The 72,089-nt window shown below is 44.5% G+C and overlaps 1 protein-coding gene across 1 annotated transcript; it reads right to left on the bottom strand.

Moving 5' to 3' along the window:
• Nucleotides 1-31,543: 31,543 nt before the first annotated feature.
• On the bottom strand, nt 31,544-70,137 carry NDUFA9 (NADH:ubiquinone oxidoreductase subunit A9). Its single transcript, XM_075003047.1, has 11 exons — nt 70,025-70,137; nt 62,050-62,214; nt 60,496-60,593; nt 60,210-60,301; nt 56,413-56,554; nt 54,709-54,811; nt 53,947-54,014; nt 53,734-53,810; nt 36,455-36,550; nt 34,445-34,511; nt 31,544-31,821 (listed from the first exon to the last, which is right to left on the bottom strand). The coding sequence occupies exons 1-11, from the start codon at nt 70,086-70,088 to the stop codon at nt 31,651-31,653; spliced, it is 1,143 nt and encodes a 380-aa protein (XP_074859148.1). The 5' UTR covers nt 70,089-70,137; the 3' UTR covers nt 31,544-31,650.
• Nucleotides 70,138-72,089: the final 1,952 nt, after the last annotated feature.

Here is a 72,089-nt window from a genome sequence, read left to right as displayed (position 1 = left end):
AGAGGACCCCGCTATTTCGAAGTAGCGGGACGCGGATCGTCTACACGTGCCCTACTTCAATGTTTAACTTCGACGTAGGGGTTATTCCAATCTTCTGATGGGAATAGCGATTTTGATGTCTCGCTACCTAAAGTCAGTTTCAAAGTCGAAGTAGCGCACAGTGTGCATAGAGGTGCTGCGCGCTATTTTGACATTGCGCTGGCTACTTCAAAGTAGACGGCTAGCGTAGACTCGGCCATTTTGTTGTTGGAGCGTGTTGCTCCAAGAACAATAAAACGTCGTCCTTCATTTCCAAGAGTCATTTCAAAATGTTTCTTTTCGATAGCCATTGAACCTCACAGTTTAATAAGAGATGCTCGTTTTCAGTTCTGAATTCTTTAACCTAAACACTAAAGAGTCTGGAATTCAAAGGATGGGATTCTATATAATTTATAAACTTCACAAATTCGTGAAGCGTGGAACTCAAAAGCGCTGGCATAGTTTTCACAGCTAGTGCCTGTCTGTGAATACTACAACGCACCCATTCACAGTCTGGCCCAACAGCTCGAATCTGCGGGACGAGGCCAGTGTGAGACCCTGCCGTTGCTCGAGCCCCATCACTGCTCAGTCCAACACATTTTTTCCAGTCAATATTGCTTTGAATAATAAAATCATTGATTAGCTTAAAAATGTTGTCAACCATTGTTCTTGCTGGAAGTGCTTTACAAACTAAGAGATCTTCTTGAATGGAAGAAATGCAAAAAACTGACTATTCTGTATTTGATGTACTGGTTTCCTCAATATTTTTTGCCATATCTTCAATTCTACATTTCAGTGTTTTGTTGGATAAAGACAGCGAACCCAAATGATTTCTTCTTCTCGTCCCGAAACATGGGTTGTAATAACATGCAATGCAGGAAGTATTAACTTTTTACCAACAGTACGTGGGTAACCTGGCTTGGCTATTAGTTTTGAAAGTTCATATGAAGCCAACACAAAGTTTTTATTTGAACAGCACACAGAAGCTGCGTCTACACGTGCACGCTACTTCAAAGTAGCGGCACCAACTTCGAAATAGCGCCCGTCGCGTCTACACGCGTTGGGCGCTATTTCGAAGTTAACTTCGACGTTAGGCGGCGAGATGTCGAAGTCGCTAACCTCATGAGGAGATAGGAATAGCGCCCTACTTCGACGTTCAACGTTCAATGTTCAACGTCGAAGTAGGGACCGTGTAGACGATCCGCATCCCGCAACGTCGAAATTGCTGGGTCCTCCATGGCGGCCATCAGCTGGGGGGTTGAGAGATGCTCTCTCTCCAGCCCCTGCGGGGCTCTATGGTCACCGTGGGCAGCAGCCCTTAGCCCAGGGCTTCTGGCTGCTTCTGCGGCAGCTGGCAATCTATGCTGCAGGCACAGGGTCTGCAACCAGTTGTCAGCTCTGTGTATCTTGTGTTGTTTAGTGCAACTGTGTCTGGGAGGGGCCCTTTAAGGGAGCGGCTTGCTGTTGAGTCCGCCCTGTGACCCTGTCTGCAGCTGTGCCTGGCATCCCTATTTCGATGTGTGCTACTTTGACGTGTAGACGTTCCCTCGCTGCGCCTATTTCGATGTTGGGCTGAGCAACGTCGAAGTTGAACATCGACGTTGCTGGCCCTGGAGGACATGTAGACATCATTCATCGAAATAGACTATTTCGATGTCGCAACATCGAAATAAGCTATTTCGATGTTGGCTGCACGTGTAGACGTAGCCAGAGTGCATTTTTCATGCTTTATTTAGTAGAAGGTAATTCATTTTTTTTTATTTATGAAAAAATCTGTTGGCTTACTTGCCTATTCTGGATGTTTGCATTCCAAAAGGCATTTCAGTTTTGATGGTTTCATGCACTTACTGGATAGTTCTGCATGACAGCTTATACATAATGGCAAGTGATTATCACTACCCACTTATAAAGCCAAATTTAAAATACTTGTCGGAATACTTACAGGTCCAAAACGTTTTTATCTTATTCTCATTTGGATTAGGCTGCACATCATTCGAACATTTGCTAATTATATTTCCAGTCACATTCTTCAGCTATTTATCCATATCGAAAATGAAAATGAAAGGGTATTTAATTGATAAATGTTGATAAATGCAAACTAATGCACTTTGGAAAATATAATCCCAACTATACGTATAAAATTATGGGGTCTGACTTCACTGTGACCACTCAAGAGAGATCTTGGAGTTATTGTGGATAGTTCTCTGAAGACATCCACTCAGTGTGCAGTGGCAGTCAAAAAAGCTAACAAAATGTTGAGAATCATTAAGAAAGGAATAGATAATAGGACTGAAAATGTCACATTACATTTATATAAATCCATGGTATGTCCACATCTGGAATACTGTGTACAGATGTGGTCACTCCATCTCAAAAAAGATATATTGGAATTGGAAAAGGTTCAGAAAAGGGCAACAAAAATTATTAGGGGTATGGAACATCTGCCTTATGAAGAGAAATTAATCAGACTGGGACTTTTTACCTTGGAAAAAAGATGATTTAGAGGAGATATGTTAGAGGTAAATAAAATCATGACTGGTGTGGAGAAATAGATAAGGAATTGTTATTTACTCCTTCTCTCAACACAAGAGCTAGGGGTCACCAAATGAAATTAATAGGCAGCAGGTTTAAAACAAATAATAGGAAATATTTTTCACACAACACAGAGTTAACTGTGGAACTCCTTGCCGGAGAATGTTGTGAAGACAAAGACTATAGCAGAGTTTAAAAAAGAACTAGATAAATTCATGGGGGATAAGTCCATCAATGGCTACTAGCCAGGATGGGCAAGGACGGTGTCCCTAGCCTCTGTTTGCAAGAGGCTGGAAATGGGCAACAGGGAATTGATCACTTGATGATTACCTGTTCTGTTCATTCTCTCTGGGGCACCTGGCATTGGCCATTGTTGGAAGACAGGATACTGGGCTTGATGGGCCCCTAGTCTGACCCAGTATGGCTGTTCTTATGGTCTTATAAAAATAAACGAAGAAAACTGAAGCAGTTAACCTAAACAGAGATACACATTTTTGCACTGCGCTGAAACACACTGAGACTGCCGTGACACATGATACAAAAACCAATGACATGCTCGGCTGCACAAAAGCACACACACAGCATGCAGGAAAATAGGAAATGTACCAAATGAATAGGATCACGTGTGCTAATTTGAATACAGGTGAGCGGCTGCCGCTTCCCCGGCTCCAAGCATGGAACACCCAGGACTGCCGCTTCCCCAGGACTCTGAGGGGGGGAGCGCTGGTGGCTGCCATTTCCCTGGGGTTCCGAGGGAGGAGCGCCAATGGCTGCCACTTCTCCAGGGCTCTGGGGCAGGGAGCACCCGAGGCGGCCACTTCCCCAGGGCTCCAGGCGGGGACCAGTATTTTTTTAGAAGACACTTTGGGAAACACTGGTGTCAGCAATTAGCAAACAAATTGCTAACGGTCCTTGATTCTTTTCAGATTGTACCAACCCGGCTATTATGTGGGGCATGCCATCTAATTACAGAAGCTCCAGCCAGGCTGGGGTATCTGTGTGCCAGGAGCAGTGAGCCACTCCAGACTGCTCGACCATTGGCATAGTCTGGGCAGGATCCAGGTGACACCAGTCAATTGGGCTCATAGATCATAACCCCAGCATGGTTACAAGTTTCAATTTCATATTGAGAGCTTTAGGGGTCAAAGATAATTCATGAGTGAATCACAGTCACGGGGGCAGGGGGTGTCTTGACACAAAAGACCTTGACAAATTATGTAAAGATAGGGGAATAGATTATTAACGGAGAGTCTCAGAGCAGGAATTGAGAGCTTTGCTCATAACCTTGATCAGGCATTCAAGGGCTCTACTGGGGAACTACCCCTTTTTCTACGAAATCACTACTATGAATATATGAGGGGGCACAATTTTATATTCTTGCCTCAAACACAAAATTAGCTAGACACGGCCCTGAGAAACACATTCCACTCATGAGCTAGTACAGCAGCACAGTGGATACAGCCACGTGTAGGGACTCCACTTGTCCAGTTATAAACCAGACAGTCATCATTTTGGCTAGTTTGTCCACCCTTCAGTCTGGGACAAAATCTGATGTGGTTTTGTCCTGTACTGGACGGGGGACTCCATTCTGAGCAACACATCACTCCACCTCTGCTGTTGTTGTCTTCATACACATTGCATGGAAGATCAGGCTGTCAGGGCAGAACACTCTTGAAAATGGTGCCACCTGGTGCCTTCACAGGACCCATGCAAATGAGGTCACACCTGCAAGGGAAGCACAATACAGAAGATTCTTGTAAATGGCATCCCCCCTGTGTAGTGTGGCCAGATGTCCCAATTGTACAGGGACAGTCCAACTATTCAGGACTTTGTCTTATAAAGGCACGTATTCCCTCAGCCCCGCCCTGATTTTTCACACTTGCTATCTGCCCACCCTACCTGAAAGGCAGGACCTCACACATGGCACATACAAGGGGCCATACTGGGAAGGGTAAGTCTGCTTCTCTTCTGAAAGTGCTAGAGTCTCTGGTATTCTGGAAACGGGGGCGGGGCGAGTGCCTGCCCTTACCACATAGATGTGACAGAAGTGGTTTTGCAGAAGCTAATTTCACCCATGATAAGGTGGCCTAGACTAACTCTATCTGCTGTGAAAAAATGCCCTCTGATTTTGCTTAGCTTATTATCACCCAAATGCTATTTACACTTCTAAATGAGGCACAGTTCGGAAAAGATTAGATTAACAGAAGCAAAAGAGTAAAAGCAGAACCTGTGTCTACTTCCCAATTTGATGTCCTTTTGCTATATGTCATCCTACATTCTTCTAGCAGCAGGAAGTTCCTGGGAACTATCAAACTGCATATTCTGTCAGGCAAACATCTGCAAGACACGAGGATGCTATTTGGAGGTAGATGCAGTACTTTGACCGTGAAAGGAAGAATTACTTTTCTATCGTAGGTATCACAAGACGTAGCATTCCATGCACCTTCTGCTCCTACAATGACACATCTTACTATTGCCCACAATTTATACAGCCTGCTGCAACATCACCTTCAAAACAATGTAAGCGCATAGATGACAAAGCTCCTGTAGGCACCTACATTTTTGCTGTAAAATACTCCAGGTGGCCAAGCTTTCATCTCTGGGCATGAACAGCACTGTCTCACATAGGTGGCCAGACACTTGTCCCACACCCATGTCCCAATGCAATACTCAAGTGAAGATAGGTATCACAGAGGCAGCCGTGTTAGTCTGTACTTCGAGAACAACAAGAAGTCTTGTGGCACCTTATAGACTAACAGATATTTTGGAGCATAAGCTTTTGTGGCCAAAGACCCACTTCATCAGATGCATGAGTGGGAGGGGGTGGTTTCAAAGGGGTATTTAAAGAGTGGGGTCCCACTAAAAGGAAGGGCCAACGCTGACAAGGTCTATTCAGCAAGGTGGAAATGGCCCATTATCAATAGTAGATATCAAAAGAGGAAAAAAGAAGTCAGATCAGACAGGGTGATGTGAGCCATTGTCAGCATCTACTGGGGAGTTATCAACACCCAAAGCAGAGAAGCTGTCTTTGTAAGCTGCGAGCCACTCCCAGTTGCTGTTTAATCCTTGGTTAACGGAGTCAAATTTGCAAATAAATTGCAGCTCAGAGATTTTCTCTCTCTGATTTTTGAAATGTCTTTGTTTCAGGACTGTCACCCTTAAATCTGCTACTGCATGTCCAAGGAGATTGAAGTGTTCCCCCAAGGGCTTCTGTACGTTGCCGTTCCTGATGTCTGATTTATGTCCATTTATTCTTTTATGTAGAGATTGTCCAGTTTGGCCAATGTAAATTGCAGTGGGGCATTGCTGGCACATGATGGCATATATTATATTATTAGATGTGCAGGTAAAGGAGCCCCAGATGGTATGATTGATGTATAGTATGTGATGATGTCACTGGTGTAGATATGTGAGCAGAATTGGCAGTGAGGACCATTGCAGGGGCTGGTTCCAGGCCTAGAGCCACTGGTTTGTGATTTGTAGTTGCTGGTGAGGATTTGTTTAAGGTTGGCAGGCTGTCTGTAGGCGAGGACAGGCCTGACTCCCAAGGTCTGTGAGAGTGAAAGCTCATTGTTCAGGATGGGTTGCAGATCACTGATGATGCGTTGGAGAGACCTTAGGTGGGGGTCTGTATGTGATGGTCAGTGGTGTTCTCTTGTTTTCCTTGTGAGGCCTGTCTTGTAGCAGGTGGCTTCTGGGTACACATCTGGCTCTGTCAATCTGTTTCCTCACTTCCTTAGGGGGGTACTGTAGTTTGAGGAAAGGTTGGTAAAGGTCTTGTAGATGTTTGTCTCTGTCCGATGGAGCAGAGCAAATATGGGGCTACCTTAGTGCCTGGCTGTAAACAATGGATTGTGTAGTATGCGCTGGAGGCATGTAGCTAAGCATAGCGGTCTGTGGGTTTTCAGTATAGGGCAGTATTTATGTGACTGTTGCTCATCTACATAGTAGTGTCCAGGAAGTGAATCTCTTTCATGGACTGGTCCAGGCTAAGGTTGATGGTGGGGGTGGAAACTGTTGAAATCACGGTGGAACTCCTCAAGAGCCGCCTTCCCATGGGTCCAGATGATGAAGATGTCATCAATGTAGTACAGGTAGAGGAGGGGTTCTAGGGCATGAGAACTGAGAAAGCATTGTTCCAGGTCAGCCATAAAAATTTTGGCGTGCTGTGGGGGCCATGCGGGTGCCCATAACAGTGCCACTGATTTGAAGATATAATTTGTCCTCAAACCTGAAATAGTTGTGGTTGAGGACAAAGTCACAAAGCTCCACCACCATTTGTGCCTGAGTCTCATCACCTATCTCACCTTCAGATGCCCAGTTTGGTAGGTGTGCTCTGAGAATGCCTCTCTACACACAAAATGTCTGGGATGAGGAGGGCAAGGCACTTCCTTTATAATCTCTAGCTCAGTGGTCTTCACACTCATCCAGGATGGATGTGTCTACACACGCACAGTATTTTGACAAGATAGGCCCTCTTTTGAAAGAATGAAAGGAGCATCTACACATGCCATGTGCTCTTTCGATTTGAAATCAAAGGAACGCAGCCCAGACATCAAAAGCTGTACCCTGATCCCGTAGTGGGAAGAGTGCCCCCCGCCCATAAAAAATGTCAAAAGAAGGCATGTGTAGACGCGCCACGGCCCTCTCGTTTGAAAGAGGAGTCCTCCATGACAGTGCCCAGCCAGAGCATGGAGACGCCCTGCCCCACAGAGCAGAGCTCTATGACCCACGCGTCCAGCCGCTCTTAAAGCCACATGGACCCAGAAACCCCATGGAAGGAAGCTGACAGCAGGCAAGCTGCAGCAGCACGAGCTCCCAGCAGAACTCCCGCTCCGCCACCCCTGAAGACAGCAAAAGGCACATGACCAGCACCGGGCAGCCTCCTGAGCTCCAGCCCCGCCCCTGCCACCCCCCCCAAGCCCCTCGAGAGATTCCCAGGAGCCTGTTCCACAAAAAAAGAAAAGGGGCCCCTCCTGGACAGACCATGAACTCTGAGACCTCCTGGGCCTCTGGAAAGAAGAGGCAGTCCTCCGGGAGATGGGGGGTCAAGGGGAGGAATGCTGCTGCCTTCGCCCACCTGGCCCAGGGACTGACCAGCCAAGGCCACCCAGAACAGAACCCGGAACAAGTCCAGAGCAAAGTTAAGGAGCTCTGGCAGGGCTATGCCCAGGTCCTTGATGAGGCCGGGCACTCAGGGGCAGGTCCCTCCACCTGCCCCTACTATGGGGAGCTACATTGCATCCTGGGGCCCCAGGACAGCTCCCTGTCCTCAGCTGTCCTGGACACATCCGTGGACCAGCTCGAGCCAGAGGAGCTGGAGGAGCCAGGACCAGCCAGCCCAAGCCAGGGGGCAGACACCACCCAGGACTGCTCCAGCGAGGAGGGCGACCTCATCACCAACGTCTCCTTGCAGTTGTCCAGCCAGGCCATGGGTAGCCGGTCATCCCCGGAGATCATCAAGGTCCCCCCCAGTAAGTGTACAGCAGGGCCAGCACCCCAGCAGGCAGGGCAGGGGTGGCACCCCGCCAGTGGACCGGGCACAGGCCCAGAGGCCCAGGGCCAGACATCCCAGCTGCCACAGCCCCAAACATGCTCCTTGCGCCCACGTGCCCCACCCAGCACCCAGACCCGTGGACAGCTCCAGGCACTCAGTTGCCCAGTGGGATGTCCACAGGCCAGCCCGCACCTGGGGATGATGGTTCCACCAGGGGGGAAGCCCTGTGTGCACCTGATGCCGCAGGGATGCCATGCCCACCATGGCCGGGCCCTGTGGCGGGAACAGGGGAGGTGGGTCCTCGTGGGGGACAGAGTCCCAGGGGAGGTCCTGCTTGGAGACTGACATGAGATCCATCACCTCTTCCACGTGCAGCAAGCAAAGGCCCACACAGCCCATTGGCATCAGTGGTCCCCAAGAGTCCCCCAGTGGCGTCCAACAGGGGCCAGGCACCTCCAGCAGCAGCATCACGCTCGGTGCACAGTGGGAGGCTGCAGCAGCGCACGGGGGGATGAGCCCGCCAACCTCGCCAGGCAGAGCTTATGGAGTGTTGCCTCCAGCTGGAGGAGACCAACCTGGCGTGGTGGAGGGAGGCCTGGGACTGGCTCATGTCCCTCCTGGAGGGCATCTGCAGGACTCTGAAGGAGCAAGTGGGCAATGTGACTTGGGTCCTGGCCCTCTACGCACACCCCCCCAGCTGCCCAATCCCCCAAGCACCCCGCAGGCCCTCCCCAGAAAGGCCCCCCCAGGGTCCCCTGCCCACCCCACATACCCCACAGAGTCCTCCACCCCACATCGATGCCCCCTCTGTCATCCCACCATGCCCCTACCTTCCAGTACTCCCTGCCCTGTCCCAGCCCCACCACGGCACCCGCTCCTGGCGGGGGCAGGGGGTGGGAATGGAGATCCCGGGGCCAGCAGGGCTCTCGGCCCCACAACCTCCGTGCCTGAGTGACCTTCACAGTTCTGGCCCCCTCCCCAACCTCCTCCAAGATTAGGCCCCTTGCCCTGCAACATACATGGATGTCCCCCCACCCACACTATAGTTACGCAGTCAATACCCACTGGTTTATGGTTAATATTGATAAAGGTTTTTATTGTGCACCGATGTTTATGTCCCATGGGCAGGAGGCATGGGTGCACTGGTGGTGCACATGGTGGGGGGAATGGATGTGTGAGGGGTGGGCATCAGAGGGGTCAGTGTGGCCCTGGGGCAAGGCTTGCACGAAGGGCCTCCCAGATCCGGACATCGTCACAGTTTGCCTGGTGGCTGGTGATAGCAGACAGCTGCTCGAACCCCACGGTAGCCTTAGCCTCAGCCCTGCATGTAGGCGTCCCCCTTGTCCTCCACAATATTGTAGAGGATGCAGCAGGCACCCACCACTTGTGGGACATTGCACATCCCTTGACCTCGGGGCGGGCAAGGAGGCACCGCTACCTCCCCTTGAAGCGCCCAAAGGCCTGTTCAACCACATGGCTCAACAACCTGGTTGAGGCAGATGTTGAAGGCCTCCCTGCTGGGGTCGAGGTGGCCAGCATAGGACCGCATCAGCCATGGGGGTTTGCCACATCCACAGTAGGGGGTTTGCCACATCCACAACCATGCATGATACTGTCCCTGACCAGCACCTCCCACTGGAGGATGAAGGTGCTAGCCTCCAAACGCTGGCACAGGCCAGAATTGCAGAAGACCGTGGTGTTATGGGCTTGCCCTGACCAGCCTACGTAGATGTCCATGAACCGGCCTTTGTGGTCCACCAGGGCCTGGAGGACCACCAAGTGGTAGCACTTCTGGTTGATATAGCAGCCAGTGCTGTGTGGCGGGGCATGGATGGGGATGTGCGTCCCATCCAGGGCACCAAAGCAGTTTGGGAACCTCAACTAGGAGAAACCCCCAACAATGACCCGGTGCAGGAGCATGACGTTTATGGCACGGACAACCTGCATGGGGGGAAGGCCATGCACTCTCCTGAGGGTGTGGCAGGGTGTTCCCAGCCAGCAACTCCCTCCTGACCTCCCCCCGGGGCCAGCACCCCCAAGGGGTCCTGTGCCCATGGGCCCCCTTCCCATGGTGGAAGTGTGCCCTGGGCTTGGCTTACCTCCTTGAGCACCGCTCTGACAGTGGCCTTGCCCACCCTGAACTGGTGCCTCACTGAGTGGTAGGAATTCCCATACTGCAATAGCGACTCACTTCTCGAGGGTGAGTGCGGGCCACATGGTGGTGTCCTGATGCCCAAATGCAGAAGCCAGCCAGTGACACAGCTCCTGGAAGGTGTCCCGGCTCATGCAAAAGTTCCAGAGCGAGGTGGCATCGTACCATTGCCCCAGAACCAGTCGCTCCCACCAGTCTGTGCTGCTGGGGTGGTGCCACAGGTGCCAGGGTTCCAGGGTGTGGGGTGCAGGCTGGGTGGGCTCCATGTCCTCAGGGGGCTGTTCTGTCTCCTGAACAGGAGGGGGATGGCTACGGCAACAGTCCCCACAATGTCTGCATCCAGTGTGAGGAGTAGGGTGTCACTGATCATGGTGCTGCTGCGCTGGGGTCTGTGTTGCTTCTGGGAGCTCGGAAGGCCTTGGATAGTGCAAGGTGGGGAAACTGGAGGGGTGCCCATTAAGGCAGCAGCTGGCTGTGTGCCCCGGAAGGGCTTGGTGGCCATGCAACCCCATCCACGGCATCTCCACCTTCCTTCTTTCGAAACAGCACTTTTACACATGTGGACGCTCCCTTTCGAAATAATGGGATGGGGTCTTCGAAAGAGGGGGTTGGAACTGCAATCTTCCTTTGCCATGTGGTTGTGTTCTTTCAAAAGCCAGTACATCAATTTCTGGCATTTGGTTTTCCCCTTTCAATGGTGGGCTCCCATGTAGGCACAGCCGATGTGAGAAACCACCACATACATTCCCCCAGATGCCTAATGAGAAGGGATTTGAACAGGAATCTGCTACCTCTCAGGTAATACCTCTCAGGTAACTGGCCAAACCGCTGGACTGGCATATTACAATGCAGAACTCTCTTTCAATTTATCATGTTTAAGCCCTTTCCACGGGGCAAAGGACTGACTCCACAGGATCCACATGAAAGATAGGGCGTGATCCAAGGTGCCTAGGATAACCCTAGCCGAAAATGCAACAGTCAGGGCAGGCTGCAAAAAAGAAGAGCAGATTCTTCTCAAAACAGGTGGTTAATACTCAAGTTAGACTCACCAACCATACTACTGATCCCTCACACTGGTCACAAGACGCTCTTTGACTCCCAATCAGCACATAGGTTCAGTACAGTGAGAAATTATTTAAAAAATCTGCTCATTATAAAAGAGTGGTTTTTTGACCCCAAGGAGTCCACCACATTAGCAAGTCAATATTAGCTTGGATTTTACCTAAAATACTATTCTGCCAGCCAGTCCTTGGTTCCCAAACTTTTTGGCATCATGCCTCCTTTTTGATTTTTGAGAAACACTCATGCCCCCCACCTCTTTGTTACCATCATCCAACCCCCCTTTAACAAAGAAATTAATTTGTAATTTAAAATTTAAAATAAACACAAAAACTTGGTATAAAAATTCTATTTAAAATTAAAAATAAACACAAATAGATTTTCTTGGCCCAAAAATGTAAAAAAAAAAAAAAAAAAAAAGTACTTCAACATCAGAAATAGCAGAAACAAAACAGATTTAATGTGAAGGATGATACTGCATTTTCTTCATGAGTTGGGAAATCCTAGGTTTGAAAGATGAAAGTGTGCAATGCAAGCTGTTTGACGTCTAGTTGATTTTTGTTTTTTTCATATGACTAAACCTGCAGAGATTTTTTCAGAGGTACGCTGATGAAAATGGAAGAATAATACATAGCACTTCTTCTCCAACTTTTAAATACATTGGGAAATATCTTATCCAAAATTCCTCCAAGTTTGAGTTTTCTAAATTATTCTTTTGCACTTGAATAATATTTTATTTCGAGTGCTTGTTCTTGAAATACTTCTGGCAATGAATCAACATCAATGTTGAATGGACTGTGTACTAATTTATGAATGAGGTTGCCAGAAAAGTTGTCTGGAAAATAGCAGATGAATTCATCAGCAAGGCAGTCCATATGAAACGCAGTTTTGTTCTTCCTCCTTACAAAGTTCTTAGAAAAAAGAAGTTACTCACTTGTGTAGTACCAATGGTTCTTCGGGATGTGTCCCTGTGGGTGCTCCAGAGTAGGTGCCGGGCTCGCCCCGGCGCCACAGATCGGAGATTTCCAAGCTGTGTCTCATCAGATTGTGCATGTGCAGATGCACGCTGGTCCTTCGCGCGCTTTTGGTTATGTGCGCGATCTGGTCTCCGCCAGTTCCTCGACCAACTACCTAGGATGCCTCTGAGAAATATAAAGCAGAACTCCGAAGAGGGGAGGAATGGGTGGGTAGTGGAGCACCCATGGGGACACATCTCAAAGAGCCATCGTTACTACACAAGTGAGTAATTTCTCTTTCTTCTTCAAGTGGTCCCCATGGGTGCTCCACAGTAGATTACTACCCAGCAGTGACCCCAGAAAAATGGAGGTGGGTAACAGATTATGTGCAGGTTGCCCCTGAGATGACTGCTGTCAGTAGGCGTGTATCCTCCTCCAGCACCCGATGAATCGCGTAGTGCTTGGTGAACATGTCGCAGGGTAGGATGACCATGTCGCCGCTCTGCAAATGTCCTTCAGGGAGACTCCTTTAAAGAAGGCTGTTGAGGCCGCCATTGCTCTGGTGGACTGAGTCCTGGGAGGAGCTGGTAGAGGGGTCTTACTCAATGCATAGCACATCTTTACACAGGATGAGATATTATTTGATATTCTTTGCGATGATAGTCCTTCCCCTTTTGATCTGGGTGCAAGAGACACCAAAAGTCTATCCGTCTTTTGGAAGGGTCTGATTCTGTCTATATAGAATGTCGGTGCCCTCCTCACATCAAGTGCATGGAGCGGTACTTCCCTATTCGAGTTGTGCAGCTTCAGGTAGAAGGATGGTAGAGTTATCGGTTCACTGATATGAAACTCTTTGGGAGAAACACAGGGTGTAAACGTAATATCATCAGTTCTTTGGAGAAAATTGTGTAGGGCAGGATAGTCATTACCGCAGCCAGTTCGCTCGCTCTGCAAGCAGATGTGATCACCAGGAGAAAGGTAGTGTTTAACGTAAGTAGACAAAGAGAAACAGTGGTTAAGGGTTCAAAGGGTGGCCTAGACAATGTGTCCAGGACCAAATCTAAACTCCATGAAGGTGATAACGGCTTCCGAGGGGGGCATAGGTTTGTGAGGCCCTTTAGGAACCACGTTGTAATGGAGTGGGAAAAGACAGCTGACCCTTCTACTGTGTGGCAAAAGACCAATATAGTTGTTAGGTGGACCTTTAGTGATGGTAAGGATAGTCCTCCTTGCTTTAGATCCAGTAGATAATCCAAAAATCGAAGGGATCAGGACCTCCAAGGGGCTCAGTTGTTTGGACAGACACCAGGAAGTGAAGCGTTTCCACTTGTACACGTAAGTTTTCCTGGTAGAGGCCCAGTGACTGCATTCTAGGACCTCTTTCACCCTTTCCAAGCATACATCCTCTAGGGCACTGAGCCAGGGATTAGCCATGCCTTGAGGCATAACATTCGAGGCTGAGGGTGCCTCAAGACTCACCAGTTCTGTGTGATGAGGTCCGGTGGAATCGGAGGGGGTGTGGTGGGCAGCACGACATGCGTTGTAGCAGGGGGAACCAGTGTTGATGGTCCCACGCTGGGGCTATTAGTATCAAGTGTGCTCCCTCTCTCCTTGCCTTTTCCAGGACCTTGTGTATAAGTACCGTAGGAGGGAACGGATACAGCAAAGGGCCCTTCCATGATAGTAGGAAGGCATCCCCTAATGAGCCCAGGCCAATGCCCACTCTGGAGCAGTATTGAGGGCATTTCTTGTTGATGTAGGTCGTAAACAAGTCTATCTGAGGGAACCCCCATGTGTTGAATATACGGCGAAGCAGATCAGAATGGATCTCCCATACATGATTGAGAGCGAAAGGCCTGCTCAGCTGATCTGCCTTTGCATTGCTGACACCTAGTAAGTATGAGGCTATTAAGGTTATGTTGTTTGCAATGCACCAGTTCCATAGGCGGACTGCCTCTGTGCATAATGCACAGGATCTGGCCCCACCCTGTCAATTGATGTAATACATCATGGAAATGTTGTTGGTATTGACCCCAACTACCTTGTATCGCAGGTGTTGGAGGAAGTGCTTGCATGCATTGAGCACTGCCTGTAGCTCTAGTGTATATATATGTGCATTGCCCTCTCTGTGTGGGACCATCGCCCTGGCATTGAATTGTTTCCCATGTGTGCTCCCCAGCCTATGTGGGAAGCATCTGTCGTAAGAAAAACCGTGGTTTGCCATTGCTGAAAGGGTACCCCAACAGTAAATTCTTGGGGTCCATCCACCATTTCAGGGACTTTTGCACCTCTGCTGGAGGCAATACCTTTTTGTGAGCGCCGTGTATCATTGGCACATACATGGTCGCCAGCCAGTGCTGGAGGCAACTAAAATGTAGCCTGGCATTCTGCACCACAAATGTAGTAGCAGCCATGTGCCCCAGGGGCTGCAAGCAATTTAACACTTGTACTGTGGGGCTGCATATCAGCACGTGTATTAGAGACCCTGAAAACGTACAGTACGCAGATACACTCTCACCGTGATGGAGTCTATGCACACTCCTATGAGTTCTATGTCCTGCATGGGTTCCGTTGTTGACTTTTGGAAGTTGATGACAAGGCCCAGCGAGTGGAATGTCCTCGCCTGAATATCAATCATGCGTAACATGTCTGTCCATGAGGTGCCTTTCAAGAGGCAGTCATCCAGATATGGGAAGATGAATACATCTCAACGGTGCAGGTAGGCTGACGCTACAGGGACTGTCTTTGTAAAAACCCTGGGCACTGAGGACAGGCCGAAGGGCAGGATATGGTACTGGAAATGCTCCATACTCATGGTGAAGTGGAGGAAGCACCTGTGCACGGGGTGAATGGTTATGCGAAAGCATGCATCTTGTAAGTTGAGGGCTACGAACCAATCTCCATCGTCCAGTGCTGTGACTATAGAGGTGATAGTGGTCATTTTGAAACGCTGTTTACGGAGGTACTGATTGAGAGCCCACAAGTCCAGGACTGGTCTCCAGCCTCCTTTTTTCCTTTCTGTGAGGAAGTACCGGGAGCAAAAACCTTTCCCTTGGAACTCGTCTGGAACTCTCTCTACCGCACTTATAGAGATGAGGCGATCTACCTCGTTTCAAAAGATTCTCATAAGAGGGCTCCCTGAAGAGGGCCTGGGTAGGGGATTTTGGTGGAGGTAGGGAGTGGAATGGGATGGTGTATCCCAGAGCAATAATCTCCAGCACCCATTTGTCCGTAGTGATGCTTTCCCACTGGCTATATAATGGTCTGAGACGATGGTGAAACAGAGGTTGAGGTAGTTGCTGGCAATGAGTGATGGTTGTGGCTTCGCAGTCCTCGACATAATAGTCAAACTTGCTGCCTGGATGTCTGTGGCGCAGGAGTACTGCCTTGCTGGGGGCATCATGTAGGTGGCCTTTGATGCTGTTGGCGCCCTTGGTCATATGCTCGTTGGTATTGCGGGCATTGAGATTGATACGTGTAGCATCTCTGGTATGAGTAATATCTTTTCCTCCTGTAAGGAGGAGTGTACATACCCAGCGTTCTAAGTGTAGTTCTAGAGTCCTTGCTGGAGTGAAGGACTCAGTCTGTGGACTCAGTGAACAGTTTTGCCTATCAAGGGAAGGTCTTCGACTTTTGTTTGCAAATCCTTAGGGATGCTAGAGGTTTGCAGCCAGGATGCTCGCTGCATCGCCACTGCAGTGGCCGTGGAACGTGCTGCTGTGTCTGCCACATCTAGCGCAATTTGGACGCCTGTGCAGAAGGCTATATACCCTTCCTGAATTATCACCTTTTGAATTGGCTTCTTGTCATCTGGGAGAAAGTCCATGAGTGATATGAGCTTTGTGTAGTTATCGAAATTATGGTTGGAGAGATGTGCAGCGTAATTGGCCATGCATAGCAGTAGGGTGGAGGAGGAGTATACCTTCCACCTGAATAAGTCCAGTCTCTTTGCGCCTTTATTCGACACTGTGGATTTGCACTGTGGTGCCTTCGACCTCTGTTAAGAGGACTCAACCACAAGGGAGTTTGGTTGGGGATGGTTAAAAAGAAGCTCCATTCCCTTTGATGGGATGAAATACTTTTTGTCCACCCGCTTGTTGGTCAGCGGAATAGAGGCTGAGGTTTGCCAGATGTTCATGACAGCTTCCATGATGACCTTGTCCAATGGGATGGCCATCTTCAATGACGTAGGAATTCTCAGATTTTTGAGGAGTTTGTGTTGCTTCTCTTGCACCTCTGCCACCTGTAAGTCCTGGGACTGGACCACCCTTTTAAACAAGTCCTGAAATTGTTTAAGGTCATCTGGAGGAGATATGTCTCCTGGGACAACCGCTTCATCTGGAGAGGACAAAGAGGCATCTGTCTGACATGCCTCTGTCTGTTCCTTGGACACCTCCATTACTTGTTCTGCTAAATGTCCCAATGACGGATCGATAACTGGCTCTGGATCTTCCCTCAGAGAGACAACGTGGTCCCCTCTGGTAGCAGGGGGTGAAAACCATCTGTATGAGGAGCATAGATGTGGGGATCTATCCCCGGACCTTGAGTAGCTTCAGTGCTGATGATGGTCCTCACAGTGGTGTGGATGCATATGACAAGGACATGGTCCTGGGGATGAGGATCTGGAGTGTGATCGATGTCTATATCTATGATGGGAGAAGTAAAATCTCCTAGATTACATAGACCCAGGTGGAAATACTCTGTAGGGGTATCCATGCCATTCATGGTGGACAACCAGTGCCGGGTGCCTGAGTCAGGGGGAAGGAGGTGTAGGAGTGGAGACAGTGGTCTCAGGAAAGGAGATGGTGGTGTTAATGTCCATTCCGGTATATTTGTTTCAGGAGGAGAGCTGGGAGAGAGAGGTGATGGCACAATGAGAAGTTCTGGTGATGGGCTTCGATGCCGAGTCTTAGATCACGCCTTCCTAGGTTCATGAAGTTGGCGGGTCAGTGCCAGTATGGATGTTGTCCCTGATGCCGCGGTTTTCGGTGCTGGTATTGGTGCCGGCGGTTCCGTGCTCGGAGCTCGAGCCCGCAGTTCCGCGTGGGCAGAGGTCTTCAGCACCGCCGGTCCCCATTCCGACGTCCCTGGTTCTGATGCTCTCAGTGCTGGAGATCTCGGTGCCGTCATCTCTGGTGCCTGCTGTTGAGGCATCTGTGAGGTTTTCGGTGCTGCATCCTTAGAAGGCTGGGACCCAGGCACTGTTTTGTGCTCTCCAGGCATTACGTTTCCTCTGGCAGCAAGTACATCTGGGTTCTGTGCCTCACTCATCCTGCTCATAGGTAGTACCGACAAGGATCAAGTAGGGGATAATTTCTTCCTCTTATTACCCGAGGAGGTCAAAGAGGTTGCCTTCCGCTTTTGTGGCACTGAGACGCGCTCCAAATGGGAGGACTTGGTTGTTTCAGGCTGAAGGACCTTTTCAAACAACATCATTTTCAGCCTCATTTCCCTGTCCTTCCTCGCTCTAGCAGTCAGCTTAGACCAGTGAAGGCATTCTGAGGAACATCGGTCTCGCCCAGACAGCGAATATATTTGTTATGGCCATCCGAGGCTGGCATAACCTCACGGCATGACTCGCATTTCTTGAAGCCTCCTGGAGACATCTCTCTTTGTTGAATGCTTAATGAACTGTAACTTTAACGAGGTTACTTAATGGGTACTAAGGAACAACAACAACAAACTGCTACTAGACCATAGATAAGATTTAGCAATCAGTCTATGGTAAGATAAGCAGGCCGCTGTGGCGGCTGCTCTCCTCTCCTCCTTTTTCCTCCCTTTTTTTTTTTTAAACTATATACAGTAAACTTTCTAAAAACAGTTTTAAAGAGAAAAGAATGAGCGAATAGCAACAAATAATGGTTTTATCTTTTTAGGTGTTGGAGCCAAAGCAAAGTCCGTCTGCAGCCACTGGCGGTTGAGAGGAACTGGTGGAGACCAGATTGCGCACGTGACCGATAGCACACAAAGGACCAGAGTGCATCTGCGCATGAATGATCTGATGAGATACAGCTTGGAAATCTCCGATCTGCAGCGCTGGGGCAAGCCCGACACCTACTGTGGAGCACCCATGGGGACCACTCGAAGAACCACCTTCATTTTCAGTGAGTGATGAAAGTGTTGGAAAAAGATGAAAAATTAGGTGTCTGAGCTTGCGTTTGATGTTTCCAAAGTTGGATTTTTTCCATAAACATTTTAGCACCCAAGGCTTGTCTGTGTTTGATGCAGTGAGTTGTGGTTACAACTGGATTTTTTCTTTCACTAATATCACAAACCCAGAGTGAGAGCCAAGCATCGCTGGATCACCATCTGTGCATACGCCAACCAGTTTTCCCCAGGAAAGTCTAGTTTCTTTAAAAAAAAGAAAAAAAAGTCAAATTGTTTTCATAACATCAGAAGCCTTTGATGTGGCCACCAATTCCTTTAAAAAACTGTTCGTCTTTCATAGTTCCATTGTTAATGAACGGAATGTAGACAAGCAACTGACACCATTGTGCTACATGAGTGGTATCGTTGCACTGAATTGCAAAAAAAAGGAGAAACCAACACTGCTTCCACAACTTGAAGTTCAAGATCTTTCGTCGGGTCATCAATGCGATGTTTCATGGAATGGTCAAAAAGTGAAATTTCCAAGTTTTTTTCTTGCTTTCAACTCCGAGCACAATATCATCTGCTTTCAAAAAGAAAGGCTTCACAAGAGTTCCTTGGATTATGTGTGCTTTCTTGGCTTTAGCGATGAGCAATGACAGTTCATAAGATGCTTCTATTGCTTTGGCCAACACTTGATGAAAATCTCTAATAGCATCCAGCTTCATGCATTTCAAATTTTGAAGTTTAGCAGCAATAAACTCTTTTGGTTTGTCTGTCAAAGTGCTATGGTTCTTCATCAAGTGTTGCTCAAGATGAGTAGGTCTCAAGCATCATTGCTGAGAACTTTGTGGCATACAATACGTTGAGGATTAGCAATTCCATTTTTCCATGGCACTGAAACCATACTTACTACAGTCTTCATCGTACTTTTTCTTAATTGCAGCCATGATATATTAATTTAAAAAAATCTATAACAATAATTTTTAATTAGAATAAATTTAATGGAGCCAAGTTACTTTAATAAATTATCACAACTCTAATTTACTGCTACTATTGTGTATGGACACGTGCTGCCTTATATATACACCCCACCACCAGTAACCATGCAAGACCAGCGACCTACTCCCAAGATAGAACAGTCCCAAATACTCCTGCAAGCATGCTAGAAAGTTCAAAAAAGTTCCATTGCCTTCTGCATCATTCTTTGGCCTTCCCACTAGCTGAACCAGTACTTCTACATATCAAAAGGCAATATATATCATATTTGAATATTGTGGTATGGAATTTGAAAAATAAAAATTTTAAGGCAGTGGTCTCCAATCTTTACACACCCAAGATCACTTTCAAAATGTCAGGGCAAGCCCCAAGACCCCACCCCTTTCTTGAGGCCCAAACCTCCATTCTACTCCTCTCCATCATTTGCAGTCCCCGGCCCTTACTCAGTCTTACAGCACTGAAACAGGAGGTACAGGCTCTGGGGTGGGAATGGAGGATTTGGGTGTGGGAAGGGGTGAAAGGTGCAAGCTCTGGGAAGAAATTTGGGTGCAGGAAAAGGTGGAGAATGAGCTGCTGGCTCAGGGAGGGGCTCCAGGCTGGAGAGTGTTGGGGTTAGGGGAAGTGTTGGGGTGCAGAGCAAACCACAGGCTGATGGATGTGAGGGTGCAGGAGTTCAGCTTGGGGTCCATGAGGGGCTCAGGGCAGCGGGGTTGGGAGTACGATGGTCTCAGGACACAGATTTGCAGTGTGTGGATTGTGCAGTACTGTGGTGTTGGAAGACTAGGGAGCTGAGAGGCTCAGAACAGGGGGTTCTGGTGTACGACAGGCTCAGGACTGAGGTATGCGCGGGTGCAGAGGTGTTATGATGCTGTGGTCAGATGGGGGCTTGGCGGCCAGGCTTCATCTTTAAATAAAATATGTTCAACACAAACGTTTCAACCTAGTCTTTATTTATGGGAGGGGCAAGGAACCCGAACTTATAGGGGTTTGAACGAGTGGAGGTGACAGCTTGGCTGGTACCTGGGGGTCCCGCAGATGCATGCCAGAGCTGGCATCTCTGGAAGCACGGGTGCTGCTTCCCCTTCCCAAACAGTTGGAGTGTTTCCTGAAAGGCTGGGTTTGTTGCCAACCGGCAACTTCTTTCCACGTGCTGTCTTCCTGCACAGTGGGGAGTGGGAGTCCCAGGTCCACACCAGCTCCAACTGCTCAGGAAGCATGCAGCTACGGTGGGTAGCGAGGAGCAGGGTGCATGCTGGCTGAGCAGTTGGATCTGGCAAGGACTGGTATTCCTACTCCTCCCGCCCCACTGCCATTTTGACATCAAGGACACTAGTTGAAGACCTGTTTTTGTTTATTCTTTGTGACAAAGTCAGGCCAGAGGGCTGCAATAGTGGGAAAAGGAAGCCCTAAAAGGATAGACTCACTCCCCTATTATGTAGGGAATCAATTTCATGCAGGTCAGTCAGGATCAGCTGAAGAGAAGTTGTCTTGGGCAGATTAGGATCAGCTGAAAGAGATCTACCTTGGGACCATCTAGGATCAGATGATTCCATTTCAGGGCTGCCTGAGGCTTTATTAACCCCTCCCCTCTTAAGCAAATGGGAGAGAGACCTACACACAGCCAAGTGGCTACTAAGCTGGAGAGACTTTAGGGAGTGAGTAGCTTCAGGAGCAGAGTCTAGGCTCCCTATCCCACGGGAAGGTGGTGAGCCCAAACCTCTACTATGGGGAAGGCTGACAGCATGAACATGGCAGACAGGGGTGTTTTACTGGAGGCTCATCTCATGAAGGATGGGAAAAGTGCAGAGGCTGGCAAGGGACAGAAGGGCCATTGCCACACCTTCCATTTAGTTTAAATTGAATTAGTTCATGATCACTTGAACCCAAGTTGTCTCTATAACCACTTCTTCTCACCAATCTTAGGCTTAGGTCCGCCTGTGCATTTGGGCACATTGGGCAACAAGTGCGCGCCAGCGACTTCGGTCGGCTGCAAATAATTCCGCCTCCTCCCATGATATACCAATGTTTAATAAGTCTTCCTTAAATGTGGTGCGCCAGGTCTTGAGTGGCCTGCCTCTCTTCCTTCTGCCGGTATCCATCTCATTGCAGTCTTTGGGTGCAGTTGACCTGGCAGACGCAGAATGTGTCAAGCAAACCCCACTCTGCACTCTGTCACGATATCCTGCAGTCCCCGTGACCTGCATCTTTGTAGTATCTCCTCATTGGTAATGCGATCGCAGTAGGTGACACCCAGGATCTTTCATACGCAATGCTGGTGGAATACATTGAGCTTGCGTGCTACTCTTGACGTTATTTTCCATGTTTCGCTAGCGTAAATGGCGACTGGCATGACGATGGTGTTATACAGTTGAACTTTTGTTGCAGTGCCAATTGTTGGTGCAGACCAAATTGGGCACAGTCTTTGGAACACTGCTGACATCTTACCGATTCTGCAGTTAACATCTGCCTCAACAGCTCCATCGTTAGACAGGGTGCTACCAAGATAGGTGAACTGCTGTACTACTTCTATGGGTTGGTGTCCGACCACTAGTGGTGTGTTTGCCTAAGTGTTCCCCACCCGCATCAACTTTGTTTATCTATTTATCCTCAGCCCAATTTTGCCGGCTTCTGCTTCCAAATTTGTCATGCCTTGCAAGCATTCGCTCGTTTCTGCTAGCAGTGAAATATCATCTGCAAAGTCCAGATCCGTGAGTCGACGCTGATCTTTCCATGAGATACCTAGATGTGCATCACTCATCGCCTTTCTCATGATGAAGTCCACCACCAGAAGGAACAAGAATGGAGACAGGATGCACCCTTGACGCACTCCGGAGTTGATGTTGAAGAAATCTGTCATCCCATTATCGGTCCTCATACAGCAACTAGAGTTTAGATAAAGATTTCGGAAGATGTTGATGTAGTGTTGTGGGATGCCATATGTTTGCACTATGTTCCATAATGATTCTCTATGAAATCTGTCAAACGCCTTTTTAAAGTCGATGTAGTTAATTAACAGCGGCTGTTGGAACTCGATACTCTGTTGGATGATGTTGTGCAACGTGAAGATCTGTTCACTACACGATCGTCCGCAGCGAAATCCGACTTGCTCTTCATGCAGTGTTTTATCCACCAAGCTCTGCAACCTCCTGAGTAGAACGATGCAGAAGACCTTACCTGGGACTGAAAGGAGCGTGATACCTCTCCAATTGTTACAATCAGTGACACACTCCTTCTTTGGTAACTTGACAATCATTCCCTTCCTCCACTCACCTGGGATGCACCCTGTTCTCCAACATTCATTCAACAGCCCTGTCAGTTCCTGCACCACGGAGTTTCCACCATACTTCAATAGTTCAGCTGCAATTTGGTCCAGGCCAGCAGCCTTGCTGTTCTTTAGCGCCTTTATCGCTCTGTGTGTTTCCTCAATCGTGATCATGTCTCGGTCTACTTCCAGCTTGTCAGGGAGATTGAAGTTACTGAAGTCGTAGGTTGCGGTTGGGTTCGATTGATTCAGTGTTTCTTTGAAGTGTTCTACCTAGCACGCATCTTGCTCTTCTTTACTGAGTAAGATCTTCCCATTCTTGTCTTTGATGGGAGAATTGCTATTGCTTCTTGCTCCTGTTAACTCCCGGACAATACGATGTAGTGTTTTGGTGTCGCATTTCTTCGCTTCCTCTTGTGCCTCAGCACCTTTACGTTCTAACCATTCTTTCTTGTCAGCGCAACAGCTTTTCTTAACTCTACGATCCAGCAACTGGTACTTTGCCATAGCTTCTGCTTTCTCACCTGGCAACTTTGCCTGATCTCTTTGCCTCTTCGCAACCTTACGTTCATCAATCAACTGCCAGGTCCTGTCCTGTATCCAGCGTTCTTTTTGTGTACCTCTCCTTCGACCAACCATCTCTTCTGTGATCTCAGTCACTGCTTTTTTGAACTGCATCCACTGGTCTTCGAGTGAAGTTTCACGTTGCATTTGAAATCAGTTTCTAAGTTTAAGTTTGTACTGTTCAGCTATGGCTTGGTCTCTTAACTTTTCAACTGCATAGGGTCGAGCTGTTTGCCATTCTTGTTTTCTTTTAAGGTGAAGATGGAGTGATACCATCAAAAGATGGTGGTCTGACCCAACATCAGCTCCATGGTAAACTCTCACATCTAGTAGAACTGGTCGCCATGGTTTGCTGATGCAGAAATAGTCTATTTCATTGTTAGTGATACCATCAGGCGACCGCCACGTTTTCTTGTGGATATTCTTGTGTGCGAAATAGGTGTTTCCAATGCACAAGTTGTTCATGTTACTGAATAGTAGTAAGCGCTCTCCATTGTCGTTCGTTTGAGTTGACGAGCTGTATGGGCCCATCACATGTTTCCATCCCTGTTTTCTGTTATCTATTCACGCATTCATATCACCTATGAGTAACTTGATGTCATGATTGAGAACGTCACTGATGGTGTCTTGTAACAGATCGTAAAACGCGTCTTTTTCAGCTTAGTCAGCGTCCGCGGTTGGTGCATACACTTGGATGATTGTAGTTTTCCCATGCTTTGACTTGAATCTCGCTGTGATAATATGTTCATTCACTGGCTTCCATCCAACCAATGCCCGTGATGCTTCCTTACTTAATATCAGGCCTATGCCATGTATATGCTGACTATCGTTTCCTGAATAAAGAATGGTTTTCCCATCACTAACTAGCCTATTACTTCCTGTCCATCTCATCTGGCTAGCGCCTAAGACGTCCATTCGATAACTGTTAAATTCACGGAGTAATTGTGCTAGCTCTCCACATTGGTATAAGGTCCTTACATTCCACGTTCCAATTTTTGTTGTGGTTTTGACACTTAAAATTGAACTCTGCATCGGGTTCCTGAACTTCCTTTCGGCTTTCATCCAGCACCGTCATAAAAAAAAAAAGTCGATACCTTCGCGCCGAGTTAATTTTTGTTTATTTTGTTTGGTTGCACTTGTTGTTTCTGTAGCAATTGATAGGTTTTACGGGATCGAGTTGCTAGCCTGACGCCCAACCTTCCTCCTTTTTCATCCAGGCTTAGGAGCGGCAATGTTCTCACCAATACCTAAACTAAAATGACACCACCTCTTGTTGGTTCTGCAACTACTAAGTGAAGAAATCTGTCAGCTTTCACAACCAAGACAATCTTGCCTCTATTATTAATAGTAGTTCTTGACTTCCAATCTGTATCTGGAATATTAAAATCTCCCATAATCACACAATTCCTAGTAGTATTTCTCATTAAAGCTATTTTAAATGTATCTACCATACCCAAATCAGATCCTGGGGTTCCTGTAGAACACTCCAAGCATTACCCCAGCATATGGTAGCTTTCTTCCCAAAAGTGATTTTGACCCAAACAGACTGACTGATCCAGTTCATCACTTCTAATGTCTTTACAACTTACCCCATCACAAACAAATATTGCTAGTCCTCCACCATTCCCTTTTTATTCTTTGCATACAGGGCCCCAAGAAATCAATCTGCCTCTGCAAAAGCCCCTGTAAAAACACTGCTCAATATCAAATGGATTTTTTTCCCCTTCTTCTCTTGCACTGCTTGTACAACTTCCTTGCTTTGGTTATGGGATTCCACGGCTCTTCTTCACGAAGATGTACGTCATTCAAGCAAAAGCCCCCTGCCTTCCAACATGCAACTTCCAGCCTCACTCCACTCTCCGTTAGTCCTTGGACCAGACACTTCATCCCTTTTGTTCAAGGACCCCACCATCGTCCCTGCAGATGTGGTTTGATTGAGGCAAACTTCCTCTGCCCACCAGACTTCCTGCTGGTTTTGGCTCCCACTGTGACCACACATACACTATGCTTTATGAAAATATGCTTCTGGTATGAACGTCATAACTGAAATATGCTCTACACAAAATACTTCATGTAACAGACCACTAGAAAGGTTATAATCTGCTGCATGTGTACATACTATTTGTGTGCATGTATCATTTCTGTATTTGAAGGTAGAAATATTATGTATAAATCTGTGTTACTAATGTATTCATGTTAAGTGAGTAATAGGCAAGGAACTTAATGGTCCAATCTATGAATAGGCTTGTTTTTTCCAATAAGCCTGTGAGGAGGAACTTTAGTGGATCCTAACAAGGCATGTGGTCATATCACCTGATGCTGGGATCCATTGTGGATGCTGTATTGCCACAAGAGCAGACGGAAAGTTTAGACTGAACACAGAGTCCCACCTTTTGCACAAACTATGTAGAGGTAGGGAGTGAGGTAATCTAGCTCATAAGTTCCCCCTGGATAGCACATCCCAGCTGAGTGCTGGAAACAACTAACACTGACCTGGTGGAAGCAACAGGGCTCAAGCTAGGGAAGAATGTCTGGTGTGCGAAGATGATTATTAGAACAACTTTTAGGGCAAAATATTGAATGTAATTAATTTCTTTAGTGTACTAAGCTCCCTTTGTTTCATTTTGCTTATTAACCTGCTTTGTTTTGTGTGCTCTCTCTTACAAACACTTAAATCTTACCTTTTATACAGAATAAAACCACTTGTTGATTAAAAAAATACCCTAGCATAAGTTTTACCAGGGGCGGGGAATGGGAGTTGGTCTATGCCTCTCTTTACACTGAAAAAGAGGGTGAATGTCATGAGTTTATAGTGTATGGATCACTATGCAGTGTAATACAGATTTATTTAGTGTTCAGCTCCAAGAGGGGCTGTGAACTCCAGTGCTGGAAAAATATCTCACACTGCACTGCTTACTGTGTGTCTGCAGAATTATTTTTTACTTTGTGCACACTGGTGTGAATGTGCACCACCAGCAAAGAAACAACCCTGGCTGTGAGTGCTCTGCTAGTCAGCTGGGAAGCATTGAATACCTCCTGAGCAGCAGCACAAGTGCACAGCTTACAGGAAACACTAGTCCAGATCCTTCTCCCCCACACCAGAGTTCTACTCCGGACTTGATGCTCCCTTGCACTTCTCTCTACACTGTCTGCCCACTTTCTTTTAATCTCTCTAAAAAAGTCATCTATCAGGGTTCTGTTTTTTTTTAATATTATGGAGATAGCTAGTCTAGCCCCTGGAGCATGAACAGTAAAAACTAGGCCTTCCCTGGCAGCCATTTGTCCAACCCACTCTTAAACTCCAATGATTGGGATTCCATAACCTCCTATAGAAGCTCATACTAGAATAGCATTCCTCTTTCAACAGGCTCACGTACAACTACTATACACACACGCCACAGTTTAGGAAGATCTGCTGTAGATCAAATAAGTATTAATGCAAGGAAGTCCTATGGCCTGTGTTATACAGGAGATCAGACTAGCTGATTATCATGATACATTTCTGGCATAACACGTTATATCCAGAGCGGAAATTTGCACTGAAACCCTTCTCTAGGGCTGTCAAATTACTTCAGCAAAAAAGAAAAACTACATTTAACGTGATGACAATATTAAGAGTCACGCTGGGGATTTTGTTGTTTGCCTTCATGCTTTAATGCACATGCAGCTGTATGCAGCTGCAAAAAAGTACGTGCCTAAACTTCCAATTACTCTCACAAAAATTATGGGCATAATATCAAGTACTTAAAACCAGGAAATACCAAAATTAAGGTTGTTCATGAAATCTTCATGGAATCTACATACTATATGATTTCCACAGGCATGCTTCATCCAGTGTATTGGATAAGGGCCACCAAGCTGCTGTTCAAAATTTTGCTTTATCCTCATTGCTCAATAGGCAGCTCAGGTCTTATTCACTGAAGGTTAGTCAAGCCTTGCCCTGAAAACAGAATTATCAATCTCCTCATGGATTTTTTTATGGTACTCAACAGTATAATATCTGAGTGTTGTTAACAGTACTCTTCAGAGGAGAGGGGTTATTACCATCTTACAGCTGGGAAACTTAGGCACAGAGATTTCAGGCCCAAGGTATGACTGACTCAGGAAACCCTGTATCTGATCTCTCCAACTGTCTGTATACCACTTCCTAGGCTCAAAGCACAGCTCCCACTGACTTAAGTTGCAGCTGAGAGTGCTCAGTAATTCTGCAAGTCAGACCCCAGGTTTCAGGTCAGACACCTAGGAAACAAGGGATATGAAGCTACCATGAATAAAAAGCTTAGTTTAAGTGACTTGTCCTCCTTGGAAATAGTGACCACAATATAATAACTTTTAATATTCCTGTGTTGGGAAGAACACCGCAGCGGTCAAACACTCTGGCATTTAATTTCAAAAAGGGGAATTACGCTAAAATGAGGAAGCTAGTTAAACAGAAACTAAAAGGTAGAGTAATTAAACTAAAATCCCTGGAAGCTGCATGGAAACTGTTTAAAGACACCATACTAGAGGCCCAACTTAAATGTATACCCCAAATAAAAAAAACACAGTAAGAGACCTAACAAAGAACCACCATGGCTAAACAGCCATGTTAAAAAGGCAGTGAGAGAGAAAAGGGCAGCTTTTAAAAAGTGGAAGTCAAATCCTAGTGAGGAAAATAGAAAGGAACATAAACACTCCCAAATTAAGTGTCATAATGTAATAAGAAAAGCCAAAAAAGATTTTGAGGAATGGCTAGCCAAAAATTCAAAAAACGATAATAAAATGTTTTTTAAATACATTAGAAGCAGGAAGCCTGCTAAAAAAGCAGTGGGGCCCTTGGACGATAAAGATATAAAAGGAGCGATCAAGGAAGACAGTGCCATTGCGGAGCGATTAAATGATTTCTTTGCTTCAGTCTTCACGGCTGAGGATGTTACAGAGGTTCCTAAATCTGAGCCAGCCTTTTTAGGTGACAAATCTGAGGAACTCACTCAGACTGAAGTGACATTAGAGGAGGTTTTGGAGTTAATTGATAAGCTGAATAGTAACAAGACTCCAGGACCAGACGGTATTCACCCAAGGGTTCTGAAAGAACTCAAATGTGAAATTGCGGCGTTAACAAGTGGTTTGTAACCTATCCTTTAAATCCACTTTGGTACCAAATGACTGGAAGACGGCCAATATAATGCCAATATTTAAAAAAGGCTCTAGAGGAGACCCTGGCAATTATAGACCGATAAGTTTAACATCAGTACCAGGCAAATTAGTAGAAACACTAGTAAAGAATAAAATTGCAAGGCACGTAGAAGAGCACGAATTGTTGGGCAAAAGTCAGCATGGTTTCTGCAGAGGGAAGTCGTGTCTAACTAATCTATTAGAATTCTTTGAAGGGGTTAATAAACATGCGGACAAGGGGCACTCAGTGGACATAATATACCTAGATTTCCAGAAAGCCTTTGACACGGTCCCACACCAAAGGCTTTTATGTAAATTAGGTGGTCATGGGATAGGAGGAAAGATCCTTTCATGGATCGGGAATTGGTTAAAAGACAGAAAACAAAGGGTGGGAATAAATGGTAAATTTTCACAATGGAGGAGGGTAACTAGTGGTGTTCCCCAAGGGTCAGTCCTGGGACCGATCCTGTTCAACTTGTTCATCAATGATCTAGAAAATGAGGTAAGCAGTGAGGTGGCAAAGTTTGCAGATGACACCACGTTGTTCAGGACAGTCAAAACCAAAACAGATTGTGAAGAACTACAAAAAGATCTCAGCAAACTGAGTGATTGGGCAGCAAAATTGCAAATGAAATTTAATGTGGGTAAGTGTAAGGTAATGCATGTTGGAAAAAATAACCCAAATTACACGTACTACATGATGGGGTCAAATTTAGCTACGACAGATCAGGAAAGGGATCTTGGAGTTATAGTGGATAGTTCTCTGAAGACATCCATGCAGTGTGCAGCAGCAGTTAGTAAAGCAAATAGGATGTTAGGAATTATTTAAAAAGGGATAGATAATAAGACAAAAGATATCATACTTCCCCTATATAAAACTATGGTACGCCCAAATCTTGAGTACTGCATGCAGATGTGGTCTCCTCACCTCAAAAAAGATATATTGGCATTAGAAAAGGTTCAGAAAAGGGCAACTAAGATGATTAGGGGCTTGGAACGGGTCCCATATGGGGAGAGGCTAGAGAGACTAGGACTTTTCAGTTTGGAAAAGAGGCGATTGAGGGGCGATATGATAGAGGTATATAAAATCATGAATGGTGTGGAGAAAGTGAATATAGAAAAATTATTTACCTTTTCCCATAATACAAGAACTAGGGGACACCAAATGAAATTGATGGGTAGTAGGTTCAAAACTAATAAAAGGAAATTTTTCTTCACACAGCGCACAGTCAACCTGTGGAACTCCTTGCCGGAGGAGGCTGTGAAGGCCAGGACTCGATTCGGGTTTAAAAAAGAGCTTGATAAATTTTTGCAGGTTAGGTCCATAAATGGCTATTAGCCAGGGATAAAGTATGGTGCCCTAGCCTTCAGAACAAGGGCAGGAGATGGATGGCAGGAGATAAATCACTTGATCATTGTCTTCTGTTCTCCTTCTCTGGGGCACCTGGCATTGGCCATCGTCGGCAGATGGGATGCTGGGCTGGATGGACCTTTGGTCTGACCCAGTATGGCCATTCTTATGTTTCTTATCACACTGGAACGCTAATAGAGACAGGGATTGAATGTGGATCTCATGGACAGCGTTCAATCACCTTTACTGTTACCTCTTACTTTCTCTTCCTGCAGTCCTTAGCCTCATTCATTGCACACCTTCAAAAAGGTGAAACAGGTCCTATAGAAACAGCCTATTGCACTGCACATTGCTACTTCAACCTCTGGGTAGGTGCTTCCTGGGCAATGAATAAGGTGGGGAGGGGAGGGACGGTAAAAAAGAAGCACTGGTCATGCAATTAAAGACTATACTACGATAGTTCTATGCAATTTTAATTCACTCACAGAGGACAGATTACAGGCACAGGCAACCTTCATTCTGGCATTTCTTAACTTCTGAGTGTTTGACCTTGCTGTTCTTTTTTTCGTGTTCCCTCCGCACTGTCTTTAATCTAAGTTATGGCTCTGGTGCCTCCTTGGCTCTCCTAGCCAATCCCAGACTTCAAACTGCTGACCTCTCATCTCACTGCCAAATTCCACGTCTAGCCTGGACCAATCCCAGCCTCTAGATGTCTTCTCCCAGTTCTCAGGCCCCCGGCCTCCACCTGACCCGAGCACGTCTTCTTGCCCAACCAGGCAAGAACCCTCTTTTCCTCAATCTTCATTTGACCCATCTCAGCGTCCAGTCCTCAGTCCCACCCCCTCTTTCTTGTCAGATCTGTCTTCCTTGCCTCCTAGTCCCTTTGCCTTACCAGTCCAGGTCTGTCACCCAACTGCCAGTCCTGGTTTCCTCACCCCCACCAACTTCCCATCAATCTGTCCCTCAGCTGGTTCTTCGTCAACATGTACATCCACAACCTCTTGTCCCCTCTGCATTTGATTCAGGCAACTTCATCCTGACAGCACAGGACAGGCAAGCTCCCTACTCTCCATACTCCCTACTGTCAGTCCCAGAGTAACATGAGTAGTTGGGAACTCTGATTACGGGGACTGTCCTGCTCACTCCTAGGCTGCAACATGCAGATGAAATCTTTGGGGAAATCAAACTGCAAAACTCTAGCAGATTTCTGCTGAGCATATGTGAACTGCAGGTTTTCAGAGCTTTATAACTTCGCCAAACACAAGCAGATTTTCACAGGAAGAACAAAGGGCACATTCCAGAGACAAAAGTTGATCCCCTGCCTCTGATCCAGAGCATGGCAACACCTCAACTTCTGAAAGAAAAAGTCACCAGAACTATTTTAATCAACAACTTTTTTCCCTAGTTGAAATGTTTTGGATGATAATCTCCCGCCCCCCCACCCCCTGCCATTGTCCTCCACCCCACTCCCGAAAAAAAAGCTTGAAGCAGACACCTAGCATGGAAAATTATATCCCAAGTGGTTAAACTCTGGCAATGAATAAGCAACTAAAATTAGGGTCTTTTAGTGAGAAGTGTTGGGCAATCTTAATAGCTGGGACTACCAACAGCACCTATAGCAAGGAAGGACTCCTAAAGTCTGATGGAGGAACACTGAAGATGAGAGAACAAAGACCGTGAGTTCATTTGAACTAGGTTAAACTAAGGTAAGAAGTTTTGGTTTTGAGATAGGAAAAAGGAACTGTTTGTAATGTTTAGGCTCCCATGCACTAAAATATTTAATGATCACAAAGTGAACAACATCATGAAGTATGAGTTAGGTGAGCCTTAAAGGGGGAGAATTACAGAGAGCTGAGATTTTTTTCCATGATTAAAAACTTGAATGAAAATAATGACACTGCTAAAATAATGCTTACATGATTAACACAGGGATTTTACTCAGTATGTACATAAATTCTCCAAACAAAGGAAGTCAGAACAAGGCCGTCTGAGATGCACTGGAAGCCAACTGGGCTACTGTTAGACGGAAACAGTCTTTGGTGGTTTCGTCTCATCCATGTCAGCATCCACCCAACGATGTTTGCGGTGACGGCGCAGAACTTCAACTGCTTTTAGTTCTACAGGAGTTGGTTGAATGCCTAGGTCCTCCAAACCAGGAAGATCAGGGAACTTCATGTCTGTTGTATGAAACTGAAAACAAAAAAAGCGTAATATGAACAAGGATAGCAGAGAGAACAGATAAATATGTATAGCTGCTCAGCTATTGTAGGTAGCAGAGGGGTAACCATGTTAGTTTGCAACTGCAAAAACAAGAGGTCCTGTGGCACTTGACAGACTAACAGATTTATTGGAGCATAAGAATCTGAAAAGATGAAGTGGGTTTTACCCACCAAAGCTCATTGCCTAATGAATACATGTGTTAGTCTTTACAGCGCCACAGGACTGCTTGTTTTCTGTGATGCTACTGACTAACACAGCTACCCCTCTGAGACTAGCACTAGAAACAAATTTAAATAAGTCTAAATACAAAGCTGTAGCATCTCTGCAGATCCTGGGAGATTTTATTTTGTTTATAATTTGCAAAATTCCCTTTATATTAGAGCAAGCTGCTGGCACAAGGACTTTCCCAGAGAAACACTGCTGAAATACAAGCCACTGCTGGATTTTAGAATAGATTACAGGGAACTGTGAAGCTATTGCTGACGGATCAGTTAACCACATGCCACCTCCAGATCTCTGACCACAATTTTCACGAATGGAGATGTGTTTGTTCATTCTCTGGCACTTGGTCAGAAATGGTACACTAAATTAACAACTGTGATGGGCTTCTTTTACAGTCCTGAAGAGATATTGTCACACAAAGATACATTCAGTCATCTAGTCCTGCCTGTAATACACGGTGCAGGGTAGTCCCTTATTCTGCATTCCCCAATGGTTTTGTTCAAGTCCAATTTTAAAACGGCTCAAGTGATGAGACCTTGAGAGAATACTGACATGTCACAACTGAATTCGAACTTGAAAGCCACATACAGATGAGTAAAAAAATTATTTTAAAAGAATTATTATAGTGGTAGACAATCTGCAATTTCTAATGAAGAAAATGAGCTACCTTTGGTATGAAAGCCCTCTAAAACAAGATAATTTAAAAATGATTCAAGGTGCTCGAGGTCAGAATTCACCCCACATCCTTGCACCAACAAAACCTCAATACACATCTTTGTTGCTATGTATATTCACCCTGTTTAGCTGTCCACCTACAGCATTCTATCCACATCTCTGCTATACCACAGCTTTAAACTCTCCATACAACTCACTTCCCTTGCTTCGCTGCCTGCACTCCAGCAACTACACTATCAAACTCTGTTTAATCTTGACTACTGCAGATGCTCATCTCAGAGGAGGAAGACAACTGGATTTTTTTAGTTTTGGTTTAAAACACTGCAATACCATGAACCTTGGTACTGTGGGTATCCCATTATGATCCAACAACAAAGGCTTGAAAACAGTTTATGCACCCGACCCCATTGAAGGTGGTGCACATTGTTAAGATCACAAAGATCAACTGACGGCAGAAAAGAGGGTCAAATACTTGCAATATGCCCTGAACTAGCTCATTAATAAAAAATAAGGTCTTATGTAGCACTTTTCTCAATTGACCTTGAAGGGTTTTTATCAAAGAGGCAAGATATTTCTGTTTCACAGATGTGGAAACTGAAGCATTTAAGTGTTTTTTTTTCTGCTCTATCTTAGTGAAAGAATATCTAAATAACTTCATGTATGTAAAATTGGTGAAATATCATCAACTTTCGGAAAAGTTTACATCAGGTATGCCTACATGGAACTGATACTTTAATATTGTCTAATATCCACATTTTCACAGCTGAAACAAGGTTTGGCCACGGCAACATGGCTACAAGCAATGACAAAAAGTTCTGGATATAGTCATGAGGCAAAACTTTTGCTTATCAGTCAGAAGATCACGGAGTCCAGTGTTAAACTGGGGACTTCAGTCATTCCCAACACAGAGATTTCACTTTGAGTTGCTAAAGGTGCCATATTAAACCACTTCCCATCTGACCACCCTAAACAAACACCCTGTGAGATACAGTAGAGAAAAATATCCACGTAGGCTCAACTGTTCTGCAGAAGAAGGTTCCTGTGATTTATTTAAGTGCACCGACAGCTGCGGTGGAGGGACTTCATTCACCTAACACAAACAGAAAACAGGCAGCTGTATGCCAACTATACCTACTGACAAAAGTCCTCTTTTTCCAGAAACCACTTTCTCTGATGCTTAGATTTTTCTTTCCATGTAACTATCAATAATTTTGTCATCAGCCAGCTTGAGGCTTTCCTTATAGTATGTTTAAGAGAAATGCACCTTGATTCCCATAATACAGTTGCTAGAACAAACCAGGATCACATCCAGGCTGTTTCAGGTATTTATCCATTTGCAGTTAAGCCCCACATCGTCCAACAGGCCTGGACAGGTATAACAAATGGGTATTCATTTTACCTGCAGTAACTGGGCCATGGATCACATGAGGATTTTTGATGACAGTAAAGGATAACTCTGCAATCTTAATGCCTCCACAAAGAAATTTTGTCTCCAAGATCTGTCTGAAAATGTTTGCAGGGTTTATACATTTTATTAATGGCACTCTAGAACACCAAATTCTATTAGTGGAACAGAATGAAATGATGCTATTTACTATTGGCAGCAATATCACTTGTCATTGCTCCTTGTGTTGCTAAGAAACACTCATAATACTTCCCCAGTGAAAAGATTAACCTAGAACTGGCGAACACTTACCCGATCAACTTTGTCTCTCGTTATCCATGGGTCGTATGGACTCATCTCAAAGACTCTTGCAAGCAAACTGCAACCATGAACAATAATGCAAACATGAGTATTATCATAACAGAGAGAAAGCATTCAGACCGGCATGAATATTTCAGACTACCCTAGGATTTCACATTTTCCATTTCATATTTCATTCTTCTAGATAGAAATTCCATCAGTGCATAGTTAAGAATGTTAAGGTTTCAGCAAATTCTCAGTTATGGGTCAGAAAAGTGACTGCTACCACAGCCTTCAATCTCCTGCCCCCAAAGGAATGACTTGTGTGCTATGTGGGAAAAGGGGAGGAGGTAAAAATCCACAGATAATAAACGCTAACTTTTTGTATCCTGTTTTAAAACTAGCATGCCTCTTTTACAAGCTCTGCCCCATGGTGGGCATAGACAATCTCACCACTCAGAAGCACTACAATTTGAAGCCTTTAGGACTAAAACACGCTTGTGGACAGCAGCAATTGAATGGGTGTGCAAGCTAGAAGATGGAGTTTGGAGAAATCTGCACATATATTTATATCATAAAAAGTGCAGATTTATCTTTTCTGGAGATACCATTATTGGACCTAACCAGGTTATTCACAGAATCACAGGCACATTCTCATGTTCCTCAACTATCATCATATATGCCATCATGCGCCAACAATGCCCAGATGCTTTGTATATTGAACAGACTTCAAACTCTCTTAGACAGGAGAGTTAATGGGCACAAAACAGACATCAAAACACTCCTGACCCACAAACCTGTTAGTTAGGATTTTAAAGGAGTGGGCCATTTTGTTAATGACTCAAGAGTTTGCATGTTACTGAAGAGAAATTTTCACAACATCCTTCAAAGATGCTGCTGAACTCTCTTTCATATTCAAATTTGACACATTAAAACATGGTTTGAACCAAAATTGGAATTTTCTGGGTCACTATAGGGGCTCGTTTGCATACTTGGCTTAATCTAATTCTTGACTTCCTCCCCACCTTCTGCCCCTCTACTCTCTGATTTGCTCACCTTGATCATTTTTTTTTCTGGATTTGTCCACCTCGATTACTGTTTTTGGTTCTCTGTGCCTTAAATATTGAGTCTGTTCTGGTATGGCTACGGTCTGAAGAAGTGGGTCTGTCCCACAAAAGCTCACCTAATAAATTATCTTGTTAGTCTTTAAAGTGCTACTTGACTGCTTTTTTGTTTTGATAGCATATAGACTAGCACAGCTTTCTCTCTGTTACTAATTTTAACAAGCAATTGAAAATGACAATAGGCTGATGTAGCTCTATGTTCATTTTTCCTTTGAGTCAATATCAAATTTGCTCAGTTTAAGTGAAAACGTGGGTTTTCTAACTCGTAGACCTGTAAATGAAGCTTGGAGTCTCAGAGCTATTTTTCTTTTCTGATTCATGCATCATCATCCAATAATCATAGTTCTGCAGGTCAATTTCTGCCACCAAACACCTTTATATAATCTCAAGGTCTCCACACATAATAGCACAAAATGTGGTCTTGCAGATTTATTTAGCAGTTTTGTTGATTATACTAAAGACCAGAAAATAATTCAGTTTACTCCCTCTTAGCTATACTGTTTCTGCAGTACTAATATAAGAGAATTCATTTTGCCACTGAATGGCTGAACAAACACACAGCAGATCTGAACACTTTTGGTTAGCTCTATTTGGCAAAAATGAGACCATTAACAATTGCACAGTGAGCATGCACAACGAAGAGTTACCTTGCAACTACTAAGACTGCACATTTAATTGTGGTACATCCTAATGAGTGGATTTTTAGCTGAGCACAGTATCTACAATTACTCAAATACTTCAGGAAACTCAGTCTGCATCGACCTTTTATGATATGCCATGAAGTTATCCTGTAGTAAAGTTTAAAGGCCAATGTCAATACTCTGTTACTTTAAATTCTTTGTGCTTCTACCCTACTTGATAGATGGCTCTTTCTAAGCCACGAGAGAATTCTACTTACTGGTAGAGAGGACGTGGGAGTGGATATGGGAAATAGTATCTATAGGCAGTCGCATACAGATACTCTACCAAGTCATAAAGACGGTATCGATGAGGGCTGCAAAACAAGAGTATCAGGTAATTTATGTTGAAAAAACTCTGGTAAATATAGCAATATCTACTTTTCTTCTGTCAAATTATTTTTCATTCTTTTTTACCTGAGGGCAGCATTTAATACCTCAAGAGAAAACTGGTGTGAAACATTAAGCACTGAGGGCAATAAAATGTACAAGCATCATATAACGGCAGTGAGGACACAACAGATTTTATGAGTTTAGCAATACCAACCAGATTCATCCCTAAAATATAAGCCTACTGCCTTCAATGCGCTTACCATAAGTAAATATGGCTTTATTAAACCTGGATACGTTTTCAATGTTGGGACTGAAAGGGACTTGCAATGTTCTAACACTTGGATTTGTATCCAGCTTACCTTGGAGGTAGGCCAGGAAGTAGTGGATCATGTTTTTTATACTCATCATTTTGTTTAGAAGTAGGACCTTGAATACAATACTTTGCCAAAGAAAAAGAAGTGGTACCCGACCGTAACGAGGGAGAGCTCAGAGGCTAACAAAGCATCCCTGAACTAAGTATTTCACTATTATTTTAGCATCTGGAGAGGTGTTGAGCCAAGACCAATTTGCCTTTGGACCACTCAGCCGTCAACAGAAACAGTCTAACAGACTTACGCCAGGGTTTGGTCTTCTCTAGGTAAAAGCCAGGGCCGGTCAGACATCAGGCATATGAAGAGAGGCTTGTAGCACGTTTGTATGGTTTGGGAAAGAAGGTGAATAGAAGTATTGGCTCATTGATGTGAAAGGTGGAGATTACCTTAGGCAAGAATTTTGGACGCGGACATAGTGCGACTTTATCTTTAGTAAGAATGATGGGTGGAGTCTGCCATAAGGACCACCATTTTTTTCCCACCTGTGTGGCTGACTTGATTGCTGCTAGAAATGCCAATTTATGGACATGTGGAGGAGAAAGCACATATCTAAGGCTTCCAACAAGGCTTTTGTGAGGCTCCTAAGAACATGGTTAAGGTCCCAGGATGGTGTGAGGTCCTGTACCACCAGATATATATTTTGCACCCCTATCAGGAATTGTTTACTGGTGGGGTGCAAAAAAAGATAAGCCTTCTATGAGCTCATCAAATGCCATAATGGTAGCCAAATGGACCCTCAGAGAGTGAAGAGATATGCCTGATTCTTTCCAGTCTAGTAAACATTCTAATACGGCAGAGAGCACTACTGTTGTAAGTGGAAAGAGAGCTAGCTAGATCATAAGGCTCAACAGATAGCGATCAATGATTCAATGTCTGTTTGGCAGTTGGTATAAAGCAAAGTGCCCGAAGTCTCTATTCTGAGCCTGGTTTTGTTCAACGTCTTTATTAATGATCTAGATGAGGGGATGGATTGCACCCTCAGCAACTTTGTAGATGACACTATGCTGGGTGAGGTTGATATACCAGGTGGCAGAGATGAAGTCCATGGTGACGTAAATAAATTGGAGCATTGGGCAAAAGAAATCCAATGAGGTTCAGTAAGGACAAGTGCAGAGTCATGCACTTGGGATGGGAGAATCGCAAGTACTGCTACAGGCTGGGGAACAACTGATTAAGCAACAGTTCTGCAGAAAAGTACTTGAGGGTTACAGTGGATGAGGAGCTGGATATGAGCCAATAGCATGCCCTTGTAACCAAGAATGTTAATAGTATATTGGCATGCATTATTATGAGCATAGCCAGCAGATCTAGGGAAGTGATTATTTCCCTTTATTTGGCACTGGTGAGGCCACATCTGGAGTACTGTCTCCCCCCCCCATTACAAAAAGGATGTAGATGCATTGGAGAAGGTCCAGTGGAGGGCAACAAAAACAACTAGATGACTGAAACACACAACTTATGAGGACAGGCTGAGGGATTTGGGCGTATTTAGTCTACAGAAGAGAAAAGTGAGGACGGATTTGATATCAGACTTCAACTACCTGAAGAGGAGTTCCAAAAAGGATGAGGTCTCTTCCAACTCTATGATTCTATATTTGTCATCTTTGGTGACACCATACTCAGAACCATTTCCATTACTATAGGTAAGTTTTTCTGGCCCTGGGGCAATGGCTATTCATTAATGTGTGTTTTATTCTATTTCAAGAAATCTCACAATGATGGAGCCATCAAGTAACCAGGCTTTGAGGTGAAGCGATGCCAGATTCAGGTGTAGCATTCAACCTCGGTGTTGCAATAGCAGATCCAGGAGGTGTGGTAGCAAATGAAGAATTCAGAAAGTGCCAGTCGCTTGTGGTAAGGGAACCAGGTCTGTGTAGAACACATGTGGACCTTGTCGTCAGCATTTTTTGAATCACTACATATACGTGGGACAGGAAGGCATATAGGAATGACACATTCCACATGATAAGATGTTTTTGAGTGATCCCTTGCCGGATCCTGCTCTGGAGCAGAACTGGTGATGTGTGATTTGTATGGGTCACAAAAAGATCTGTTTGTGAGATATCTTGTGGATGACTCTCTTATCTCCCACTCCTGTAGTTCTCAGAAATGATGGATGAGATTGTCTGATGTGTTGCGGGATCCCGATAAGTAGATTGCTTTAGATAGGATGTCATGATGGATATACTAATTCCATAATTCGATAGCTTCTGCACAGAAGGAGCACAGTTGTGCTCCCCCATTTTCAGTTTATGTAGAACATGTATGTGATGTTGCCCATCAGAATTCTTATTGTCTTGTTTGGTATTATTGGTAGAAAGTGTTAGCAGGCAGTGCATACCACTCCAGCAACTTGATGTGTAAGCGGGACTCCTGAGGGGAATAAATACCCTGGATTATGTGATCTCACAGATCATATCAGTGTGGCATCTGTAGTTAAGACACAGATTGCACTGTCCTGATGAAAGGGAACACCTGGCTTGATATTTTGCCCTTGTGTCCACCAGTCTAGAGAAGAGAGGACATGCCAGGACATTGACACACTTCTGTTTAGTCTGTCATGAGCTCTTCAGTCAGCGCATATAGAGTCCTGACAAATTTCACCACTGTGACAGAGTCCCTTGTCAGCCCCTGTGGGTCCCTGCGCTTCCTGGCAGTTATTGCCTCAGAGACTCACGGAGACCCCTTATCTGCCCAGGCCTTTCCAAAGGCAGGAGTCTCCGCTTAGCGAGCCATCCTCATCGTAGGCAAGTCCAGAATGGGGAGAATAAAGCCAGTCCCCTTGCAGGCCCGAGCCTGCTCCAGTGAAGTAAACCCTCTGGGGAAGGGTGGCGGGAGTCCAGACCCACCCTCTACCCTGGACTCCGGCCCAGGGTCCCTACGAGGATAAGAGGCAACTGGCAGGGCCTTCACCCCTGCCCTAAAGTAGCAACCTCACCCTGGGCCACTTCGCCCACCACTTCCCCGTGGTACCTTCTCGCTCGCTCGCTCACTCGCTTGCTCTGCTCCTCAGGTGCACCTTCCAAAACCTTGCCCCCTGCAACCAGCAAGGGGAACCTTTTATAGGGAGTGCAGGGCCTCAGCTGACCAATGAGGGCTTGGGCCTAGTCAGGGAACAAAAAGGCATTGGTCCATCATCCAGTATACCGTCCTTCCAGAAGGTTCCTAAAGCTTCCAGGTAGGCATCTGCCGCACCACATACATTGTGGCTCTATAGCTGTGTCTACACGTGCACGCTACTTTGAAGTAGCGGCACCAACTTCGAAATAGCGCCCATCGCGGCTGCACGCGTTGGGCGCTATTTCGAAGTTAACTTCGACGTTAGGCGGCGAGACGTCAAAGTCGCTAACCTCATGAGGGGATCGGAATAGCGCCCTACTTCGACGTTCAACGTCGAAGTAGGGACTGTGTAGACGATCCGTGTCCCACAACGTCGAAATTGCCGGTCCTCCATGGCAGCCATCAGCTGGGGGGTTGAGAGATGCTCTCTCTCCAGCCCCTGCGGGGCTCTATGGTCACCGTGGGCAGCTGCCCTTAGCCCAGGGCTTCTGGCTGCTGCTGCCGCAGCTGGGGATCCATGCTGCAGGCACAGGGTCTGCAACCAGTTGTAGGCTCTGTGTATCTTGTGTTGTTTAGTGCAACTGTGTCTGGGAGGGGCCCTTTAAGGGAGCGGCTTGCTGTTGAGTCCGCCCTGTGACCCTGTCTGCAGCTGTGCCTGGCACCCTTATTTCGATGTGTGCTACTTTGGCGTGTAGACGTTCCCTCGCAGCGCCTATTTCGATGTGGTGCCGCACAACGTCGAAGTTGAACATCGACATTGCCAGCCCTGGAGGACGTGTAGACGTTATTCATCGAAATAGGCTACTTCGATGTAGGCTTCACGTGTAGACGTAGCCTATGAGTCCAAGGATTTGAAGGCATGTCTTTGTGGTGGTAAAGGGACTGAATTGGACTGTGGTGACAAAAGATGAGTGCACCAAATCTGTGCTGGGACAGTGCTGCTCTGGCTTGTGTAGAATATCTAGATGGGCCCCTCTGAATTCTAGTTTCAGGGAAGGTGCTGGGCTTGATTTTTGGAACTTGACCTGTAGTCTTAGGTACTAAAAGAGTGATATTACCAAGTGATATACACCCTTGTAAGTGTTTCTTAATATGTGGTAGCCTTGATTAGACAGATATCTATGCAAGGGAAGATTATTACCCCTCCTTGTCAGAGATGTGCCATAACCACTGCCTTGGAGAAGACCCTCAGAGCCATGGATAAGCCAAACAGTAACACTTGGCACTGGTAGTGTTTGGGCCCGACTGCAAAAAACATAGAAAGCATCTGTATGCTGGATGACTTGTAGTACAGAAATAAGCATCCTGAAGGATGAAAACCAGTCTCCCTTGGGCTTATGTCAGAAAGACTGTGGCGAAGGTGGCCATCTTGAATCTGTGATTGTGTATGAACTTGTTGAGTCTTCTGAGATTGTGTATTGGTCTTCAACCCCTGATTTTTTTCTCAATGAGGAAGCAACTGGAGTTCCCTTGCTGTGGTTGCAGCACTGGTTCCACTGCTTTTATTTGCCCACTGCTTTTATTTGCATAAGATGTTGCACATCTGACTCTGTAGGTGCTCGTGAGAGGGGTCCTTGAAGAGGGGTCATAGGGTGGGGAGATGGATGTAAAGGGGATCGAGTATCCTGAAGAAGCTCTAAGACTCATTGATCTGCTTTGATGCCAGCCCATTGTTGGAAGAAATGGAGTAAGCAGGGGCCAAACATGTGGCTGGGTGATGGTCATGCTTCTAGAACCAGGGGTAGGTTGGTCAGACCTTTAACAAATGTTTCAAAATTCATGTTTTGATGTAGAGGGTTAAGTCATTTCAGTTTGTTAGTGTTGTGGTCTACGTTGCTGCAGCTGTTGCTTTGATCTGCAGTTGAATGATCTGTACTGCCATTGGCTACAACTGTCCCTAGACGTTTGGCATTGTGTACAACTCTTCTGTTTATTTAGTGGTGCGTATATACCAAGTATTCTCAGGGTGGCTTGGTAGTCCTTCAGAGTATGCAGGATATCATCCATTTTGGCTGCAAAAAGGTATGTCTTTTCAAACAGAACCTTCATTTGTAGGGCCTTCAGGATACCAGAGGTTTAGAGCCAGGAGGCTCTACGAATTACCACTGCCATTGTGGTGATTTGAGCTACTGTATTTGCCACATTCATTGCTGTTTGGAGAGCCATGTGCAATACTGTCTGCCCCTCCAGCATAATGGCCTGCAGTTTTTGTTCTGGCAGGTGTTTCACAAGTTCCTGCAGTTTAGTGTAACTGGCATGATCACAGCTCACCAACAGGGTAGAATAACTGGAAATGAAGTTGCAGATGAGTAAATTTTCCATCTGGACAGATGAAGGCATTTTGGTCCCTGTCCTCTGGTGTTGAACACATCTGTGGCTGTTTTGTACAGTAGTGGACCACATCAACCACCACCAAATCCAGTTCTGAGAGGAAGAACAGGAAATCCATATCTTTGGGTGGCACAAAGTATTTCCTATCTGGCTGATTATTTGTGTGAGGGGTGCTGTTGCTGGTGTTTGCCATATCATCTCCGCTGGCTCCAGGATGGCTTCATTCATGGACAGTGTTATCTTTGCAGCGGCCAACAGTTGCAAGATTTTTAGGAATTTATGCTGTTTCTCCTGTTCTTCCTGGAGGTGAATTTCCTGAGCTGTGGCAACCTTTTTAAAAGATCCTGAAATTGCTTCAGGTCATCTGTTGGAGCTTGTGTCTCCGGTACCAGTGCTTCATCAGGTGAGGATGAGCTATTTAGGGGAGACCCATCTTTGTTTTCTGTGGTGTCTAGGCTCTCTTCCTAGGAAGGCTCTTCCTCCCATATCTCAGATGCTGTGCCTCAGGTCCAAGATGGAGGGGGCCCAATGGCTCTCATTGGAATGGGTGTTGTCATATGGTGCCTATGTGAGGTATCAGGGGTTCCATGGTGGCCAGTGTATCCAATATAGAAATGGAGAGTATGCCCACGGTTGTCCAAACCATTGCTGGACAAGTCCATTATGTGGTGCTTTTGCTGGTCCAATCTCCCAGAGAGGTCGTATTTAGCTGGGTGACAAATGCTGGGAGGAAAATCTGCTGTCTTGTCCTCCAACCTCTGGTTCACTGTATGAGGAAGAGGGTGTCAGAGATAGAGACGGTTGTTCTGACCTTCTCGAGGGCGAATGGTTGGATAAGATAGGGGATTGCAGCAGCAAGTGGACTTCTTTGTCCTTTCGTTGAAGAAATTGCCTGACTGAAGAGGAATGTTTTGATGTCATCTGCTTAGGTGCTATCTTGGTGGTGGTGATTGGTGCTGTTTGCTCTTTTGGCGTCTGTGCTGTGGTCTGCACCAGCCATGTTGCCGGCGGAGGTGGCATGTTAGTGCAGGTTGACTTCGGTCCCAATTCCCGCATTGGTGGTGTCAGTGCTGCTGTGGACACCTTGCAACTCAAATCGAATTCTACCCATTTGTGTGCAATTGATATCCATGCCAAGGCAGTACTGGAAGTGCTCTGTTTATCAACGGAGCTGAGTTTGGGGTCTGGCATCACAGGCAGTGATCTAGCCCAGAAAACTCTTGATCTGTGAGAGTCCTAGTCTGAGGATGAAGAGGCTCACTTCCTCGCAACAGTCTGAGCACTTTGTCTTTGACCCCAGCTTCTTGATGGATGGTTGGATGAGTCCTCTTCTGAAGGCTGAAAGTAGTATCATTTTGAGACACAGCTCCCTGTCTCGCCTGGCTCTCATATTTAAGCTGTTGCAAGGGGTGCATTTCTATATCACCGGACTCTCTCCAAGACATCTGTTGCAAAAGTAGCGCTCTTCATAGACAAGCACTGTGTCCCTACAAGTGTCACACTTTTTAAGCCCAGGTGAGCTGGGCGTGGTGACTGTTGTTTGGAGGGAATATGGGGGAGGTGTTAGCTCATGAAACAGTTCAAGGTATGAGTCCAAGGAGGGGCAAGGGAGCAAAACAAAAAAAAAAGTTTTTTTTAAAGGAACAGGTTGAGCTTCAAATTAGAAGAGGAATTTGGGTTTTTGAAGTCTGTATTTTGTCTTTTTTACAGGGTAGAAGGGTGACTGGAAGAACTCAGTCTCCTCCAAGGATAGCAGAGAAAGAACTGAGGGAGCCACGTGGTGTAAACAGTCAAGGAACACCAACAGCATCACGAGGTGCCTTTTGCACATGTGTAGTGCGGCAAGGCATTGTTATGAAAAATTCCTGAGCACTAGCATGTGCACACAACACCTACAGTAGAGCACCCACAGGAAAAGCACGTGAAGAAGAACTGGGGCATTATTGGAGAGTCTTATCATAATCACATAGTAAATAAAGAGCATACAGTACAAAAGACAAGATATAAGCAGTGGACGTGACCAACAGAGTCAAAGAGTGGGGAAAAGGAGGAAACAGGATAACAATAAAGGTATAAAATTCTTACAGACACTGGGGACTAGAAATTACAACAGAACCTGCCCTGATACAAATTAACAAGTCTCAAAGAAATTTAACAGATTTGTTTTACTAGATGAGCAAAATGTAACATGCAGATTTGATCAAAGAAAGCCTTTCCTTCATTTCCAAAAACTGACCTGAGCATTAGCTTATGGTACGTCTACACTTACTGAAAAATTGACACGCTGGCAGTCTATCTTCCAGGGTTTGATTTAGTGTGCCTAGTGGAGCAGCACTTAATTGAATGATTGGGGTGCTGCTTTTGACCTCGGTATTTCTCTCAGTCATGAGGAGCAGGAGAAGTGGACAAGAGAGTTTCTCCTGTCCACCTTCTGCTGCCAAAGGACTGCAGTATTCTGTTCTAGTATGAATTGTCTGCTATTAATTCTTTACATGTTTAAGGACCAAAGATTTACTTCTCAACTGACCCTACATATACACTATAACAATTGTGAGGTTTAATTCCATTGTATTCTTGTTGTCTGGACCCTTTTCTAAATTTGCTGGATCCTTGCATGTTTTGGCCATCTGACATAAGTTTCTTTCTTTCAAAAAATTTCTATCTTTGATCTGTTGTGCATCATTTGTCCCTACCTGTCAATTATCTGCTTCTTCCTCTTGCTCTGCCATTTTTGGCAAAGATTTTTAGCAAGAAGAGCAAGGGCTAATTCTGAACAGACAACTGAAGCACAGCTGCCACAACTGGTATGACACTCCCACTTCTAAGAGCCTTGCACATGAGAGCTTAGTCACAGTGATGAGCATAATCACACTACAAGAGGGAAACATTGTCCACCAGTGTTCACTGCATATTAAACTAGAGGGCTTCCACAAGAACAGTATCAGAAATTAATGAATACAGAAAAGTTATTAAGTCACAGATAGGGTTTTACAACTCAAGTCCCAGGCACTAAATTTATTGTATACAATTGCAAGGAGGTTTCTTGAGAAGCATTTTATAATTTGACTAAGCTACCATTTGTCTCCACGATATAATTAAATGCTTCTCTTCTCATATACTAACTTGATCTAATTTTGCTTTGATCTCACATTACATCATGAAAGGTGGAGTCAGATCAAATTTGGCCCCTTAAATTGGGAGTTTGCTCCTGTCACTTCTCCTATACTCAACTGTCCTAGTCTACCCTGGATTTTTTGTGCTTATTTTCTACTCATTTTGGTTCTGAATATCCCTACAGAGCTATTCCAGAATCTTCTCCAAACTTAAGGATCTGCAACAAAGGCTTTCACCAGTCAGTGGGAATTCCTCTGTTAAATTATAATACTTGGTAGAAGTAAAAATTATCTTAAGTACCAAGTTTTGTAAATGAGAATAAACCAAAAATAAAGATTGTAAGGGGGCTGCTACTTCTTCATGGAAACTTCTAAATAGTGCTCATAACTAATAGGTGTATACTTACATGTGTAATGAAGCAGATGTACCTGATTAATAGCTTTCTAAATTTAAAGTAAGATGTTAAATTATGTTCTCCAGGGAATTAGCAATAGGTCTCTCCATGCTACTGAAATAATGCATACTTTTTTTCTTACACTGACCATGTCTACACTAGCCAAAAACTTTGAAATGGCCATTTCGAAGTTTACTAATGAAGCGCTGAAATACATATTCAGCGCTTCATTAGCATGCGGGCGGCTGCAGCACTTCGAAATTGATGCGGCTCGCCTCCGTGTGGCTCTTCCAGACGGGGTTCCTTTTCGAAAGGACCCCGTCTACTTCGAAGTCCCCTTATTCCTATGAGCAGATGAGAATAAGGGGACTTCGAAGTAGCCGGGGTCCTTTCGAAAAGGAACCCCGTCTGGATGAGTACTGTTGATCCTACGTTGAGACTATAAATATGAGCCGCACCTTCTCCCTCCTCGCTTTTTCCAGGACTTTGTGCATGAGTACTGTGGGAGGGAATGCACACAGTAAGGGGCCCTTCCACGAGAGCAGGAAGGTGTCCCCCAATGAGTCTTGTCCAATGTCCACTCTGGAGCAGTATTGAGGGCATTTCCTGTTGGTGTAGGTGGCAAACAAGTCAATCTGAGGAAATCTCCATCTGTCAGATGTGCTGTGGAGTAGATCAGAGTGGACCTGCCACTCATGCATGAGAGAAAAATGCCTGCTCAGCTGATCTGCCCTCACATTGTGGACACCAGGTAAGTACGAGGCTTTTAAGGTTATGTTGTTTGCAATGCACCAATTCCATAGTCAGACCGCCTCTGCGCATAATGCACAGGATCTGGCTCCGCCTTGACGACTGATATAGAACACTGTGGAAGTGTTGTCAGTATTGACTCCAACTTGTTCCGCAGCTATTTGTGGAAGTGCCTGCATGCATTGAACACTGCCCTAAGCTCCAGTACGTTTATGTGCATCGCCATATCTGTAGGGGATCATCGCCCCTGCATTGCTGTTGCTCATGTGGGCCCCCATCCTATGTGGGAGGCATCTGTCGTGAGAAAAACCACAATTTGCGGTTGGTGGAAGAGCACCCTGCCCACCATGCCAGAGACTTTCATACCTCCATTGGGGGCGATATCTTTTTGCGTGTGGCACGTATCATTGGCCTGTACACTGTTGCCAAGCAGTGCTGAACGCCCCGAACATGTAGTCTGGCATTCTGCACCACAAATGTGGTGGTGGCCATGTGTCCCAGTAGCTGCAAGCAAGTTAGGACTGGCACTGTGGGGCTGTATGTCAGCACTTGTACCACGGATCAGATGGCACAAAACCGTGCATTGGGCACATAAAGCCTCAATGTAATGAAGTCTAGACGTGCCCCTATGAATTCTATGTTTTGCGTGGGGTCCGTCTGATTTTTGGAAGTTGATGAGTAGGCCCAGCGAGTGGAACATCTTTGTGGTAATGTTTATCACGTGCAGAACATCTGCCCGTGAGACAGGCTTCAGCAGGCAGTCGTCCAGATATGGAAAAATGAATACATCCTGTCAATGCAGGTAAGCTAACACTGCTGAAAGTGTCTTGGTAAAGATCCTGGGGGCTGAAGAGAGTCCAAAAGGGAGGACTCTGTGCTGAAAGTGTCCTGTGCCCACTCCGAAGTGGAGAAAATGCCTGTGTGCCGGAGGATCGTTATATGGAAGTACGCATCTTGTAGGTCGAGGACTGCGAACAAATTCCCATCGTCCAGTGCCGTGACTATGGAAGCAATTGTGGTCATCTTGAAACGCTGTTTGTGGAGATAGCGACAGAGCCCGTAGGTCCAGGATTGAACTCCAGCCTCCTGTCTTCTTCTCTGTGAGAAAGTACCGAGAGTAAAACTCTTTCCTTTTGAACTCGCCCCGGACTCTCTCCACCGCCCCCATAGATATGAGGTGGTCTACTTCCTGCTTTAACATCATCTTGTGAGAGGGGTCCCTGGAGAGGGACCGGGTTTTGGTGAGGGCATGAATCAAAAAGGGATGGTGTATCCTTTGGCGACAAGTTCTAATACCCACTTGTCCACAGTGATGCTTTCCCATTGACAGTAGAATGGTCTGAGTTGGTGGTGGAACAGATGCTGTGAATGGCACTGAGGGATGCTCGTGGTGTCACAGTCCTTGACATAGTTGTCAAACTTGCTGGCTTAGAGTTTTTGTCAACGATGTACAACTTTGCCGGGGACGTTGCCTAGGTGATCTTTGCTGTTGTTGGTGGCACCCTTGATCGTAACCTCGCTGCTATTGTGAGTGCTGGGGTTGGTGGATGTAATGTCTTTGTTGTGGGTAGAATCTTTTCCTCCTGTAGGGAGGGGTCTACTTTCTCAGCGTTCTGAGCGTGGTCCTCGAGTCCTTGCTAGAGTGAGGGACAGAGTCCGTGGAGTCAGTGAACATCCTTTCCCCGTCAAATGCAAGATCTACAATTTTTGTTTGCAGGTGCTTGGGGATGCCAGATGTTTAGAGCCATGATTCTCTACGCATCACTACTGCTGTGGCTGTGGAGTGTGCCGCTGTGCCCGCCACATCCAGGGCAATCTGGACACCTGTACGCGAGGCTGTGTAGCCTTCCTGGACTATCGCCTTCAAGACCGGTTTCTTATCATTCGGGAGGAAGTGCATGACAGAGGTAAATCTGGTATAACTGTCAAAATTATGGTATGAAAGGCGGGCAGCATAGTTGGCCATGTGCAGCTGTAGGATGGAGGAGGACTATATTTTCCTTCCAAATAAGTCCAATTTTCTTTGCATCCTTGTCGGACCCTGTAGATTTGTACTGTGGTGTCTTCGATCTGTGCTGAGAAGATTCCACCATCAGAGAGTTTGGTTGGGGGTGGTTGAACAAGAACTCCATTCCCCCAGATGAGACAAAATACTTTTTGTCTGCCCGCTTGTTAATAGGTGGAATGGAGGCTGGGATCTCCCATATATTCATGGCAGCTCCGTAATGGCTTCATCTAGTGGGATGGCTATTTTAGATGATGCAGGTGGTCTCCAGTTCTCAAGGAGCTGATGCTGTTTCTCCTTCACCTCTAAGATCTGTATGTCCTGAGTGTGTGCCACCCTTTTAAAGAGCTCTTGGAATTGCTTGAGATCGTCTGAGGGAGATATATCCCCTGGAACAATCGTTTCGTCCAGGGAAGGCTGGTGGTGTTGCTGGATGTTCTTGGATGCACGTCTCAGGTGCAGAGCTGGGCGAAAGTGGCATCATCAGAAGGTCTGGTGATGGACTTCGGTGCTGGGTCTTAGATCTTGCCTTGGCCAGTCCATACAGCTGTTTGGTCGGTGCCGCTGCCTCTGGTGCCTGGGATCTCGGTGCAGGTGTCGATGCCATCGGTGCCGCGCCCGGTGTCTCCGTGTGCGGTTCCACAAGCATAGCAACCTCCGGCACCGTCGGGCCCCGTGCCAGAGCCTCCAGTTCTGGTGCTCTCAGTGCCATGAGTCTCAGTGCCGCAGCCTCTGGTGCCTGCCGCTTCAGTGCTGGCAAGGTCCTTTGCCAGTCGGAGCCCCAGGCACTGTCTTATGTTCTGCGGCCTTTGTGCGGCCTTGAACAGCAAGCACTTCGCGGCTCTGTGCCTCCCTCATCCTGCTCACAAATACCACTGGCAAGGATCAAGTAGGGGATATCTTCTGCGTGTGCGTTGAGGAGGTCAAAGAGGTTGCCTTCCTCTTAAGCGGCCCTGAGGGCCCTTCCTCTAGAGTTGTCTCTGATGGCTCAAGCTGAAAAGCCTTGTCAAACAAAATCATTTTTAGCCTCATCTCCCTGTCCTTCCTCGCTCTGGCTGTCAGTTTGGAGCAGTGAGGAAATTTTTGAGGGACATGGTCCTCTCCCAAACAGCGAATGCACTTGCTTTGGCCATCGGAGGCAGGTATAGTTTCGCCGCATGATTTGCATTTTTAAACCCCGGCGGAGACATTTTTCAGAAATACTTAACAACTTGTAACTTTAACAAAGTACTTAACAGCTACTAATAGCTACTGAACAGATAAGGTTCACAGTCTCTGGAGATAGTGGACCATTGGAGGTGGCTGCCTCTTCCTTCTCTTCTACCCCCTTTTTTTTTTTTTGTAAAAGAAACTATATACAGAAGAACTTTAACAGTTTATAAGAGAACGAGAAAAAAGTAATAATTAATAACGTATTTATCTGTCTTAGGCGTTGGAGCCTAAGCAAATTCCACCTGCAGTCATTGGCGGTTGAGAGGAACTGGTGTGGACCAGATAGCCCATGTGCCCAAAAGAGGGCGAAGGACCGGCGCACATCGGTGCATGCGTGACTCGATGAGACACAGCTTGGAAATCTCCGATCTGCAGCACAGGGGTGAGCCCGACACCTAATATGGAGCATCCACGGGGACCACTCGAAGAACAGAATTTACTTCAATAATATGCAGAGCCTTTCATATTCAGCTGTCATTTTATTTAAATTTTCCTGGGCATTTATCAGTTTTTATTACAACAAAAGCAAGTGAAAAATCAGTGCAAAAACAATTAATATAGTTTTTCAGAGTAAATACGAGGGTTTATTTTGGTGGACGAAAAGACGGAAGAAATACATTCAGTAGGTTAATGCTCTGAATTCATCAATGTGGCTTCTTGCTGCAGAACTAAAGCAGAACTCAAAAACACAATCCCACCTCTGAGTTTAAGAAAATTAATAGATTTCTAATCCCCAAATAAATACTGCCATATGAACGAACTATTTAATGTTTTAGACTTAGAACTATTAGCCTATAACACTGAGTCTACACTGCAGAGAACTTTCGCCAAAAGATACGCAAATTGCACACCACAATTTGTATACCTTTTGCTGACATTTCTGTAGGAAGAGGCTTACCTGACGTTTAGCCTGTTCACACGGGGCCAAATGTCAGGAAAAGCCCATCTGCCAGAACATCCCTTCTGCTTCACGGCACAAGCTGTACAGGTATGTCGGCAGTAAATGTTTGCTTTCCTGACAGTGGTCGTGGAAAAGCAGAAACATTGTTTGGATGCAGCAGACCTCTTCCAAGAGACTTCCAGTCTCCTGGAAAAAGTCTGCAGTCTAGAAGTAGCTTAAACGTTTATTAACTGGGCCACACCATTTGCAGTTCACGCACTCAACTTCACCCTTTTCTTCTGTGTTGGTATTTTTTAAACTTCTGAATACTTCCTTGTGTTCTGAAACGTATTCTGATACAGATTTTAGTTTTCTTCCCATTTTAGTTTGTCAAATCTTTAAATAAATGTTTGCTAACAGCTTGAAATATATGTGAAAGTGATCATGAAATCACAGAGTTCACAATTCTAAGGAAAGGTAGAAAGGAAAACAGCAAAATAGAGATAATGGATTTCAGGAGGGCAGATTTTGGTAAACTCAGGGAGCTGGTAGATAAGGTGCCATGGGAAGCAAAACTGAGGGGAAAAAGAGCTGAGGAGAGTTGGCAGTTTTTCAAAGGGACATTATTAAGGACCCAAAAGCAAGCTATCCCACTGCGTAGGAAAGAGAGAAAATATGGCAAAAGTCTGCCTTGGCTTAACCAGGAGACCTTGTGTGATCTCGAAACAAAAAAGGAATCATATAAAAAATGGAAACAAGGACAAATTAAAAGGATGAATATAGGCATACAACACAGGAATGCAGGAGGAAGATTAGAAAGGCTAAGGCACAAAATGAGCTCAAACAAGCTATAGGCATAAAGGGACACAAGAAGGCTTTTTATAAATACATTAGAAACAAGAGGAAGACTAGGGACAGGGTAGGGCCACTGCTCAGTGAGGAGGGAGAAACAGTATCAGGGAACTTGGAAATGGCAGAGATGCTTAATGACATCTTAGTTTCAGTCTTCACTGAGAAGTCTGAGGAAGAATGCCTAACATAGTGAATGCTAGTGGGAAAGGGGTAGGGTTAGAAATTGAAATAAAAAAAGAACAAATTAAAAATCACTTAGAAAAATTAGATGTCTGCAAGTCACCAGGGCCTGACAAAATGCATCCTAGAATACTCAAGCAGCTGATAGAGGAAGCATCTGAGCCTTTAGCTATTATTTCTGGAAAATCATGGGAGACAGGAGAAATTCCAGAAGACTGGAAAAGGGCAAATATAGTGCCCATCTATAAAAAGGGGAATAAAAATAACCCAGAAACTACAGGCCAGTCATCTTAACTTATGTGCCAGGAAAGATAATGGAGCAGGTAATTAAAGAAATCATCTGCAAGCACTTGGAAGGTGGTAAGGTGATAGGGAACAGCCAGCAGGGATTTGTAAAGAACAAATCACATTAAACCAATCGGATAGCTTTCTTTGATAAGGTAACAAGCTTTGTGGATAGGGGAGAAACTGTGGATGTGGTATACCTAGACTTTAGTAAGGCATTTGATACAGTCTCACATGATAGTCTTATCAATAAACTAGGCAAATGCAATTTATATGAGGCTACTATAAGGTGGGTGCATAACTGGCTGGATAACCGTACTCAGAAAGTAGTAGTTATACTTTTCCAGCAGGATTGAGAGCCATTAACAAGTGGGGTTCCGCAGGGGTCTCTTTTGGGACTGGTTCTGTTCAATATCTTCATCAATTATTTAGATATTGGCATAGAAATTACACTTATTAAGTTTGCAGATGATACCAAGCTGGGAGGGGTTGCAACTGCTTTGGAAGACAGGGTCATAATTCAAAATGATTTGGATAAATTGGAGAAATGGTCTGAGGTAAACAGGATGAAGTTTAATAAGGACAAATGCAAAGTGCTCCACTTGGGAAGGAACAATCAGTTTCACACACACAGAATGGGAAGAGACTGTCCAGGAATGACTACAGCAGAAAGGGATCTAAGGGTTTAGGGGACCACAAGCTAAATGTGAGTCAACAGTGTGGTGTGTTGTGAACAAGACACGAGAAGTCATTCTTCTGCTCTACTCTACGCTGGTTCAGCCTCAGCTGGAGTATTGTGTTCAGTTCTGGGCACTGCAGTTCAAGAAAGATGTGGAGAAATTGAAGAGGGTCCAGAAAAGAGCAACAAGAATGATTAAAGGTCTAGAGAACATGACCTATGAAGAAAGGCTGAAAGAATTAGGCTTGTTTAGTTTGGAAAAGAGAAGATTGAGGGACGACATGATAGTGGTTTTCAGGTGTCTAAAAGGGTGTCATAAGGAGGAGGGAGAAAGCTTGTTCTTTTTGGCCTCTGAGGATAGAACAAGAGGCAATGGGCTTAAACTGCAGCAAGGGAGGTATAGGTTGGACATTAGGAAAAAGTTCCTAACTGTCAGGGTGGTCAAACAGTGGAATAAACTGCCAAGGGAGACTGTGGAATTTCCATCGCTGGAGATATTTAAGAACAGGTTAGACAGACATCTATCTGGAATGGTTTAGACAGTACTTGGTCCTGCAATGAGGGCAGGGAGCTGGACTCAATGGCCTCTTGAGGTCCCTTCCATTCCTAGTATTCTATGATTCTATGTATATGATGAGTGTGAAATTCATTAGTATGTTCAGATTTATACACAATTTGCATGCATGCCTGTTTGTTTATTGCACGTATTTTCTAGCAAAGGAAAGAGAGACAAAGAACCCACACAGTTCTGAAATGCTATGGAGAGGGATTATATTTATATAGTCTTATTTCAATAGGTAGCTTTACACATACAAACAGAATAATGTATTGCTGTACTTCATGTATCTCATGCAATGTACTGTATCTTCCTAATAAAACAAATTATTTTAATACATTTGAAAGATACAAAAATAGGATGAAATTAGGAGAAAAATTAATAATACTTATGTAAAACTGCAGATTTTTTCAGTAAAATTGTTTTAAACCAAAACCAAAGGGGCTTAATAAAAGCATAAAAACACTGTGGTTAATTAGAATCAGATGAACAACATACCCAGTCAAGGCATATGTTTTTCCTTTAGCATCAGGATCCTTAACTGCACTAATAATTGCCTTGGCTACATCAACCACCTATGAAAAATATTAATATTAGTTTGCAAATACTTTTAAAACAATAGCAACAATTATATGTTGACTACAAGTGGTCTGAAAGCAAGTTTTGTTTTATCCCTCCACCTCTTTTACTTATTTATTTATTAATACCTACATATACAGGCTGCTTCACTGTTTTCTTGCCCAGAGCAATAAGTGGCACACAACCAAAGAAATGCAGACCTAGTCAAGGAGAAATATGAACAATAAGCGGCACACCATCAAAGGAACACACATATGGTAAAGGAGATACACGAGAGACTTCAGAATGTAATTTGTCAATAACCAATACATGATGCTTCAGAGCAGGGCAGGAGAGCCAAAAAGCAACCACACTATTTTGAAATACTAAGGAGAGGGATTATGTTTAAAAACTGGATAATCTGCCTTGATCAGCCTTTGATCATAGTCTAAAATGTGTGTTAGCTATTACTGAAATTAGCTGCGCAGAACACATACAACCTTGAGAGAGCAACATCAGAACTGTTAAATAAATTACAGTTGCAGAATCTTTATTCTTGATGAAGCATAAGCCAGAAAAAGAACTCAGATTAAGTTCTGCACTGCAGCACTGACAATTAGATAAAGCAAGCAGAAACTGTTTCAAATACTTACATGAATAGAAACATGAATCCAACACTATAAAAATCACTTTTCAGAGTAGACACAGAATGGTCTTTCCTAATCCTAACAGGTGAAGATCTTAAACATGAGGTTCAGTTTTATTTACATTATATAGATGATGACTTAAAAAAGTTCAGGAGGTTTTCAATACAAGTATGCTTGTCCCCTTGAGAAGGAAAATTATTTTCTCACCATTCTTATAGGCTCTAGGGCGAGTTATACAGATCACATATTGTTTTATTGTAATACTTACTTGCATAATAATTGAAAAATGCATCCTCTCTCCCAAATATTTCAGAGGGCTTCATAATGATGGCATCTGGAAATTCCTCCCTCACTACCTGCTCTCCAACAGCCTGCATTGAATCAATATGAACAAACCAAGTAATCCATTAATGGGATCCACTCTAAACAGGCTGAGGAGATGCAGAACAATATTCTCAACCTTTTTGATTCCAGGGACAAGCCTGCTGCATTCCTAAACTGTATTCTCTGAGACCAGCAGCAGTCCACAGATTGTTTCTTCAGAAACATTGATCTAGTGTATTATCTTTTCATACTAACATAGCAATACCTAAATATAAAATTCCATAAACGAACTCTGGCAATAACATCTCAACATTATTTCCATCCAGGCCATTTGATCTTTAATATGCACAGAATTAAATTCACAGGACAACCCTCAAAAGCACTATTAAGGGCACATCTATACTTCCAGAGTTTGATTTTGCACGTCTGGTAAAGATCCACATAATTGATCTCTCTGGGGTCAGCAGTCAATCACTGTACTCCACACTATTGCGTGGAGTATGGGAGGTTGATGGGAGAAATGCTCCCGTCGACCCTCCTTAGTTAGGGCAGTCAGGTAAGTCGATTTCCAATATGTCAATTCTAGCTACGCAACTGCTGTAGCTAGAATTGTGTATCTGAAATCAACTTATTTCTCTAGCATAGACTAGCCCTAACATTTCTTTAATGGTACTCAGATGTACATTACATAAGTAACTTTCCTCTTTATGGCAAGATAATGTGTAAAGCAAAGGAGTTCAAAAAATAGCATGGCCTCATTTGTCTGGTACATGCAGGATTTAGAATAAATCAAGTCAGTCACAGGTCTTCACTTGGCTGTCAAAACAACTGAGTTGAAAAGTTCTGTTTGAGTAGATTTTAATTTAGTTGCAGCTGAAATGTTTGATAACATTTGGCTGGCCAATGCTGACAAGGCCAAATTATTTTCCAGTCTAGTTGGAAACCAAAGCTATAACTCATTTTCAAAACGCTGCCCTAACATCATTTGGCTCCACTCTTAAATATACTTTTAATACTGTAAAAAGTCTGGTAGATTCAGAGAGAGGCTTACATGCTCAAAAACGAGACAGAAGTCATCTGAAAAAGAGCAAGAGAACACAAAAAAATGGTACCTCCTACTTAAAAAAGAGAGAGAAATTAAACATTATGGATATTATATGTTGCAATTGAGCCTACGTTTAAATGCAGGCTATAATCCCAATACAAAAATATGCTTTTAAAGTACTTTCTATAAGCTCATCCCACCTTTCCTTATTCTCATTTCCTGCTTATCCCACTTCTATGCCACTGCATGACTGATCCTTAGGCCTGTTCCCAATTATCAACTCCTTTTTGCTGAATGAGACAGTTTTCGTCTCCTAATGAGATGCTTCAGGATATAGGGGTACACCAGATTAGATCCAAGATTCATTTTTGCCCCTTTAAATGTGCCTGGAAACCTAGGTGGGCCTTTAGACATACTGAAGGATACACTGTACCAGACCCAATCCCAGATGCTCTTCACCCCAATGATGTCAGGAGATCACGTTTTAGGAATTACTCCCAACCATGAAAAATATAATAAAATGGACACAGATCCTAAAGTAGTCTCTTGAAATGGACCTGGCAGAACTTTTCAGAATAAAACACAGACTGAGCTCAGACTCACTTTATTCCTAAGGTATTTGGACAGACTTTTCATGTCAGCATTCAGGTGAGAGATGTGAATAAGTTTTTCTACTCCAGCTTCTCTGGTTACTTCGGCAATATCTCTAGGAATATTCACAAATTCATCTTCAAAACTGAAGTTTCTAAAATAAGAAAATAAATGTTGTTTTAAGAATCTTACCAACAACGGGGCCTCTTATCTGGTTCACTGTCACACGTTTCCTGAACAGATTTCAGAAGCCTGTTATTAGGCTATTGTTGTAAAAATGTCCTTAAACTAAAGGACTCTGCATATATAAGTCACAAAGAATGGCAGAAAATGTCCTTAAAGAAACTCTACTTCCTCATTTTCTCTCAGCTCGAGTTTGACTAAAGCATGGACTGAAAAATATCAGCATGTCTGTAGCAAGCAGTAATTTTTCCAGGCAATTAATTTCAGCAGAAGCCAAATTTTTTAAAATAAAAAATATGCTTGCAATCCTTTTACCAGGTTACCTTAATGCCACATGTTAACAGTGTAAACCAATGTGATGTATAATCTTCCTGACAGCTATCACCTTCAGTGCTTCCAATTGTTGCTCAGTTTTTCCTAGTTTCAGACTTATGAAATCTAACCAGTCTTATCAATTCCACATCTATTTTGTTTCAAATTTATCAGACTCCTCCTAGATTGAGGCTGATAAAAAAAAGATAGGCCCCCACAGCAAGATAAAGGTGGGATACCCTAGTAGAAATGCCAGCAAAGTACCACTGGCCAGAAATGGAAAAAGGAAGGAGTTGATTTTCTTGGTTGTACACTGTCTGGGAGGGAACCCCTGCCTCCATAATTTAGAACTGTCTTCAGACATCAGAAATTTTAGTCCAATGCCACTACCATAATCTGCCATCCAAACTCCACAGATCTCACTGATGTCTTTATTTTCAAGCATTATAGAGTTATTGTGATCCTGGGCAGTTTTTGGAACTTTTATTCTCGCTTTGCCTGCAAAAAATCCATGTACTAGAAACATGCCACAAGAATGAACAGAATCTTCCAGAATTACACAATACTTAAACAGCATGGGATATGAGATTGGATACTGATACTATGCTTCTGGATATTATGGTCAGAATCGACTGTTTGATCATCTAGTTTGAACTCCTGTATAACACAGGCAAGCGAATTCCTGCATCAAATCTTATCTGCTGATTGAATTACAACATACTAAAATGATGTAGGTAGTCCGTCATGTCCGACAATGACGTCGAATGTGCAGAGAACCTGTGCGTGAGAACATTTAAAGTGGAAAAGCCGTTGCACAGGGGCAGTTCCACTCTCTCGACCTCAGAAGCCTGGTTCCAGTGGTACACGGCTGGGACTTGCTAGGCTGCAGTGGGTGGCTATGCTGTCTTTGGTGCCTTGTCATGCCCTTCGCTCTCCACTGAGCGTTGCAGAACCGCCTTCCTGGTCGTTGGATCTTGCTGTTGATCTCATCCACCCAGTCCGCCAGGGCCAACTTTGCATGCTGGGATAGGCAATTCCCTATCTCACTGCAGGTTTCAAACCTGCCAGCTACCCTTACCTGGTCTAGCCCACCTGTTGAGGCAGTTTATTGGGGTGTGGCTGCTGCATGCTACCGCTTCTTGGAGACACAGGTGAGAGCTGTGTGCCAGGTGGCGACCAAAGGTGTACAAACTGCCCCAAAGAGACATGACAAATCCCCGCACCAGAGGTACCACTCCTCCCTGCACACCCCATAAAATAATATATAAATATCATCATCATCATCATCCACCACCACCACAGGCTCAGCGCCTGTTCGTGTTCGATGCTGCTCTCACTATTTCCTTCCATCCTTCCCTGGTCAATGCACAATGGCTTAGTTTCTGTAGACAAGCTCTGCACCAATCTACTATGTCATCTACCCATTCTCTGTGAGGTCTGCCCCTCCTATTCAAAAATGTCCAGTATGCCGAGTATCAGGGTCTTGACTTTTCACTTGTCATTCATTCTGCAGATATACCCAAATAGCTGTAGCTTCCACTGTCTAACCTTCTGCAGTAGGTTCTCTTTTGGTTGTATCTTCCTATATAACTCCTCGTTGGTGACCTTCTGCATCCATCCTGTTCTCAGGATCTTTCTATTGCAACTTCTCCAAACACCAACACCCTTCTCTTCAAATCTTCCATTATCTCCTAGGTTGCACATCTGTACAACATGCTGCTGAAAGCAAACATTTTCAAGATGCTCAGGTTCATTCCTAAGCTAATCACTTTGCTTTTCCAGATCTTATCCATTGACTTCAAACTCGCTCTTGCTTTCGCTATTCTAGTTGCTATATCCTTCTCACAATCTAGATCATACGTCATGTTGCTTACAAGATACATGAATTTCTCTACATTTTTTAGTTCAATCCCATCTATACTGATCTTCCTTCCTATTTCCTTATCTCCAACTGTCTTCATTTTATTGATGTTCATAATCAGTCTGTACCGCTTCCCATCCTCGTTTAACAGCTGCACCATTCTTGCTAGCTTCATCTTCCTTGATGATAATCATATCATCAGCGAACCTCAAATTTTTAATTCTCATCCCATGCAGCAATATCCCCTCTACCTCTTCCTTGATCTTCTCCATTGCTCTCTCTAGGTGCGTGATGAAGATACTCGGCGATACCAAATCTACTTGTTTTGTACCACTACTTGTTCTAAACCAACTTCCTAATTCTCCACATGTTCTCACCACTGCCTCTGCATTGTCGTACGTTTCCTTCAACAACCATATCAGTGTGTTATCAATTCGTATGATTCCAGTACAGCCTGTCACTTTTTGATCGACACTGTCAAATGCCTTCTGAAAATCAACAAAGCAATTGCAGATGTTCCTGTTCTTTCGCTGAGCTTTCTCCGCTATCAATCTTAGCGCCAACATCTGCTGCATGGTACGCCTATTGTTTCTGAATCCTCCTTGCTCATCCACTAGATGTTCTTCTGTCTGCGATTTCAGTCTCTCAATCAGTATTATCATCAGCACCTTGCTTAGATGAGTTGTTAGGGCAATCGTTTTGTAATTCTTGCACTCCGACGTGCTTCCTTTCTTATGTATTGTCACTAGCATGGATGTTGTCCATTCCTTATGCTTCATGGCAGAGTTTATATCTAAATATAATATATAAATTCACTCCTGAATCAGAGTGGATGTAAGAACACTATATCAGAGCGGTAGCTGTGTTAGTCTGTATCTTCAAAAACAAGAAGTCCCGTGGCACCTTATAGACTAACAGATATTTTTGGAGCATAAGCTTTCGTGAAGTAGGTCTTTCCCCACAAAAGGTTATGCTCCAAAATATCGGTTACTCTATAAGGGCCCACAGCACTTCTTGTTGCTTTATAAGAACACGAGGATCTCCATTTGCTACAAGTTCTATGAACATTTTTATGCTACAAATGTAAATCCACAAAACCGGTACGCATTAACAGCACATTACCCATGAAACAAACATACATTATGCCTGAAAAAGCAGTAAATTCAACTTTGCAATGGAGCAAAACTCATGCACCTGTAACTACGGTAAGAACTTAAAACTTAGCTATAGCTTACCCCTGAAACACCACGAATAAAATATTATATAAATATTAAAGGACCCTAGTGAACCCTTTCCTCACACAAAAGAATTATTATACACAAAATTTCAATCTTGTCCATTGGGAGGATAATCCCAATGTGATCTTGTTTTGCATGTTTGATGATAATTATGCAGCTAAAATACCCAATACCTTTTATAAATCTATCCAGACAGAAAGAAAGAAGAAAATTACCTTGTTTCCCATTCTCGTCCAACAAGATTAATGACCACATTGCTGTGTTCCACAGCCCTTCGGGTAGAGTTTTTGTCCCTTGAGTCCCATTCCTGTAACCATAACACCAAATGGGAAAGATAAGGGATAATGTACACATGGGTATAATCAAATTTCTTTCACTTAACTACCACATAAAATTGAAACAGATAACCATAGTGTTCCTACTTCATAAATGATTATTACTGATGTTACCAGCATCAACAAAAAGCAATACTATTGTTTAAATCAAAGCTAAAAGACTCACCAACAACAGAATCTGACCCAAGTCACCCATAGGTCGAAGATGCATGACATCATATGGCTCGCAGCGATAAGGTACAATTACCTGGGATCCAATGCGCCCTAAAACATTCAAAAGAATATGTCTTTATTCATTTAAATCATCCTGTTACATAAATATTAAAGAAAATGCTTCTGTTAAAATATGACATTTCCTTTTTTAATAGGATACGGTAAAAACTCAATAGATGAACTGGATTTCTAGAAATAAGTTTTGTGATCAGACTAGTAATAGTTTTTACACATCTGAGGATTTAGAGGTACAACACAAATAAGTTAAGTTTCTCAACAGACTATTGTAAGATTACTTATACCAGGCACGGCTGCATCACGGATCAAAATTCTACCTTTATAACAAGTTTACAGAAGTCAACTGCCTAAAGAGAAATTTTCTGTAACAACATACATATATATATATATATATTACCGTACACGCTTGATTATCCAGCATCCCCAAGGACCGGGACTGCCGAATAATCAAATTTTCCAGTTAGCTGAGCTTCCCTCATCCCTGGTTGGGATGCCAGCCCCTGCTACTGCTGACAGAGGAGAAGAACCCTGAAGGCAGCTGGCCCCTACAGTGGCTGGAAGGGCAGCTGGCCCCAGTCTGGACATTGGACCCTGAAGGGAATATACTTCTGGACGAGATTCCAACCTCCCTGCTGCCAACACAACAGCCACCCTGTGGACACCAGCCAAGCAGCCCGAGGGGTTGCTGCTATGCCAGATAACAGAGCCTGCCAGGTATCCAAGTGTCAGAAAACACTAACTAGCATGAAGAACAAAAAGTCAAGCAGCACTTTAAAGACTAGCAAAATAATTTATTAGGATGAACACTCACCTAATAAATTATTTTGCTAGTCTTTAAAGTGCTACTTGACTGCTTTTTGTTTCGACAGTATATAGATTAGCACGGCTCCCTCTCTGTTACTATTTAGCTGAAGAAGTGCACTACATCTAAGGATATTTATTATTTGAATTCTGATAAACACATTTTTAAAAGCAGGGGAACAACTATTATTTGATATTTCAAATTATACAGAACATTATTTAGATTTAAAAAACTAAATATAAAGTACTGCCACAATGTAATTTTATTATAAAACTAAACATGAGGTCTCCTCACTATTTACTTAAGACAATTTAGTCTTAAGAACATTCATAATGCTGAAAACATAAGAACTGAGCAGAACCTTCACCTAAACCTGGAACTGGATTTTATAAACATAAACAAAAGTGTCCCTTCAGTCACTATCCCCATTACTGTAAAATGTGTTCAGATACCTCTGCAATCTGTGGATCAAAACCAGAAACCTCGTGAAAATAACCCAGTTTTCATTTCTTGGGACAATATTAGACAAAACATAAGGAATTTACCACACAGAACAAACCTAACACTGGGTCCTTCTCTAACCTCCAGCAATCAGAAGATTTTCAGACCACCTTTGTTCGGTTGAAAAGTTGTGGATAGTTTAGACAGACATCTGAACTGCTGAATGTTACTGTCAGGATACATTACCCAGTCTGTTGACGACATATCGTCCCAGAAACCCTGTGGCCCCAAAAACAGTTGCCACAATTCCACTAACTGAGGAACGCCCTGTTCTTCCACGTGGGACCACAGCATAATGTACATGGTGATGCTGCTGAAGTACAGGAGCTCCTGCTGCAGGAATGCCAGAACCTGGAATACACAATATCAAAGGAAAGAGCATGTGAAATCACCTCAAGGGTTATTAATATCACTCCATAAATAAAATAGAAATTAACTTACCATTACAACTCTGATTTTTAAACTACTTCCTTTTCTTTTCCTCCAAGGTCCCCCTGAAATTTCCCATTCTACTTTAGCTTGAAATATAGACTATTTCAGGGAAGTTTGGAAAAGTCAGAAAAGGGTAAGGAATCAACGTGAGGGAGAGTTGCAGGGAATTAAAAGGCATAATATAACACCACAAGGAAAAGGGTTAACCAAAAGATTGTTAAGGCACTCATGTAGTCTAACACAAGGCAGCACCTGTAGGAATCACGAGGATAGAAAGTGTTCTTCCTCCCCAGTCTAGGCATCAAGTAAGAAGTGAGAAACCAATCACTGTGTTACACTGTTCACAAGACACTTTCAAATTAAGATCTTCTGGCTCCCATTTATGCAATGGAACATGTTCCCTGTTTACTTGTATGTGCTAGAAGGTGATGAATTGCACTATTTTCTTTCCTTCTTTTTTCTTTATCTGTAGCTAAAGCCTGTTATTTTTTATTGGTATTACCATAGTACCTAGGAGACCTAATTAAGTTCCAGAAACCAAACTGTATCAGGTGCTGTACCAACAAAAAATGGCCTCTGTCTCAAAGAGATCACAATTTGTGTATACGACATGAGACAACAGATGGATACAGGCAGACAGACAAAAAACTACAGGGAAACAATGAGACAACATTGGTCATCATGATAGGCAATTATGCAGGTACACCAGCAACCTAACAGTTGTCAAATTTTTGCAGGCTTCATGGCATAAGAAAGTTTTAAGAAGGGATTTGGAAGACAATGATAAGGTTGCTTTGCAGCTCCACCCAAGCACAATAGGCAGCACGGGAGAAAGCACAAAGCTATTTTTGCATGTATAAGAAGCAAAATAAATAAACAAAAACTGATTTTCCACTAGTCACAGGAATACACGGTAGAAAAGGAGAGATGGGGGTGTTATGATGGCATGGGCACAGCCATCCAGGAAGGGACATGAGGGGCAACAGACTAGATGGCAATGAACCTGCTCCTGGAGCATCTTGGAGATGGAGAAGTAAGAAAGGGGTTGGAGACTAACAGGACAGAAGGGTGGTGGTGCACACTCTGGGCAGGCATGGGTTGGGACAGGGAAAAGCAGAAACTTTTAACATTAAACTTTACATGCTTATTTTCTAAATGTAAAAAGCTTTTCTTTCCCACTGTGCAGAAATAATGATTACAAGCCTACTAGCTAGATGCTGATAGGAAAGCATTTTCCTTGTTGCCCTTGTCTCATGCAGATATAATTCCAGGACACTTCATATGGACTTGCTAAGGACTGCAGCTTCTCAAGATCTAACAGTGTAGGACTACCCTCCTGTGGGCCTTATGTGCCAATGCAAGGGAAGAGACACAGAACTCTCTCCTAGCTGGCTGGGAGGAAAGGGGAAGCAAGCTGCATAGGAGAGTGGGGGGAGGGGAGGTGGTACCAAAATTTCAGGTGGGTTATGTTGGGGCCTGAGGGACATACAGCTTCATGGGAGCTGCGGTGCCGCCGTTGAAATAGTCTCTAATGTACCAGAGGAAGTTTAGTTCAAGTACATCTTCCCTTTTCTTGTTGAGGCTGGAGTGAGGATGAGTCGGTATTAATTACCAAATGATTTGGTGACATAATTACAAGATCTGAAATAATCCAGGAAAAGTATGATGGAAGGGGGAAAAAGAATAATGTAACACACTGCTATTTTTCCAGTTAGACTTATAGAGCAAACACAAAACAGCAGATTGTCTGCAGTTATAGACCAAAATATTTTTCACCTAGTTTCAGGAGGCAAAGATAAAAAAGGGACAGGATGAGGGAAAGGTCCTGAAACCTCCCCTGACCTTTCATATGGAAAAACCACACCAGACTACTGGCAACCATACAAAGCACAGACAAGGACTAATGTTAGGAAAGATGCCCACAGCTTCTCATGATGGACTATGTCTCTTCACACAGTTAAACACCATCAACGATCAGAGACAACACAGATGGACCCAGAAAACCAATGAGGGACAAGCTCAAAGAAGCATCTGCTTCCTCTCCTAATGGACCATTATGTTTTTATTGTTGCATGAAGACCACCATTGAGGATCAAAGAGGATCCTCAATGCATTTTGGGGCATGATGCAGCCATGAGCTTATGAACTTTGCTAGAGACCATGATACTTCCTGCTTTCTAGGTGGTGCTCCTTGCGCCATTATTAATTGAGTTTTAAATACCCATTCACCTTCATCTATGACACAGTTTACACTCACTGTTTTTAATATGTTATGCTGTGTTTTCCCCTTACCCCACCCTGAACCCCCAGATTCACCTTGTCTTTTGCTGTAACCTTGCACATTCCTTAACTTTGTTTCAAATATTCAATTCAATAAAACTCTTCTATTAGTTCACTCAGGAATTTTTGAGACTTTGAAAGTTTACACATTGTACAACTTGACGGTGTAGGCTTTTCCACTGACCTGGGACTTCCCTATTTGCCACAAACTTGTCTTAAAAGCCCTGCTTGACTGAGCTTTACAACACCTCAAAAAGCAAGGAAGTATCATCCATCTCCAGAAGAGACATTTAAAAAAAAAAAAAGTAGTGTTAAACACCCAGAAGAGCTCCCCAGGAAAGGCTCTGGTTGCTAACCCTGAGACACAGATCCAGATTAGCTGAAGTGCTGAGCATTTTCAGGTCCCATTGAAAGAAACAGAAGTCGTTTATTTCGTGGGGACTTGGGCTAGATCTCACAAAAAATCTGTAGCAGAGCCAAGAACAGAACCAGAACACTAATTTGCAGGCCTGTACTGTGATGGCCCTTGTTGCGGTTCCTCAAAATGGCATTTACCCTACATTTCATTAAATTGCATGGCTGCATTCCCTATTTACCAGATTACCTTCAGAACAACGCTTATGTTGATGTAATTTAAATTTAATCATTATTTTTCTACATCATTTATCATTCTATATACTCCATGTGTCTTTTCGGGTAAGGTATGGTGCCTAGCGTTTTGTCAAAGGTGGGAGATGGATGGCAGGAACCAAATTGCTTGATCACTGCCTTCAGTTCACCTCCTCTGGGGCACCAGGCATTGGCTACTGTCAGTAGACAGGATACTGGGCTAGATGGACCTTTGGTCTGACCCAGTATAGCCGTTCTTATGTAGCATATGACAACCATGCAAATAGTCAAAAGTGAAGGGGAGAAATCTCTTCCCAGCCTGTGGAATAACCAACCTGATGTAGAACTTACTGAAAGAAAGCTCTGTCAAGGAGATGAATACGGAACATAGTACAATCTGTGGTTATTTTAAATCCCTTACAGGAATAAATCCAATACTTTAGTTCAGTGCCTCTGTAAGTTCAGTAGTGCAATCAGGCCCCTATTCTCATTTCTATCCCAATAGCTAACAATTTCATAGGCCAGGTCTCATTTCAAAATCTATGTCAATTTAGGAATGTGAAAAAAAAATCTGTCCTTGCTGCATCTGCTGAAGTTGGTTCCAACCCACAAGAATTTATGCCCAAATAAATTTGTTAAGACTTTAAGGTGCCCAAAGATGCATTGTTGTTTTTTCTTTTTTAAATGACCTAACATGGCTACCCCTCTGAAAATTATCCCTGACGTATATTAAAGAAACAAGGCAAGCAAGGTAATATTTTTATTACACCAACTTCCATTGATGAAAGAGAAAAGGTTGACAAAATTCTCCCATGCCGACACAGTTTATACCAGCAACTTTTACTCCTGTGGGAATTCTGCAACACTGCACATTTGCAGAATTAATATCTCCTACAGATTCCTTTGCTTCCCTGAAGAAAAATGACTTTTGGACGGGCAGGCAAAGGGAAGTCACAAAAATAGTTGTGCACTGCTCCCCAGCATGGCTTCAGTCATTAAGTGGTGAAGTAACAGAGAGAAGTAAATGGTTTGAGTTGAGGTCAGGAAGCCCTAGCCATTGACAACTACCCCGCCCCACACTCAGCTGTTAGTCCAGGCACATCCTGGGAAGTGTAGCAAATCCTCTTCCCCTGCAAGAAGCAAACCTCTTTGCCTCCAGGAAGCTCTGCACCTGGCTCCTTCCTATCCCCATTGCTACTCAGCCACAGGGGAAAGGGTCACTGTAAAGGAAGCTGCTCTCTTGCCTGTTCAACTCCAGTGCATCCAGACCCTACTCATACCTAGACTGCCCCACCAAACCTGGCTCCCTCAGCTTGTCCCACAGGACAACAAACCTCAGACCCTATATCTGGATTCCCCCCTCCCCATGCACCTAGCCCCCTGCTGAGCCCCAATTGCCTCCATTTGGATCTCAGACTTGCACTCAGAATAGGTCCCTGCACTTAAAACCCCACCCCATGTGCACTCCAACACACTTGCAGCTAGATACCCATACCACTGCGCCCTAACAAGGTAGCACACAGGCCTGAACCCCAGCCACCTTTCCACGGACCCACCCTACAGAGTCCCACTGCTTTTGCACCCAGATCTCCCCAGTAACCAACCCCCCACCCAACCCCCAAGCTGCTTGCACTCAGATTGTCCCACACAGAACCCTATCACCTCTCACCTGGACCTCCCCACAGAAATCCCTTCCACCTATGCACTCCGCTGGGCTGAGCCCCCCGTCTATATCTAGTGTGCTTAACAGGTAGGGGCACGACCAAAGGTGCTTCCTGGGCAGGTCTGGCCCTTGTGCTGTGTCAGGACTATGCATTTGGGACAGAGGCTAGAGGGTGATCTCCCAATTCTGTGCAGTCTGTCACCTGTGTTCCACACTACCATGATAGAGTCCTCCACATTTATTGACCAATATAATGTGCAGATTTTAAGAGAGCATGTTCAGAACTTTTAATATTCTGGAGGAGAATGTTTAAATTTTTCATGCAGAATTCCCTCAGGAGTAAACTTTTGCCGGTATATGTTGTCTGTTCACGATGATGGACTTACTATGAGCTTGTTTATAAGTACAGTACTGCAGTGAGACCACTGCAGTGTTTTCGTGAAGACATTACACAGATGAGAGAAGCTCTGCCATTGACATGATAGTTGATCCACCTTCACAAGAGGCAGTAGCTATGTTGAAGGGTTATAGCATTGTGTACACTGGAGGTAGGATGGGTTAACTACATTGTTTAGGGGCATAGTTTTTTCACACCCATGAGCGACACAGATACACCAATGTGAGTTTGCAATGTAGATCTGGCCTACATTGATAAAAGTATTCCTTTTGTTAATATAAGGTCTCTCATCTTTTAGGGAGCTTTCCCAATATAGCTATTGCAGCATAGACCAGTGGTTCCCAACCTCTTCGGTAACACACTTCAATGAGACAAACAATTCCACAGTATACCCATTTTCCAGCTGAATCGACTGCTCATAAATGCAGAGCCGTGGCAGAGAGGAGAGGGAATTGATGACTTTTCATCAGTCCCAGCTGGCCCAGGGTTGGTCAATTTCCCCTCCCCTCAGTTCTTTGTGTGGGTTGGGGGACAACTGATGATCGGGGCTCAAGCAGCAAGGCTGCCTGATTCCCAGCTGGCATGGAGTTAGTTAATTTTCCCTCACAGGGGCTCTTCCTGCTGCTTGAGCCCCCATCTGGCACACGGTCATCTAAGTGTGCCTTAAAATTTAACCAATTCCCCCCATCCCCACCAGCTTGGCTCTGCAAAGAGCTGGGTGGAGGGGAAAATGAGGAAATTGCTGCTGCACACAGGCATGTTGCATGGAACAAGAGTTGAAAACCATTGGCATAGACTACCACAGAAGTTCTCAAACTGTTGGCTTCTCAAAGCTAATGTTAAGACTTGTTGCAGCATAAGCCCAAGATCCACCACCTAGCACAGCAGAGTTCAGCTCAAGCTTCAGTCACCCCTCCTGAAGTTGTCATTTTTATCACCAGAAGAAGATCACAGTGAAGCGAAGTTTGAAAACCCCTGGACTAACACATATGTCCAGTGTATAGCCTCTGTCTAGGTTAGAGTAAGGAGGGAGACTCTCTCACACTAGCTCTGTACATAACACTTAAGTCTACCTAACTACATTGCCCTGGATAGTATCATGACCTGCGTATCATAACTAGGTTGATCTAATTCCCATAGTAGATGCAACTAGACTGATGGAAGAATTCTTCCATAGATATAGTTATTGTCTGTCAGAGACGTAGATTCACAATAACAAGAAAACAAAACCCTCTGTCATTACAGTAAGCATCTATGCTATTGCAACAGCTACTTTGCTGTAGCAATTATAGCACTGGACGTACTCTGAGGTAGCTAGGGCCAATCCAATGCAGTCATTTTAATATCACAGCAAATTTTACATTAAATTCTTAACTGGGGAGCTGAAGCAAAATAAGAAAATCAAGACAGTCACTGTAATGATTTATAAATTTAAATCTCAAGTGTAATCCTATGAGCTTTTCCTACCATGCCACAAAATTAAGTATTTTGAGGACCAAATGCCAGGAGAAATGATAACCCCATGGTAAGATTACACTCTTATGGAGAGAGATGATGAGAATGCTGAGCTTGGGGTGAGTGAAGAGAGTGCAGTGGTAGCACTAGGAACAAACAGACAATGCAACTACTTGTAGGTCCAAGCAACTCAAAGACCCTTCTTTAGCATTAGTACCAATATACCTTTCATCTTATTTAATGTAAGTTTTTTGAAAAGTGTATTCATATGGGCAAGCACTACCTTTATATCTGTATCACCAAGTACACAGTGTGTAGTTATAGCCTGATTGGCCCCAGAACAGTAGACAGACAACGTGGGTGAAGTTATACCGTTGAATGGAACAACTTTTTGCTGTTGATATAAGTATTCAAGCCATGTAGACGTGACAGACATCCTGGGTTTGTGGCCTAGTATAACACCCTGCAACACATTATCCTTTGTTTTTCCCTGGGTAGTTATACACTAACAAGTTATTTAAAAAGACTTTGCAAAAGAAGGGCACTCTTTTGGAAGATCCCATAGAGCTTCTACACACAAAAAGTGCTGTTTTGAAAGCAAACCAAAAGAATGCAGCATTCCTTTCGCAATTGCTCTTCGTTTCCTGTTTCAGAAAGAGTGGCTTCTTGTGCAAAAATCCATATGGATGGTCTGTAGGTTCTTTCTTTTTTTTGGAAGAGCAGCCCTCATGGCATCTGACTTTCCAATCCTTGGCCCATTTGTTTGAAAAAGCAGCTCTCTCCTTTGAGCCACCTTTTGTGTGTGGATGCTCTCTTTCGTAAGTTCTTTCAGAAGAGCTCTGTAGTGCAGATGCAGCCTTTATAACTCCACAACTGTCAACAGGCTGCTCTCCCGCGACAGGTCCCTTACACTGGGCGCTAACTGCTTATGCCAAACAATCTGCGCCCCCCACCCCCCGCCTCCGGCCATGCGCTGCAGGACTGGCTGTTTGTGCCCCACCCGAAGGGAAGCCCTGCGGGGCTAGGAAACATCTCTCAGCGAGAGGCGCTGACCCACAACACCCCTCACCTCGCCCTCGTGCCGTGCCGCGCCGCTGCCACTCTATCCCGGCACCGCGGCGCATGGCCGCTGTCTCCAGCGAGCGGGTGTCTACGGCCAGTGATTGGCAGCGGCACCTCCGGGAGCTGCCCCCCGCCGCGGCCCTGGGGCACAGAGCGACACTCCCCCTCGCCCGTTTCCGGGCACGGCCCCAGTCGCGCGAGCCTAGGAGCAAAGCCAGCAGAGGCCGGTGCCTCGCGGGGCGCACCACGGCGGTGACACTCACCTGCCCTTGGCAAGAGCAGCACAGGACGGGCAGCCCGAAAGCAGCCAGCCGCTGCCGCCGCCATTTTCCACTCCCACAATCCCCCACGCCCAACGGATCCTGCACGGGGACAAACTTCTCTCCTCAGCCGGCGGCGTCGCGCGTGCGCCTAGAGCGTTTGGGGGACGCTGTCCGAGCTGCGCATGCGCCGCTGGGAGCGCAGCTTGTGACCTGTCTGAATGAGTGGAGTCTGAGCAAGGCGCGCGCACCTTCAGGACGTGGGGTGGGCTAGCTGCAGTGTGACTGTGCAGTAGCCATGCTGTTTTAGTAGGGGACCACTGCTTAGAAGTGGTCAGGCTGCGCCAACCCTCCCCACACACACACGTGCACACTCTTCTGCAGCCTCTTTTCTTTTGAGCAAGAGCAAAAGTCATGATGGGTGGAGAGAGTGTGCATGCTTTCACACCACCTTCAAACTGAAACCGCTTCTCACACAGCCCATGTTGGCCTGGGTTGCATGGAAGTCATGTTGCACCCTTAAGGAAATATAAGGTCACTTGATAACCATAAATTCGGATCTTTTGAAACGCAATATTAGGGGAATTTCAATGTTGAAGGGAGAGCATGTTCTTTACTTTATCTTACAGCCAGCAGTTTTCAGTGTCTCACCTTGAATTTGAACCACCTTTAGGAGTGGTAATGGGGTTCAAACTCCAGCTATTCAGGTTCAGATTTGCAAAATATCCTTGTAGAGTAAGGTGCCCAACTTCCATTCAAATTTAATGGAAATTTCCATTAAATTGCAAATGGAAGGTGTACACCTAACACCCTCAGTTACATTTGAAAATTGTAGCTTCTCTTATTAGTTTTTTCTGGAGGGATTCCCATTTGTCAGGTATTTATGCCTGCTAGAAACAAACTGAGACAAACAAAGCAGCCACAGCAACTTTTGTTCACTGCTGAACTGCACAGATTTAAATTATATTTATTGCTTGCCCTTGAACCACCTCATCCCATTACCTTAATCTTGAATGGATATTATAAGTTATGTGTATACTACATATTATCTGTCTATTAAGTCACCCAGCAGTTCTACCAATCCAAATTCCTCCTTGAGCTTTTCAACTTTTTCATCCTTAGAGAACTTACGTAAATATTGTAGCATAGTCAGACACAGGGTTCTTTAAATCTGCTACATGCGCTTGTGTAGTATGGAATTTCCCAGTGATTCTCTCTCCTTGTGAGGCTACCTTGAATACAAAATAATCAGTCTTTTGTAATCTTGTTCACCTGATTGTAATGAATGCTCATATTAACTCAAAACAGTTATTTAAAAAGATGAACTCAGCCAGGTGGGGAAGACAAAGGTCGGCTCCAGTAAGTGTGGAAGTATAAGAAGCACACTTTATGGGACTTTAAAGAAGCAGGATAATACATGGGCTATGATATGATCTCACTTTTGTTGGTATAATTTCAGAGTAACTCTCAAGATGCTTTTGATATATGCTGCTGTTAGAAGATTTGATGTCACATGGTGTTTATCTTGACTGCAGTGGGCTTAATTGTAATACACGTACTAGTTTAAGTGACAGCTAATCAAGCCCAGTGTCCCTGAAGTTTGGAATCTAATGTAAAACCATGTCATACAAAAATTATGTTGTTTTGTCCTAATTAAGGGCACAGTATTAAGAGATGAGGGCTGTTGCATATCACATATCTTTTCTCATGCACTTGCTTCTCTTGAGTGTATTCTGAGGCTGGACTGCATTGGTGGAAAGTATTTGCCAGGATGGAAGTTAATTGCAAATATATTGTTATTAGGGTTGTCAAATTATTTTTAAAATTGTAACTAATCATGCAATTAAAATTAATTGTGCAATTAATTGTGCTGTTAACAGTAGAGGACCATTTATTTAAATATTTGGCTGTTTTTGACATTTGAAATATATTATTTTAATTACGGTATGGAATACAAAGTATATAGTACCCACTTTAAGTATTTGCACTGTAAAACCAAAGTAAATCATATTTTTTCAATTCAACAGTACAAGTATTGTAGTACATGCTCTTTATAATGTACTTTAAA

Source organism: Carettochelys insculpta, chromosome 1 (assembly GCF_033958435.1).
Source record: "Carettochelys insculpta isolate YL-2023 chromosome 1, ASM3395843v1, whole genome shotgun sequence".
NCBI lineage: Eukaryota > Metazoa > Chordata > Testudines > Carettochelyidae > Carettochelys > Carettochelys insculpta.
This window is presented reverse-complemented; position numbering and strand designations above follow the sequence as displayed.

Excerpts from the sequence above, each read along its gene's own strand:
- NDUFA9 (XM_075003047.1), bottom strand. The coding sequence starts at position 70,088 with ATGGCGGCGGCAGCGGCTGGCTGCTTTCGGGCTGCCCGTCCTGTGCTG. Across the intron at positions 56,555-60,209 it reads GGACGAGAATGGGAAACAAG|AAACTTCAGTTTTGAAGATG; the intron begins GTAATTTTCTTC and ends TTCTTATTTTAG. Across the intron at positions 36,551-53,733 it reads AAAACATATGCCTTGACTGG|CCCTCATCGATACCGTCTTT; the intron begins GTATGTTGTTCA and ends CTTGTTTTGCAG.